Source organism: Somniosus microcephalus, chromosome 19, assembly GCF_052327205.1.
Source record: "Somniosus microcephalus isolate GS21.2 chromosome 19, FLI_Smic_1.0, whole genome shotgun sequence".
NCBI classification, from domain to species: Eukaryota; Metazoa; Chordata; class Chondrichthyes; order Squaliformes; family Somniosidae; genus Somniosus; species Somniosus microcephalus.
This window is the reverse complement of record NC_141005.1, coordinates 53,415,793-53,487,881: the sequence shown is the minus strand read 5'-3', so window position 1 is coordinate 53,487,881 and position 72,089 is coordinate 53,415,793. Positions and strand designations below refer to the sequence as shown.

General features: G+C 43.9%; 1 protein-coding gene across 4 annotated transcripts; it reads right to left on the bottom strand.

Annotated features, from left to right (window-relative positions):
• Positions 1 to 21,821: 21,821 nt before the first annotated feature.
• suds3 (SDS3 homolog, SIN3A corepressor complex component) lies at positions 21,822 to 71,097 on the bottom strand. Of its 4 annotated transcripts, none has more exons than XM_085961796.1 (12): positions 70,609 to 71,094; positions 48,659 to 48,725; positions 44,329 to 44,384; positions 39,649 to 39,720; positions 38,405 to 38,424; positions 35,349 to 35,505; positions 34,883 to 34,978; positions 31,990 to 32,051; positions 31,081 to 31,102; positions 30,827 to 30,932; positions 25,976 to 26,060; positions 21,822 to 23,540 (listed from the first exon to the last, which is right to left on the bottom strand). In XM_085961796.1, the coding sequence occupies exons 1-12, from the start codon at positions 71,000 to 71,002 to the stop codon at positions 23,442 to 23,444; spliced, it is 1,236 nt and encodes a 411-aa protein (XP_085817922.1). In that variant the 5' UTR covers positions 71,003 to 71,094; the 3' UTR covers positions 21,822 to 23,441. The 4 variants fall into 4 exon arrangements, 3 of the variants coding, with proteins under 3 accessions (XP_085817922.1, XP_085817921.1, XP_085817923.1); XM_085961795.1 differs by having other exon boundaries at positions 48,659 to 48,731; positions 70,609 to 71,093; XR_015072334.1 differs by lacking the exon at positions 21,822 to 23,540 and adding an exon at positions 29,077 to 29,222 and having other exon boundaries at positions 48,659 to 48,731; positions 70,609 to 71,097.
• Between the last annotated feature and the right edge of the window lie 992 nt (positions 71,098 to 72,089).

The window sequence follows — 72,089 nt, the reverse complement described above, 5'->3', positions numbered from 1 at the left end:
TCTACATCATAGCAGTCAGGAATAAAGAAAATACTTGCATTCATGTAGCACCTTATCATATCCTCAGGGTGTCCCAAATTACTTCACATCTAATTAATTAATTTTTGAATTGTAGTCATAGCAGACAAACACAGCAGCCAATTTTGCACACAGCAAGATATGGCAAACAAGAAACGAGAAGAATAAACAATGAAACGATTTTTGGTGATGTTGGCTGAGAGCCTGGGCGAACTCCATGTTCTTCACAAAGTGCCGTGGGATCAGTTGCATCCACTTGTACAGGCAGGTGAGGCCTCAATTTCACATTGCATCCGAAAGAAGAAAAGGAAAAAGAGCTTTTATTATAAAGCACCAGATAACTCTTCGTTAAACAATCGTCTAGAGGTTTACGGTCCGTTCGTAGGGAATATCAGATACCTTACTCGCCTGAACCATCTTCTGTCATACCAGCCCAGATTATGCCAACAGCTATATAAACCAGCCCCATTTTTGTATACTAAGTACACTACTGAGTGAATGGACTAAACATTTTATGCTAAAGCAAAGAAGAAGCTAGACAATGGAATCATGAACTAACATTTTTATTAACACTTACACTAATACGATTAACATGGCCTTCATACTGGAACTTGAGAGTGTGTAAGGTACTTAAACAGACAGAATTGTATAGCTGACAAATTGACAGCTTTAAATACAACCTCAAATATCAGGGCTGTCATTTTCTGTCAACAGGGGTGTCATTTATACTGTCTCACCTTGGTCTTCAGAACCAGACCATGATGAGCAGCAGCACCAGGCACACCAGCAGCACCAACAACACCACCAACCTTCTCCGCAATCACCTGATGCTGCACAGGACACAGGGCATCAGCACCCAAGCACGTTGCTGCCTGGGAGTCCAGCGATGGCCTCATCATGGCCAGATTTACTTCACTTGGTGCTGTACACTCTGGCTGCCACATGATGCGCCAGGTTGGCACCACCCCACACCAACACCATAAAGCATCCCTACAATGCCCAAGCCATTCCTTTCACACTCATTACCATTGCAGGGGATACCGTTATGTCTCACCATTCACTACAACTCATGAAGCCACTTCCAAAGGTGCACACAAATCTGTCCAAGGAAGTGTTGAATATAAAGTTTTGATGTTTGTCAGTACATTAACAGAAACTTTACATGAACCTGCATAAAACACCCAAGAGCCTACCCTTGTGTTGTTAGTTGGTATGATTGCACTTGGATGAGGGGTGGCTAGTGAAATGGGGATGTGATAATGTAGATAGAGAGGAATGGGTGGAGGTGCAAGGTAAGTTGGTGTGAGTAAGGATGTACAGGAGTAGGGTAGGGAAGGCAGAGTTATGGGGATGTGATGAGATCATTGAAACGTTTGTGCCACTGCAGCCTAGTCCTCCTGACCACATTCCTGCTTGTGACGACCTCTGCAATCTGCAACCAGGCTGTTTTGGTCTCCTGGGGAGGTCTCTTCCGCCCATCGGAAGGGAAGAGGACCTCCCTGTGTGCTCTGACTTTCTCCATAAGCATATGGAGGGAGTCATCAGAGAACTTGGGTGCAGCCATTGACAGTGTTTGCAGCACACCAATGCTGTAGCACACTGACAGCACTATGTTAGATTAAACTTCAAATCTAATGTGGCCATGGTCTCTTTAAATACCCCAGCTGAATACATGTCATGACTGACGTCACCAGACCCACTCCATCTCATTGGGCCGGGTAATGTGCTGGGCAGGCTTAATAGGCCCCATTAAGGTAAGTTCTTTTTCAACAGCGGGATGGAGCCAGCAGTCGGGTCGCGACCCTCCACGGATAGCTCCTGCACCGGACCCGCCGAGGTAGGCAAAATTCTGGCCAAAGTTTATCTCTGTGCACTAATGTAGGTCTGGATTTTCCTTGGAGCTGCTCCCACTCCGCACCGCAACTTCGGCGAAAATGTAGCAGAAAATCCAAGGAAATTCCAAGCCATAGTGTAGTCTATTTCAAGTGCAAAACATTTAGAGCCAGAAATTCATTATAGCCAAGGAATGGGCGGTATTTAGACTAAAAATGGTTAAGTAGCGGCATTTGAAAATCGGCTAGACTGCACGCAAAATTTGTGCTCACTCCTCATTAAAATGATTGCAGTCATAAATCTAATCTAAAAACCCAAGCTCATTGGCATTACACTGAAAAGCTGGACCAATATCAGGGGCAGTTTAATTGCAAGTCATGATTGCCACAGGTTATTTCACTACTTAAAGGGGAGATTCATTGATGCTGCAGCACCTCATTCTCAGCATTGTTAGGATTGTTGAGGCAGCTGCACACCCATGAAGAAGAAGCAGAAGGAGAAGGATCTGGAGCAGTGAATAAGTTGTTGTGATGGCAGATCGCTGCCCCATGGAGAGAGCCCGGAGGTTCTCTGACGAAGCTTTGGAGGCGTTGGTTTTTGCTGTGGAGAGACAGAGGGCGGTGCTCTACGTGGCAAGTGGCAGGAGGCCCTCGCCGCAAGTCTTCCGAACTATGTGGCGGGAGGTAGCGCAGCACGTCTTGGGCAGCACTGTGGTCCCCAGGACACACACAGTGCAGGAAGAAATTTAACAACCTCACTCGGGTGGTCAGTGTAGTGCATGTACCTTTAAGGGGAGAATTACTTTTTACAGCTCCTGTATACTGTAGTACCGGCAGGGACCACACCTGTATATAAACCCTGAGTAGGGATCTGTATGTTTAGTTTTAGAGTAACCCTCATCCAGTAAACACCTGTTGATTGTTCCCTGCAGTCTCTTGTCAAGTTATTGAAGGACACACAACATCAAGATACACGGATCTAATAGTCAGGGTGAGTGAATGCTTCAACAAATGTTACATATCACCATCTGTACCACAAGCTATACACACTGCCCAAAGCACCACACCCCCAGCACTCACCCACCAACAATCTCTACCTAGCAACACTCACACCCACATCTCACACCTTGCACACAATGACGGCTATTCAACTATGGCAGGCACATCACCCAAACACATTGCACCACACACACACACACACACACACACACTTTCCTTTCTCTTGCAGGCCAAGGTGGCTCACAACCAGAGGGAGCAGGGACGGACAGATCGGGGCCAAGCCCACATTGAACATCTGAGTGACCTGGAGAATCGGGTGCTGCTGATCATTGGAAGCCAGGTCGTGGGTACCATGGCCACTGGCGACATTGACCCCCTTGGGGACAACAATGGTATGTTCGTACCTACTTCTTCTTCTCACATCCCACTTCCCCCTCACCCCACAATCGTTTCACACTTTCAAGCTACTTATGCTGTATGCATGCATTTCTGCCTCCTGCCCCCCTCCCCTCACCTCACCATAACCTGACTCTTGTGCCTTTCTGCTTTCAGATAATCAGCAAGCACCTGAGCAGCCTGTCTCTGAGGGCACCGACGAGAGCGAGGCGGGAGAAGAAGAGCAGGAAGAAAACACTGCATGTCTCACCCGCAGACACCAGCTCAGATACTGGCATTACGTGTTCTTTAGAGGCACAGGGTGAGGCACTGGGCACGAGCAGGCTGCAGCAAGGCCAGGGGGAAAGGGTAGCTCAGGGGGCCAGCTCCCCAGAGGGCGAGTTCGCGCGCCAGTTCTGTTGCACAGTACTCAGATGAGGACCTCGATGGGGAAGCCTTCAGGAGAAGGGTGATGGGCATGCACACGGAAATGATAGGTGCAATAGCAAGGCTGCCAGAGAGCCTCTCGGCAATGGAAAGGAGCATGGAGGAGTCCGCCTCCAACATTGCACAAGGCTCTGCGCAGAGCATGGAGCCCATAATTTCCAGCTTGCAAAGGATGGTAGACTCCCAGAGAGACCGTGGCGACCCAGACCTGATGGCGCGCATGATGGGCGATGTCGCAGCTTCCATTGGAGCACAGGCCCAACATCTTACTGCTGCAGCGGAAGCTCAGACTGCTCTCATGCAGTCTCTGCTTGGTGGCATCCAATCTCTGGCTGCTCTCATGCAGTCTCAGTATGATACCACCCAAGCTCTGACTGCTGCCATCATGGCTGGGTCTACCACCATCGACCGGGGCTTTCACAGTGTCGTAGCAGGCCAGCAATCTGTGCTCCAACAGATTGCCAGAGATGCTGAGGTGCTGCCCCAGGGGAGTGGCAGGGGATTAATGGAGCAGGAACCTGCTGTCCTCTCTCAGGATGACAGCACAAGTATGATTTGGACAGGTTGGGTGATTGGGCAGAAGCATAGCAGATGCAATATAACGTGGATAAATGCGAGGTTATCCACTTTGGTGTCAAAAACAGGAAGGCAGATTATTATCTGAATGGTAATAGATTGGGAGAAGGGGAAGTGCAATGAGACCTGGGTGTCCTAGTGCACCAGTCGCTGAAGGTAAGTATGCAGGTGCAGCAGGCGGTTAAGTAGGCAAATGGTATGTTGGCCTTCGTAGCGAGAGGGTTTGAGTACAGGAACAAGGGTGTCTTGCTGCAGTTGTACAGGGCCTTGGTGAGACCACATCTTGAGTATTGTGTGCAGTTTTGGTCGCCTTATCTGAGGAAGGATGTTCTTGCCATGGAGGGAGTGCAGTGAAGATTCACCAGGCTGATACCTGGGATGGCAGGAATGACTTATGAGGAGAGATTGGGTCGATTGGGCTTACACTTGCTGGAGTTTAGAAGAATGAGAGGGGATCGCATTGAAACTTCTAACAGGACTAGACAGACTAGATGCAGGAAGGATGTTCCCAATGGCCGGGGAGTCCAGAACCAGGGGTCACAGTCTAAGGATAAGGGGTAAGCCATTTAGGACAGAGATGAGGAGGAACTTCTTCACCCAGAGAGTGGTGAACCTGTGGAGTTCTCTACCACAGAAGGCAGTAGAGGCCAATTCATTAAATATATTCAAGAAGGAGTTAGATATATTTCTTAAGGCTAAAGGGATCAATGGATATGGAGAGAAGGCAGGGACAGGGAACTGAATTTGGATGATCAGCCATGATCTCACTGAATGGCAGAGCAGTCTCGCGGGTCCGAATGGCCTACTCCTGCTCCTATCTTCTATGTTTCTATTCCTGCTCCCACCACTGCCACTCCACCATTGCCCTTGTCACTGCCTGTCATCCAGCCAGCCCAGACTACTGCCGCCCATCCTGAGGTGGTGCAGTGTAAAGCCGGGCCTTCTAGGTCCCGAGCTGGTCGAGGACGTCCTGCAAGGCCATCTGAAGTCTCCCACACGGAAACTCAGCAGCCTTCCACCAGCCGTGCTGCAGCCACTGAAGGAGCACTTCATAGAAGTACTAGACTTGGAAAAGGCACACGATTGACTGGCACTAAGGGATTGCACAAGGGTGATTAGTTAATAGTATTGATGTTATATGTGTATAGATAAATTTATTAATTCAGTTTGGATTCTTTTGTGGTGTCTCTCATTTCAGCTTTGCGCTATGAAATGGCCTGCAACAGGGATGGTATGATGGGGATTTGGTGAGCAATGGGGATCTGGGGTTTCATTCATTCGAAGCGGAGTCTGATGTGCCAGTCATGGACCGCCCTTCCTGAAGGCCAATTGAGTGGCTGCCTCCTCCCTTGCTCCTGTTCCTCCTCCTCCTCTCCCTTGTCCTCCTCCTGAGATGGTCCCGCAATCCCTGCTGGCAAGGGCTGCGCCCTCATGATGGCCAAGTTGTGGAGCATGCAGCAGACCACCACAAAATGGCACACCCGCTCTAGCGAGTACTGGAGTGCTGCTCCCAAGCGGCCAAGGCAGCAGAGCCATTGCTTCAGTAGGCCGATGGTCTGCTCGATGATGTTCCTGGTGGCAGCATAGCTCTCTGAGTGCTGGGCAAGAGTGTTGGGGTTGCGGAGGGGAGTCATGAGCCAGGTGGAGAGCAGATAGCCCTTGTCTCTACGCTTGACGTGGTGGCTGGAAGAGTGCTGGCACAGGATGAAGGCATCGTGGCTGCTGCCAGGATAGCGGGCATTGACGGTGAGGATTCACTGTGGTCGCAGACCAACTGCACATTAATGAGTGATCGTCTTTGCGGTTATGGAAGATCTCAGGAGTGTTATGCGGTGCCTGCAAAGCCACGTTGGTTCAGTCAATGGCACCCTGCACCATCGGGAATCCCGCTATCCTGGCAAAGCCATATGCATGCGCGTCCTGCTGCTCTCTGGTGATGGAGAAGTCAATGTAGTCCCTTCTCCTACTGTAGAAAGCCTCAGTGACCTCCCTGCTGCAGCAATGGACGGCGAACTGTGTGATGTTAGCTATGTCTCCTGCTGTAGACTGGAAGGATCCGCTGGTGAAGAAATTGAGGGCCACGGAGACCTTGACTGCCACTAGAAGAGCCATGGTCACCCTGGTCTGAGGCTGGAGGTCTAGTTGCAGGAGGTGGCAGAGTTCTGTGACCACCTCCTTGGTGAAACAGAGCCTTCTACACTGCTCCTCGCTTAATTGAAGAATACCCTCAGAGGGTAAGGCCTCCTGTTGAGAGCCCCGATGGCGGCCCTCCTCCTTTGTGCATGTTCCCATCTTTCTCACTGCCTCTACTCCTTCCATCGTAGATCCTGGAGGGTGAGGTCGACTGCCAGTACATCCCCCATTAATCTTAGCAAGTGTTGTAGTTTGAATCTTTCCAGAAATAATTATGCAGTTTTGTACTTGCCACAACACTTCTGATACCAAAGAACCTTGAAATTACTAAAGAAAACTGTTGAAATAGCAGGAACTAACACACAGCCACTCAAACTTCACAAACCTGTCAGGTACGAGTGATTGGTGATGACCCCTTTAAATAGCGTCACTGGAGCCAGCTTCCTGCTGCTGCTGCACGCCACCTGAAGCTGTCATTGTTAACTCCAGCCCGTAAGTCCATTGGCTACCTGGAAGTTTGAAGATCGGGCGTCCAGTGAGTGTTGCACACTCTGACATCACGCTGTGCATGATGGAGAGGTCCCTGGTGAGCGAGTTTATGGGCAGCACTACTGGTAAGAGCAATATGGCGTGCAGCACTGGAACTGGTTTCAGCTATCGTTACAGTGGACAACTCCGTTTTAGCGCCATTGTGTGGTGCAAACCACACAAATTTTCCCCCCTTCATCTTGTAAAGGAGAAGGCTTTTGTTATAAATATTCTGGTAGAAAGTCGAGGGATAAGTTACTATTAAATACGGCACTGTTCTCTGATGAACAGTCTCTAACTGCTTTAGTTAGGTCTCTTAGACTTAATGTGCACAACTGCTTCTAAAATGTCTTTACTTTCATCACAAATCTGTGAATGTTTTTCTTTCCAAACACTATTGCTTGTCATTATATTTTTTGACACAAAAATGATTAACACAACAGAAATGACTCCAAATCCTGTGCAACACTAGTTAACTCCCCAGTGGATACGTTGTTTTGCAGATAGAGAGCAATATTCTATTTAAAACATTTTACAATTTTATATATTGTACTTAAATTGCAGACGATTACAGACACTTTTATGTATAACATGATTGGGACTTTTTTTTTTTAAGGGATTACCTGAACATTTACTCATGTATCTCAATCTTCCTTGTTCAACGTTTCATCGTTTTAAGCAATGCTCCCTCCCACATGCAATTATGATCAAATGAGAGCTCGTAAATGTCCAAGATTTAGGATGCAAAACTCCAGTGGCATGTGGTAGCTGACTTGGTATACAGCAAAAGCTATTTTTTTATGAATGCATATTATTTACAAAAAAAGGCTTGTCTGACTTGATAAAGAAAAGGTAAATGCACGATACCAAAACCCAACACTTTCCCCATCACACTCTCAAGTAATTGTATTAAGTTTAAGACTGCAGAGTAATTTTGTAATAAAACTGGTCCTTGTGGTGTATGTGCCTTTAAGAGCAATTATGGTGTATGTGCCTTTAAGAGCCCCAGGTGTGCGTAATGCCGGTAATTGCCACTTGGGCTATATAAGCCTGTGTATTCTGTGTATCCTTTAGAAACCCCCCCCCCCCCCCCCCAGACTTGCTTAGTAAATACCTATGAATCAACTCCTGTCTTCAGTGTCTTTATCTACACACGGACACTACAGTGGCGACGAAGTGGAAACGGACTTACCTGCAATTCGGCAGCACCTCAAGGACATCGATTCCTCCAGCGTCCAGAAGACTCAAGGAAGTAAGAGAAACTGTGGTTTCACCAGCTGGCCAAGCTGGTGACAGGTACTGCGCTAATCTTTCCTGGGCGTCAGGCTGGAGCTCCAGCGGCGGGCTCTACAGCTGAGACAGGCAGCGAAATCGGAGGCAAGCAATAACGGACTGGGAGGGTGCACTCGAGAGACGGCCGGCGCGGCAAGCAGGTCAGCGTTTAGACCTCTGTCGGGAACGAGTCTCCAACAGTGAATAAACGGAAACCACAGTAAAACAGCGTTGTTATCGGTAGCAGCGGCGGGAAAGCGCGGGAAGTGCCATATCGTTGCTACAGAGAGGAGAAAAAAAAGAGTGCGGGAAACGCCATATCTTTTCTGAAATGCCTAAATCTGGTAATATTGAGGCTTTTGATGGCGAAATAGAAGATTGGACCACATACGTGGAAAGAGTAGAGGTTTATTACACTGCAAATGGAATAACAGATGAAAAAGAAGCTTCAGTACTTCTGAACTTAATGGGCGCGAAGACATACGGGCTGTTACGAAATTTAATCACTCCAGCCAAACCAAAGGACAAGACTTTTAAAGAAATTGTTGATACCCTGCAGGAGCATTTAAACCCAACACCACTGCTGATAGCGGAACGATTCAAGTTCTTCCAAGAGAAATCAACATAAGAATGAAAGTAACGCTGATTACCTAACCGAATTAAGAAAGCTATCAAAGTACTGCCAATTCGGAGCAGGACTATCGGATTATCTTCGAGACAAATTTGTTTGCGGTCTCTTAAGTGAAGGAACACAAAAAAGACTGCTTTCTGAAAAAGATTTAACATTGGACAAAGCTTTCAGTATGGCTGTATCATACGAAGCAGCAGCAAAAGGAGCTGCAGAGATACAACAAGAGACACAGGACTTCGGCACCCATGAAATGACACAGGAGTTCGGAAGATGTTATCGCTGCGGCAGATCCACCCATAACCAGAGGGACTGCTGGTTCAAGGGCAAAGCATGCAGGCAATGTGGTAAGATTGGACACATTGCACGGGTATGCCAATCTGGACAAAATAAATCCACTGACAGAAAACAAAAAATCAATAAAGAAAAGTACAGGAAGGTACAAATGATGACGGACAATAGCTCCGAAGACCAGAATAGCGATAGCGACTCCGGAAACAAGAGACTAAGCTGTCTCAAATTACATAATGTACTTGCCAAAGAGGATTACCAAACCATTTGGGTTACCCTCACAATAGCAGGGTCCCCAGTTAAAATGGGGCTAGATACAGGATCAGCTCTAACCATAATAAATCGACGAGATTACGAGAGGCTATTTTCGCATATACCTCTAAAAGACACATCCATTATCTTAAAAACCTATACGGGGCAGAAAGTCTACCCCAAAGGAAAAATAAGGGTGCCTGTGGTATACAACGGCAAAGAAATACAAAAGTTGTATTTATACATTCTACAAGATGGTGGTCCACCGTTGTTGGGACGTGAATGGATAAGGAAGATACGTTTAGACTGGCACTCCATTCAGGCACTGACGGTGACCAGTAAGGAAAAAAACAATGATGACATCATACCTGAACGATTAAAAGACATCTTGGCCAACGCCAAAGAAGTTTCAAGAGAAACTAGGAACCTTGCAAGGCATCACCGCCTCAATAAAAGTGGAAGATACAGCAATTCCAAAATTTTTTAAGGCAAGACCGGTGCCATACGCAATACGTCCGGCAGTCGAGGCAGAGCTGAAGAATTTGGAAAAGGCAGGCGTATTATCCAAAATAGATTGGAGCAAATGGGCAACACCCATCGTTCCAGTCATGAAAAAAACATTGAAAAAGAACTCGAACAGAAAAAAATTCGCATCTGTGGGGACTTTAAGGTGACGGTAAACCTGGTCCTTCACACGGTACAGTATCCTCTTCCGAGGATAGAAGATATTTTCGCCTCACTATCCGGAGGGAAATGTTTCACAAAAATTGACTTGGCACAGGCATATCTACAGATGGAGGTTGAGGAGACCTCTAAAAAGTGTATCTCAATAAACACACACAAAGGCCTGTACCAGTACAATCGACTGTTTTTTGGAATAGCATCAGCTCCAGCTATCTGGCAAAGAGCTATGGAGCAAGTCCTGCAAGGGATTCCGGGGACTCAATGCTACCTAGACGACATCCTTGTAACAGGAGAAAACGACAACGAGCACCTTGCCAATTTGGAGCAGGTGCTCACTAGGCTGAAAGAACGGGGCCTACGAGCAAATCGCCCCAAGTGCGAATTTTTCCAAAATCAGATATCATATTGTGGCCACATAATTAATAAGGAAGGGCTGCATAAGTCACCTGAAAAAATTGAAGCAGTTATAAAAGCCCCAGCACCTGAAAATGTTTCACAATTAAGGTCATTCCTGGGATTAATAAATTACTATCATAAATTTTTACCGAACTTATCAACTATTCTACACCCTCTTAATGATCTTCTACAGACAGGAGTGATTTGGAAATGGAACGAAGACTGTAAACGTGCCTTCCATAAATGTAAAGACTTAATCACATCCGAGAAAATTTTGGCTCATTACAACCCATCACTACCGATCAGACTGGCGTGCGATGCATCCCCTTACGGCATAGGAGCGGTATTGTCCCATAGATTCCCTGATGGCTCGGAACGGCCGATAGCTTTTGCGTCACGCTCATTGAACTCAGCTGAGCGTAACTATGCCCAGATAGACAGGAAAGCACTCAGCCTGGTATGGGGAGTGAAGAAATTCAACCATTACCTACACGGACAAAAATTTACCTTGCTGACTGACCATCAACCCCTCATCTCCATATTCAACCCTAAAAAAGGTGTCCCCATTATGACAGCACAAAGACTACAGAGGTGGTCCCTTTTTTCTAGGGGCACACCAATACAACATTGAATACAAAGGGTCAAAACAGCATGGGAATGCTGACGGCTTATCACGCCTACCGTTGCCAACGGTAGAAGAGGCACCTACAGTGGACCCAGTGGAGATGTTCCACTCAACCATAGTGGAATGGCTACCAGTAACAAATTCTACCATTGAAAAGGAAACGAGAAATGACCCAACTCTCTCATGAGTCTACGATTTAATGGTGAAGGGATGGCCAGCACATGGCGAACCACTGTTGCCAGCATTCTCGCAAAGAAGAGAACAGCTGTCAGTGTGCCGAGGAACCTTGATGTGTGGATCCAGAGTGGTGATTCCACCCAAACTCCAGGATAAAGTGCTAAAGGAGCTTCACGAGGGGCATCTGGGTGGAGTGAAAATGAAGAACCTAGCTAGGGCATTTGTATGGTGGCCAGGTATCGATGGAGACATCGAAGACATGACCAAGAGCTGCCTAGGATGCCAGAAGGTCCAAAATGCTCCGCCACAGGCCCCTCTACATCCATGGGAGTGGCCCTCATCTCCCTGGCAAAGGGTGCACATCGACTTTGCTGGTCCATTTATGGACTCAATGTTCTTAATCGCGGTTGATGCACACTCCAAGTGGCCGGAGGTAATAAAGATGTCCTCCACCACCACGGAAAAAACCATCACAGTATTAAGGACCATATTTGCCAGGAATGGGCTGCCGGAGCAGATCTGTTCTGATAATGGACCGCAATTTGTGTCCGAAGAATTCAGAAAGTTCTTAAAGAACAATGGGGTAAAGCACTACACGTCCACCCCATACCATCCCGCCACCAATGGATTGGCTGAAAGGTTTGTCCAGCCCTTCAAGAAGGCCATCAAGGCCATGGGTAATGAAGACATAAAACTTCAGCACAAGGTGGATAACTTCTTATTTGCATATAGGAATGCAACGCATATGGTTACTAACCAAACTCCCGCCATGATGTTCTACAATAGAAACCTAAGATGCCGGCTGGATTTGGTCAAGCCCAACATCCGAAGGGACGTGGAGAACCGGCAGTTTCAGGGCATGAATGAAAGGCCAACTAGGGCCTTCCAGATAGGCCAACCGGTTTTGGCCCGGGACTACCGTACCGAGAAATGGCAGCCTGGAACTATCTGCACACGATTAGGACCCCTGATGTATACCGTGGACATCGGAGACAGTATAATAAGGCGCCATGCTGACCAAGTCATCCGAAAAGGGACAACCTACACCACCACTCTATACATCTAACGATGAAGTAGAGATACCCATATCTACCTCCGATCCGGTGATACTGGAGCCCGATGAACCCGACACTGGCCTTCAAGCCGAATCAGCCTTGCCAGAAGAACCTACTACACCACCAGAAACTACTACACCCCCGAGGCGTTATCCGGACCGAGTCAGGAAGCCTCCTGAGAGACTAACTTATAATTAATTAATACAGCAATGTATATTATTTTGCATATAACATGTAATTAATAATTACTTAAAATATGATGTACTAGTTAGCTAGAAGGGGAGGAATTGTGGTGTATGTGCCTTTAAGAGCCCCAGGTGTGCGTAATGCTGGTAATTGCCACTTGGGCTATATAAGCCTGTGTATTGTGTATATCCTTTAGAAACCCCCCCCCCGCCAGACTTGCTTAGTAAATACCTATGAACCAACTCCTGTCTTCAGTGTCTTTATCTACACACGGACACTACAGTCCTCATCGTTAAAAAAACATTTTGCAGGGCTTTAAATTCTTGGATCATAAGAACTGAAGCCAAGCAGAACAATTTAATGATCAGAAGTAATTTGAATATGAAAACAACTTTCATAGCCACATATTTAAATTTTTCCATGATCTGTAATGCAAAAAAATTCACCTCGTGGCTATTTTCATATTATAATTAGCTCAATCAGTAAAGTGGCATTTTTCATACACTAAATATGAATACCATTAATAATCAGGGCCAATTAGATTACGAAAATGGGTGGTATTATAGAACAGTGATAGTTGCAGATTCTCTGCAAGGTTACTTGAAGATTTGTAGTGGAGGCCATCTCCTGACTCAATTCACCTTCGTTCTACTGCATCATTGCCATTCCTCCTCCACAAACTAGCCGAGAGCAGCACAGGTCCAGAAACAGATCATCTATCTCTTCGCCCTTCTCGCAGAGGAGTGATGGATGTGCATATTTTGGGCAAGAGGAGAAAATAATAAACCGGAGGTGAAATAAATAGTTGATAATACAGGGGGAGAAGTCGAACTTAAGATGTTAGCCAAAAATATTTTTAAAATAGCTTTGCAATTTCATACCACACATTAGGATGCTGAAGAATTTACATCATTTGGACGTCACATTGCCTTAAGCTAGCCAGATATATATGCATTTTAACAAAAGATATATGTCTATAATAAAAAAAAATTGCATCTGCCCATACAAACTTGTCAAGCTGTAATTACACCCTGCCACCAGTGGTTTTGCACCTCCCAACTCCTCTGCCTCAACTGCAGGGACTCCTAAAAGCTCCAACCAACTCTCCTCAGCTTCCCAAATTGCCTTAAGTTTTGATATTTAACCATTATTTAATAATACAAAATCAAAGCATTATATAAAATAAGTCCAGAATGTATGATTTTAAAATGCAAATTGAATTACATCTATTCTAATTATCCACACCTCCTACCCTGCCTCACCTGAATTCTTTACTTTTTGATTGACTAGTAATGCATTCAAAATCTTGTGTATAGTCTGCACTTCCCATCACACTTTGTTAATAACACCCCTATTATCTTGACTTGCCATGAGAAATGCCATGGGAGTCCTTACAAAAACATATAAACACGTTGAAAAGTAGTTCATGAGTTCAAAGAATTCTTGCTATATAACTGATTCAATTGAAATGTTTCCTCTGAAGAAAATGCAAAGTCTTTTTTATGACAAACCTTTAAATCATGGCTGTGGAAAAAGACTGCACAATTTAGTGTTGCAACAGGTTCCATTCTTTCTAAAACGTCATAATGAAGTCGTCCAAAAATGCATTAGAGCCAATTGAAGGGTTGATCAGTAAAACAGCCTTGAGGTCATTTAAAAGTTTCTTTGCACAACCTGAGATAAAAGGAATGTTTTCCAGAAGTAATAGCCTGCATTTCCTGATGGGCCAATAATATACTGCCTTTGCAGGATTTATAAGCACATACTTACAGTTGCATTTAATTTTCACAGCCAGATAAAACTAAATACACCATAACCATGTGGGATATTTATACTCATAGAACACTTTTTGGAAAAACAGTCAGAGACAGGTAATCAGCATGCAAATTGATAATCTATAAACATAAAGGAAAGACAATTATGATCTGTCTGTATTTGGGCTGTTTGACACATATCAGTGATGTCTGGTGCAAAGCACAATTAATTCTAATTACTTATTTAAAATGAGGACAAAAAGCAATCTCCTTGATTGGATTAGTGAGCTTTGTTGTCATTTAATATATTTGCATATTAAGGATATTTTTGTTCCTTCAAAGGGTTACTATTGACCTTTTTTCTCTAGCCACTATGTTGGTTTTTGAATTAATTCAGAATTTTTATTTGGGGGATTAAGTTTTAGAATTAAAAGACAGTTAAGAAAAAAAAAACATCATGGGCAAAATATTTTTTGGTCACATTCCAACTGATTAAAAGTAATGTCCACTCATTTTCAGCAATCTTTCAAAATTATGAATAAGATGTCAGCAAATTAGAACAGCAGAAATGTTATTGTCAACTTCACTAGTGGGTAATATTCATCAACATCATTGCTGATTATGACATAGTCAATGGGACCCTATTGAATGTTGAATTTTATTAAATCTTACAGTAGGGAGGCCCTTTGGTCCATCACACCTATGCTAACACTCAAAGCACTATCGACTTAGTCCCATTACCCTTTTAAATGTTTATTTTTCAAATAATTATCCACTTCCCTTTTAAAAGCTATTATGGATTCTGCTTCCATCACTGTTTCTGGTAGGACATTCCATGTCCTAACAACCCTTTGTCTAAAAATACTCCTAACTTTGGTGATCTTAAATTTATGCCCTCTAGTTAGGGTTTCACCAACCAAAGGAAATAGTTTTTCCCTATTTACTTCATCAATACCCTTCATAATTTTGAACACATCTCGGGTCTCCTCTTACCCTTCTCCGCTCTGATGAAAAGAGCCCCAGTTTCTCTAGTCTCCAGAATTACCCTCCCATTCATTTTGTCCAATGTAGGAGGAGGGGTTACTGAATAACTTCAGAGCACTGTAGATGTGAAGGAATCGTGTCGATGCAGATCATGTTGGGGATTAGTTCTACAATTCAAACAGTCTAACATCCTGCATACCATTATATATTTGTGCAATAGCAGGCAGTATGTACCTTTCCGGAACTATTACACTCATGTAAATGAAACATTAACTTGCATTATATAGCACCTATAACATAGGAAAATGTCCCAATGTGCTTCACAGGAGCACAATCAAACAAAAATTGACACCAAGCCAAAGGGGAATATTAGGACAAGTGACTAAAAGCTTGGTCAAAAAGGCCAAGTTTTAAGAAGGATCCTATATGAGGAGGGAGAGGCTTACAGGAGGGAAATCCAGAGCTTAGGGCCTAGACAGCTGAAGGCATAGTTGTTGTATCTGTCTGTTAATGGAGACACGGAATGCAGGAGTTGGTTTAACAGGTGTTTACTGAACAAAGTCTGGAGGTGAACTAAAAGATACAAGACGCTATACAGGCTTATATACCCGAGTGGTCACTACCGGTATTACAGTACACAGGGGCTCTTAAAGGCACATACACTACAATTCCTCCCCTTTTAGATAATTAGTACATAACATTTTAAGTAATCATTAATTAATATGTTTACAAGAACAATAATCTACACATTTGCTGCAGTTAATCAATTATAAGTCAGTCTCTCTGGAGGCTTCCTGACTCGGTCCGGATAACGCCTCGGTGGTGTAGTAGGTTCTTTTGGCAAGGTCGATTCGGCTTGAATGCCAGTGTCGGGTTCATCTGGTTCCAGTATCACCGGATCGGAGGTAGATACTATGGGTATCTCTGCTTCATCATTAGGCGTATAGAGTTGTGGTGTAGGTTGTCCCTTTTCGCATGACTATGATCTGGTCAGCATGGCGCCTTATTATGCTTTCTCCAATGTCCACGGTATACATCAGTGGTCCTAGTCGTGTGCAAATAGTTCCAGGCTGCCATTTCTCGGTACGGTAGTCCCGGGCCAAAACTTGTTGACCTATCTGGAAGGTTCTAGTTGGCCTTTCATCCATGCTTTGAAATTGCCGGTTCTCTACGTCCCTTCTGATGTTTGGCTTGATCAAATCCAGCCAGCATCTTAGTCTTCTATTGAAAAACATCATGGCGGGAATTTGGTTTGTAACCACGTGTTGCATTCCTGTACGCAAACAAGAAGTTATCTACCTTATGTTGTAGATTTATGTTTTCATTACCCATGGCCTTTATGGCCTTCTTGAAGGTCTGGACAAACCTTTCAGCTAATCCATTGGTGGCGGGGTGGTATGGGGTTAAGCACTACACGTCCGCCCCATTGTTTTTTAAGAACTTCCTGAATTCTTCGGACACAAATTGCGGTCCATTATCAGAACAGATCTGTTCAGGCAGCCCATTCCTGGCAAATATGGTCCTTAATACTGTGATGGTTTTTTCCGTGGTGGTGGAGGACATCTTTATTACCTCCGGCCACTTGGAGTGTGCATCAACCGCGATTAAGAACATTGAGTCCATAAATGGACCAGCAAAGTCGATATGTACCCTTTGCCATGGAGATGAGGGCCACTCCCATGGATGTAGAGGGGCTTGTGGTGGGGCGTTTTGGACCTTCTGGCATCCTAGACAGCTCTTGGTCATTTCTTCGATGTCTCCATCGATACCTGGCCACCACACAAACGCTCTGGCTAGGTTCTTCATTTTCACTCCACCCAGATGCCCCTCGTGAAGCTCCTTTAGCACTTTATCCTGGAGTTTGGGTGGAATCATCACTCTGGATCCACACATCAAGGTTCCTCGGCACACTGACAGCTGTTCTCTTCTTTGCGAGAATGCTGGCAACAGTGGTTCGCCATGTGCTGGCCATCCCTTCACCATTAAATCGTAGACTCATGAGAGAGTTGGGTCATTTCTCGTTTCCTTTTCAATGGTAGAATTTGTTACTGGTAGCCATTCCACTATGGTTGAGTGGAACATCTCCACTGGGTCCACTGTAGGTGCCTCTTCTACCGTTGGCAACGGTAGGCGCGATAAACCGTCAGCATTCCCATGCTGTTTTGATCCTTTGTATTCTATGTCATATTGGTGTGCCCCTAGGAAAAGGGACCACCTCTGTAGCCTTTGCGCTGTCATAATGGGAACGCCCTTTTTAGGGTTGAATATGGAGACGAGGGGTTGATGGTCAGTCAACAAGGTAAATTTTTGTCCGTGTAGGTAATGGTTGAATTTCTTCACTCCCCACACCAGGCTGAGTGCTTCCCTGTCGATCTGGGCATAGTTACGCTCAGCTGAGTTCAATGAGCGTGACGCAAAAGCTATCGGCCGCTCCGAGCCATCAGGGAATCTATGCGATAATACCGCTCCTACGCCGTAAGGGGATGCATCGCACGCCAGTCTGATTGGCAGTGATGGGTTGTAATGAGCCAACACTTCCTTGGACGTGATCAAGCCTTTGCATTTATGGAAGGCACGTTTACAGTCTTCGCTCCATTTCCAAATTACTCCCGTTTGTAGCAGTGCGTTAAGAGGGTGCAGAATAGTTGACAAGTTCGGTAAAAATTTATGATAGTAATTTATCAATCCCAGGAACGACCTTAATTGTGAGACATTTTCAGGTGCTGGGGCTTTTATGACCGCTTCAATTTTTTCAGGTGACTTATGCAACCCTTCTTTATTAATTATATGGCCACAATATGATATTTGTTTCTGGAAAAATTCGCACTTGGGACGATTTGCTCGTAGGCCCCGTTCTCTCAGCCTAGTGAGCACTTGCTCCAAATTGGCAAGGTGCTCGTTGTCGTTTTCTCCTGTTACAAGGATGCCGTCTAGGTAGCATTGAGTCCCCGGAATCCCTTGCAGGACTTGCTCCATAGCTCTTTGCCAGATAGCTGGAGCTGGTGCTACTCCGAAAACCAGTCGATTGTACTGGTACAGGCCTTTGTGTGTGTTTATCGTGAGATACTTTTTAGAGGCCTCCTCAACCTCCATCTGTAGATATGCCTGTGCCAAGTCAATTTTGGTGAAACGTTTCCCTCCGGATAGTGAGGCAAAAATATCTTCTATCCTTGGAAGAGGATACTGTACTGTGTGAAGGACCGGGTTTACAGTCACCTTGAAGTCCCCACAGATGCGAATTTTTCTGTTCTTCAGATTCATCATTATTCAACGTTTTCTTCATGACCGGGATGACGGGTGTTGCCCACTCGCTCCAATCTACCTTGGATAACACGCCTGCCTTTTCCAAATTCTCCAGCTCTGCCTCAACTGCTGGACGAATTGCGTATGGCACCGGCCTTGCCTTAAAAAACTTGGGAATTGCCGCATCTTCCACTTTTATTGAGGCGGTGACGCCTTTCAAGGTTCCTAGTTCCTGTTGAAACACTTCTTTGGCGTTGGCCAAGATGTCTTTTAATCGTTCAGGTATGACGTCATCATTTTTTTTCTTACTGCTCACCGTCAGTGCCTGAATGGAGTGCCAGTCTAAACGTATCTTCCTGATCCATTCACGTCCCAACAGCGGTGGACCACCATCTTGCAGATCATATAAATACAACTTCTGTATTTCCTTGCCGTTGTATACAACAGGCACCCTTATTTTCCCTCTGGGGTATACTTTCTGCCCCGTATATGTCTTCAGGATAATGGATGTGTCTTTCAAAGGTATATGCAGAAATAGCCGCTCGTAATCCCGTCGACTTATGACGGTCAGAGCTGATCCTGTATCTAGCTCCATTTTAACTGGGGACCCTGCTATCGTGAGGGTAACCCAAATGGTCTGGTAATCTTCTTTAGCAATTACATTATGTAATTTGAGACAGCTTAGTCTCTTGTTTCCGGAGTCACTATCGCTCTTCTGGTCTTCGGAGCTACTGTCCATCATCATTTGTACCTTTCTGTACTTTTCCTTATTGATTTTTTGTTTCCAGATCAGCATACACATGCAATGTGTCCCATCTTTCCACATTGCCTACATGCTTTGTCCTTGAACCAGCAGTCCCTCTGGTCATGGGTGGATCTGCCGCAGCGATAACATCTCTCGAAACCCCGTGTCATTTCATGGGTGCCGAAGTCCTGTGGCTTTTGCTGTATCTCTGCAGCTCCTCTTGCTGCTGCTTCGTATGATACAGCCACACTGAAAGCCTTGTCCAGTGTCAAATCTTTCTCAGAAAGTAGCCTTTTCTGTGTTCCTTCACTTAGGAGACCGCAGACGAATTTGTCTCGTAGAGAATCTGCCAGTCCTGCCCCAAATTGGTAGTGCTTTGACAGCTTTCTTAATTCGGTGAGGTAATCAGCGTTACTTTCATTCTTGTGCTGATTCCTCCTGAAGAATTTGAATCATTCCGCTATCAGCAGCGGTGTTGGGTTGAAGTGCTCCTGTAGGGTATCAACAATCTCCTTAAAATTCTTGTCCATCGGTTTGGCTGGAGTGATTACGTTTCGTAACAGCCCGTATGTCCTTGCGCCCATTAGATTTGGAAGTACCGATGCCTTATCATCCTCTACTTCATTCGCTGTGCAATATACCTCCACTCTTTCCACATATGTGGTCCAATCCTCTATATTACTATCGAAAGCAGTAATATTGCCAGTCTTAGGCATCCTGAAAATCAAAAATGGCACCTCCCGTGCTTTCCTTTCTTCCCTGCCGAGAAAAAATGGCGCCTCCCGCGCTTTTCTCCGCAGTTTTTATTTACACAGATATTTTTAATAGTTGGAGACTCATTCCCGCCGGACTCTCTGGGACTTTTCCCTCCCTCTGCTTGGTCCCAACGCCGACCTGCTTTGCAGCGCCGGCCGTCTCCCGAGTGCTCCACCCTCCATCTCCGTTTGCCTCCGCCTCGCTGCTCGGCCCCGCTGCAGAGCCACCCGATCGAGCCCTAGCCCGCCGCCCAGGAAGGATTAGTGCAGTACCTGCCACCAGCCCGGCTAGCTGGTGAAACCAGTTTTTTTTTTTTTTTTTTTTTCTTCGACCTTCGTCTGAGGAATCAATCTCCTTGAGGTGCTGCCGAATCGCAGGTAAGTCCGTGTCCAATTCGTCGCCACTGTTGTAGCCGTGTGTTAATGGAGACACGGAATGCAGGAGTTGGTTTAACAGGTATTTACTGAACAAAGTCTGGAGGTGAACTAAAAGATACAAGACACTATACAGGCTTATATACCCGAGTGGCCACTACGGGTATTACAGTAGACAGGGGCTCTTAAAGGTACATACACTACAATAGTCACCAATGGGGGCGGGGGGGGGGGTGCACAAGATGCCAGCATTGGAGGAATGCAGATTTCTTGGAAGGTTGAAGGAGGTTACAGAGATAGGAAGGGGTGAGGCCATTAAGGGATTTGAACAAGTGGATAAGAACTTTAAAATTGAGCAAAATGCAATTGGAAGGGGTTAAAATTAGAAACTCTGAATAAGTACATCCCACCCAACTTGTATTTATTGACTTGCCACAGAACTACTTTAAATTTCAGTTTCCTTGCGTTTCATTACCCGTTATTACAACATAAGAACATTTTCATTGGTACTGACTGTTGGGACCAGGAACACACACACCTCCCAAAGTACTTTACTAGCTCTAGTAAATCACAAGCACAAATAGAGACTTATCAGCACAGTAAATATATATATGGGCCATTTACTGATGTTGTTCTGGGGACTGATGGGGAGTATAGAAAAATAAGCCCTAGGATCCACATCTGAATGTGTTTTTATTTCAGATTTCCAGCATCTGCAGCATTTTGCTTTTGTTTTGGGGAGTTCGAGTGTCCCTGAACCAACACCATCATCAAGTTAACTGGTCATTTATCTCACTTGCTGCACACAAATTGGCTGCCACAGTTGCCTACATAACAGTGACCATACTTCAAAAACCATTACAAACAGAAAACGCTGGATATTATTGAGCAGGTCAGGCAGCATCTGTGGAGAGAGAAACAGAGTTAACGTTTCAGGTCTATATCTTTGGCTGTGAAGCACTTTGGAATGCTCCTAGGACATGAAAGATGCTATATAATGCAAGCTTTTTCTTTCTTAGTTTGTAATGGTCATTTCAAAGTTTATATTCACAGCGCAAGATTACAGCACTACATTATGCCAATAACCCAGCCAATACTCCCACACGGTTGAACACTGTATTTAAATTAGGTGCAAGGACAGAAATTTAAATGGCAACTTTTCTTACATAATTGGGTAACATTTTTGAACAAGTGCAAAACAGATATTTTTAACTTTCTCCATCCAGATAACCTGCATTATTCCTGAATCACCTAGAGGAGGATCCTGTAGATAAGTATTAACTATTGTATTACATTATGGTAGAATTGTTTGGGATTTAGAAATAATGTACCAATTTCTTAAGATATCTTTATCTGACAAAACATTCAATAAGGACTTCAAACTGCAATATGAACATCTCCAAAGCTAGCTGGCATCATGTTTAATATACCATTTCAAAAATAGACATTTCCTTTATTTGCAATCAAAAATAGACTGTAAAGAATAACACAATCAGTGCAAAAACTTTTTATTTCAATTGAGAAAGGTGAATAAAAGGCAGTTGCAGTCTTGATTGTATTATTCATTATAATGATGTATCATATTACTCAATTGTTAACAGCAAGCAATTGCATTTGTAACTCAAAGACCACCAAGACGCGTGTATATACAGCAATTCTCATCTCCACTGTATAAAAGCAACACAAGTCTAAATGTACATTTATAAAAATGTCATCACAGTAACAAAAATAACCCCAATTTGAACATAACCTCCATTAAACTGTGGGGTTTTAGGGGACCAACATAGCAAACTGGAACAACTTTTCTTGGGCATTTAATCAATTTGAATTTCCATATGTTGCTTCATGAGGAATTCAAATAATTTCAGACCAACATGATTTCATTTTTAATAAGAGATTTAGCAGCAATACCACCAAGTAAGACAGTTACGCTTTCAAGTTCACTGACTTTCTAGAGAAGGTTGAACCAAAACAAAAACTAAGTTCACCTTCCGAATACAAACTCAAAATCTTTTCTAAAGCCCCCAATTCAATTTTCCCAACTCAAAAATGCTTCCACTCAATTGTGGAATTTAAATGGTGGCGAGGAAGGTGGAGGTCACAGCAAAAGTTCCATCAGACCCTTTGTGGCATATCAATTGTATAAGCAGTCATTATACAGTGTTGGAGTAGGTACTAGTTTTGCAGTGTTACCAGGGACTAAATTACAAAAGGAATACATTTTTGATTTAATCACATCTCTCAAATGTGGTTTCTGTAGGAGCCGAATGCTTCAACCATTTCAAAGGTTTCCTGAGAGCTAAGCCAAATGGAGGAAAGCTTATTGAATCAAAGAGTCACTGACCACGAACATTTTTAGGTGGCAACTTCAAAATATAGTTGTACACTGGCAATCAAGTTGGTAGCACAAAATTAGAGAATGATTCGGTTTGATTTTGTTAAAATGCTACATGTTGCAAAACACTATATTTTAAGGAAAAACAGTAGAACTTCGCAATGTAGATCATTACATAGCGTTAACCATAATCACAGGCTGCCACCATTTTCAGTTTTATTAAATGATACAGAATACTATAAAACATAAACTCGAGTTGATTTGTTCAAAGAAATAAGGTTATTTAATACACTTTTAAAAACAAAAAGTACATGTTTTTGGCCTGTGCCCAATAGTGACTATTCTATTATAAAATAAACAGCATGTACAAAACAAATTTCTCTCAAAAAAAAAAAAACAGGTGACTGAATTGTTCAGGTAAAAATGTTCCAGATTGTCCAGCAATGAAACAAAACTGGTTTCCGTCTCGTTGACTGGAATAAATGTAACGACCCACAAATTGGCAGTTTCCAGCCGTAAAGAATGGTCACCTTCATCCTGGAGGAAGATGAAAGTAAAGAAAAACTCTTGAAAAGGTGAATTTTATTCTTAAAAATATACACAATCATCAGAACTGAGTTGGCATTGGAAAGAGTCTTCACATTGTGTGTTCTCCACTCTGTCGCTAAGCTCACTTGCATTAATACAGATTTCCGTCCAAAAACCAGGGAAGAGTCACCCTCTGAGCAGAGATGTAACAGGAAGGTCGCGGTCTCCAACATATTTTGGCAAGAGTGCTAGGCAGCAGATCGCCTTCGTATAATGAACACCCCTCTATGTAGCTGTCCCAAATATATACGCATCTTTGTGCTGTCACTCGTCTTCCTCACCCATATCTGTGAGAAACAAAAATACAATCGAATCAATACTATTAAAAAATTGAAAATGCAAAGCTTTAACATTAATACATTTTCTTCATCCAAAACACAATGTCTGACATTCTAAAGGTTAGAGTTAAAAATACTTAGCAATTGCTACCATATAACAGCACTAAGCATATGTGCTTAGTTCAAGGGTATTTCTTTGGCAGTACAAAACTGGAGTTCTTGCCTGGCAGTTTTAGATCATCTAGGTAAAAGGATCCAGAAGAGATACTACAGGCAGGGGTGCAAGAACCCCAGAACACACAAATAAAACTGAACTTTAGCTTTCAGCCCAATGCATCATTCAATTACCAAGAGATAAATATTACTGTCACTCACGACTCAACACTGCAAGCATCAGCCCTGCATATTTAATTGCTATTTATTTTCTGTGGTGGTTCTGCACATTTTAAATTTGCTCTATTTAAATGATCAGGCTTCAGATTTTCATAGCAAACTCCCAAATATCATTTGTAGAATATCTGTAGTCTACTCATGAAAACTGTCATTTTCCCCCTAAAAATTCTGAATTAGGTAGACTATTCATGCACAAGCATTTTTTTCCCCCACCAGTGGCTGGACGTTATGCGATTTATTAATTATAGACACCATAATTTCAATTTGCTAACTAGTGTTTCACTCAAGCACAGTGGAAGTTTCCCCTCATTCACAATTAACCACTTTTCAGTGCTTTCACTGCAAAGTTGGATTTCTTGCAATGACTGCACCTGAATACTCGGATATAGGTCATACTGTCAGGAATCTGTGTCGTGAAAGTTCTAGCGTTTCAACTCACCAAGTGACTGCATGGAAGAACAAACAACTGCTGTTTAGAATGAAAATCAGCTGCTCCGAAAAAGTTCAAATTTCGGCACTGCTCTTACTGTCTAGTACTGTAGAGAACAATGGAAAACTATACTGCCAATGAAGCATTTAATTCTAGTATGTAGGCTGCCATAATCTTGTAATTATGCATTGTTAAAGCATTCATTCCAGTTCAGCTACATGAAGAGAGTCTCAGGATTTCAACTTTTTTTTGGCCTGCAAAGTATGCACTTAGTTTGAGATTGGATTGCCAATGCAAAGCAGACAATGCAGCAAATTATTTGGATTAGTCTTGGAGATAGAAAGACAAGAAAGAATTTGCATTTATATAGCGTCTTTTACGACCTCAGGACAAGAACATCCCAAAGCGCTTTACAGCCAATTAAGTACTTTTGAAGTGTAGTCACTGTTGTGATGTAGGAAATGCAGCAGCCAATTTGTGCACAGCAAGGTTCCATAAGCAGCGATGAGGTAATGGCCAGTTAATCTGTTTGTAATGATATTGGTTGAGAGATAGATATTGGCCAAGGCAGCAGGCAAAACTCCCCAGCTCATCTTTGAATAGTGCCATGGGATGGGGCCTCGGTTTAATGTTTCATCTGAAAGATGGCACCTCTGACAGTGCGGCACTCCCTCGGTACTGCACTGAAGCACCAGCCTAGATTATGTGTTCAAGTCTCTGGAGTGGGGCTGGAACCCAGAACCTCTGACTCGGAGGCAAGAGTGCTTCTTTTACAAGCTCTCAACAGGGATTGCTGCATCAAATAGGAAAACAATATTAGGCTGGAGGTTTCATATCTATGATCACTGGCCCACGATTTTCATCCCATTCACTTTAATGGGCTGGCAAGTGCAGAAGCAGTAAACTCTGGTCATTATATCTAAAAACACCACACAAGCATGCAAGAAGAATCAAGCTCAGAAATGTATTGTACCAGTGTCTGAATATGTTGCTTTCTTAGATGTAATCAACAATAATCATGTCAGCTGATTACAAAGTTTTATTCTAGCTAACAAGATTTCACTATAATGGCTACTCTGCATACTAACAATAATTTCGAGGTACTTTTCTGAATAACTAAACAGCAGTGAAACAGAACAGTAAATGGCATGCAAATCTGAATTAGAATATATTACAGAAGAACTGAACAGTAAACCAAGTTTACATCTATTCAAATTGCCATTCTAAACTATTTCCAAATCCCTAATGTGAAATGATGGAAAAGGGCATGAAATATTTTTTTTTTCTTTTTTAAGTAACACTAGATGGAAACGGACAATAAAAAGACCAGGTCAATAAATAAATAAGATCTATTGATAAAAATGTGACACCAGATTACTAAATGGATTTTGTTACGTAAAGAAAATGTCTAATGTTATTGAACCTCGACATTAAAATTGACACAAATATTTATCTTCCAACTGGATTAAAGGTGCGTAACTAGATTAAAGATCTATTGTTTTGCCTCTGCAAACCGCTCTGACCTTTACCAGGTCAGGCTTTAAATAGAAGATATGTAAATCAAAATATCTGTCGGAATGCTAAAGCATCGAGGCCCATTGGTCAGAAGAAGAAATAGTACCTCATTTGTTCCAACTGAGCTAATGACACAGCTGATCTTCGTATTCTCCTTGGATTCCAGATAGATAGCTTGACTTTTGTGATACCTATAGAAAAAATGGCAACATTTGTAAGCACATCTCAAATTATTGCTTTTAACTGAAACATTCTTTTTCAAGCCCCACTCCCAGGCCTGAGCTCATTATCTAGGCTGGCACTCCAGTGTAGTACTGCAGAAGTGCTGCATTGTCACAGGTACGGTCCCTTTGGATGAGATGTTAAATCAAAGCTTTGTTTGCCTTTTCTGTTGGTTCAGGTGGATATTAAAGGTCGAAGACCTTTATTCAAAGAAGAGCAGGGAGTTTTACCCTATCCTGCCAACATTCCTCCCTCAGTTACCAACAAAAACAGATTAACTAGTTATTCATCTCATTGCTGTTTGCATGCCAACAGTTACTGTACCTCAAAACAATTCATTGTTTGTGGAGCACTTTAGGGCATTCCCAAGATGTGATGGGAGGATATACAAATACAAGTCTCCTTCTGTCTCTTTCTTTTACGAGTTTGGTTACAGAAGCAACAGATAACACTCTGGTGTCCTACATTATCTAGTTTAACAAAAGTAATAAACAAAATTAATTGTCCTTTACACAAATGATGCCATTGCTTGGAAGAATATATTTAAATGTAAGCACAAGTATGGGAAGTACCTGCCCCACCCCCTGTCACAAGTTTTAAATAAGTAATGTTACATCTCTGGGAATATTAAAACTCACGAATGTAAGGGCAAGTACTTGGTCTCTTTACCACTAATAGAAACAGTGCTTTCTTTTGGTAGCCAAACTGAGCTAATCTGAATTTTCTACCCTTAAGGCCCTTCTCCACTCCCAACCTCCATCATACATTCCTCAAAAGGAGACAGGTGAGGATTCAACTCTTTGATTTAAGCCAATACCAGCCTTGGGCTAGGTGCTACAAGACATGCAAGTGCAAGCCAGAGTGACTTATCAACTTAATTTCATTTACATTGGAGGAAAGGAATAAAGAACTTATGGACATAAATCTGCATTCTACCACTATGTGGTAGAGTTTATTGGAACACTAGCAACAGTGAAACATAGATGCACTTGTGGATCTTTCTCTCCATCCCCACCCATATAGTACAGTTTATTGTTGTGAAACTACAATACTTTTGCACAAGGCTTAAAAATCATTCAATCCCAGTACATGTTTCACACAATGATACAGGGATGCCAAGGTCATGAGGCTGTCTTACATTCCACTCTACAGATTTAATCCATGGAAATTCAAAGGGCAACGCAAATGATTAACAGTAGCCTTGTACTTCACCAAATGCTTCAAAACCTTGGGCTTTGTTTTCGTGCTGTGCAATGACATGCTGGTAACAATACCACTATAACAAAAGGAGCTTTGACACAAGTCTGACTCATAGCAGGCATTAGAAAACATTCCTATTAGTCGGATGCTCTTGAAATTTGGAAGAGTCATTTCTTAATTCTCAACCAATGTCTTAAAGCAGAGTGCATCTGTGCAACTTCAGCGATTTGAAAACCAGAACACATTTCAAAGAATTTTGAAGTCAAACCCAAATCAAATCTATACAACCGTGTCATTTTTGAAGAACTATCATTTTAAAATGCTTAACTTGCAGACACTCATTTAAAAATCTGGAAGAATTTAACATTGTTTGTGGAAGCTGTTGCCATGTAGTCTGGTAAGTGTTTGAGGGTTTTCATACAAAGGAGATGAAGTTATGCTTCAGTTGTACAGAGCCTTGGTCAGACTCCATCTGGAGCACTGCGTTCAGTTCTGGGTGCTGCTCCTCAGGAAGGATACATTGGCCTCGGAGCGGGTACCAGGGTTTAAACGATTAAATTAGAATAGGTTGCATAAACTCGGTTGCATTCCCTTGAGTTTAAACGGTTGAGCGGTGATCTAATTGAGGCGTTTAAAATGATACGATAGAGTAGATAGAGAGAAATGATTTCCTCTGGTGGGGGAATCCAGAACAAGGGGACACAATGTTAAAATTAGAGCAAGGCCGTTCAGGAGTGAAATCAGGAAGTACTTTTTCCACACAGAGTAATGGAAATGTGGAATTCTCTCTTCCAAAAGGCTGTGGATGCTAGGTCAATTGAAATTTTCAAGACATTTTTATTTGGTATTATCAAGGGATACAGATCAAAGGCGGGTAAATGGAGCTCAGGTACAGATCAGCCACGATCTAATTGAATGGCGGAACAGGCTAGAGGGGTTGAATGGCGTACTCCTGTTCCTCTGTTTTACCACTAACCATCAGCAGATGAGACTTTACCTCAACTTACAGAACATTCATTATTAACCTCTGCACTGCCTGTATATCCAGAAAAATTACTGTCTCCCTGGGTCAGCCATCTTTGTAAATTTTCAGATCACTCACTGATACTGAAAAAAAATTACTGCAGTAAAGCTACTCAAACACAGTTTTATACCTGTAATATTCATCTTATTGCACCTTCTGCTGATTTGTATTCTATTTTGGCTACATAGTTCAACATTCGATTGGCTTTGTTGACTGCAGCTCAACAATATGTTGAGAGTCCAGTCTAAGACTATAAAGTCCCTTTCAACTTTATCTGTAGCTATTTCAATACCATTAAGTGTGTGCATTGCATGTTTTGAAAGGTTAGTTTTCACATTCAATACTGAAAAGTAATGAAGAAAAGATGACAAGGCCAGATAAGGAATGTCAAAATGCTGCACAGGGTGGGGAGTAAATCAGTCAGCAACATCAGAGAAAAGCAGCTTGGATAGCCAGCCACAATACAAGGAAACTACTCAAGGGTTCCAATCAGGTGTGGGCTGGAAGCCAGAGGCCCGCAGACAAAAGCAAAGTTGATGAAGGAGGACAGTGAAATATGCTGAGCTGATGGTTACAATGTGGAAAAAGTTTACATGCCTGGACAAGAAAAGGGCTATCTGGCATGAATGGGTTACCTCGTGTTGTTTTTGACATGGAGATCCAAGTTAAAATAAATCAGTATCTTTGCATATTATTAGAGGTCTGTTTATGAAAACTACCATTTTGCTGCAAACAAAACTTGAATATTCAGGCTTACTCACATCATTTTTAACAGCCATCTGATTCAATACCAGGAAATTGAGGAATACCGATTAAGAAAGTAAAAGCCATCTGCTGCCCCCAACTGGAAAATGAGTGGAGTTACTACTTGAAGATTACCAAAGCAACGAGCGAGGTAAAATTAGATCTAGGACAAAAGATTTCCAATCAGCTATATATGTGGAAGGATGGCTCAGTGTACAAGGCATATTGGTTTATTGCATCTATTTATTAACTACGTTAGTGCTAGTAGTATTATTTTGGAGCATTTAAAAGTTGTTTAGCTTTAATTGTGAAGACAACATTAGGGTATCATGTCAAGAGGATGCTTATGCAGGTCCCGACTATCAGGTTGGTGGGCACCTGGATTAATTGAAGAACTTGCCTGAAAAGCATGATGGTTCTCTTCATCTGCAAGGCTGCTCTCTCCTGTAACAGGAATTCAAGGAAAGTTTTGCACTCTGAAATAGCCCATTACCTACAATGCTAATATACTAACTTCTGATAACCCCAACTCTCAGCACTGCCGTTTGAACATTATGCACTCTGAGAAAACAGCCTTATTTATGGAAGTGCATCAGCCAGCTGGAACATGATGAGAGTAAAATTTAAGAGTAGCAATTTAGAGAGGAAGAGGATCAGTATTGTATATCTTCTGTCAATGAGTTAAGTCCTCAAACTAAGCCTCCTATCACTATTTCACTGAAGTTATGTAGTCACAGCCCATAATGGCAATGTAGCAGGATGCTGAATTTGAGCCAAGTAATTAAAATGTTTGATATCCAATATTCAATTTGGGTAGATAAACCTCGAGTACTTATTTAAAAAGCAGGTAACATTGAACCATGGATAAAGGCATATTTTTATTTTTGGGAAGGGGGAAAGAGAGGAGCGACATGCAGTAGGATAGCACACAGTATATATACTAATATATTCTATTTGGAAAAAGAATTATGGCAGAGGGAACAGAAAAAAAATACTTTTTTGTTTCTTCATGGAGGGGATGTAGTAAGACTGCTGATGTTTTCCCTCCACACCATCTGCATATCTCAAGGACATCTCACTGTTCAGTGACTCAATTCAGAGAAGCAATTAAATGAGCCCCGTGTCAAGAATCTCTCCCTTAAAACAGTTATTTTGATACTACTTTGCTGCATTAATACATTTCTTATTAACCTTTTTCTTTCATATCAATCTGGAACAGACAATTTAAACATTTGATCGCTGTAGCATGCGTTTGCATCAATATACCTAGAGAAAACAACTAGGGAAATCAGGTGATTGTTGCGTTGAATTTGAACCATGGACAGCAGCTAAAGATGCTGAGGTGAAGATTTGGCAACAGTGGGTTTACACCACCATCTAGTGGCCTTTTTAGTTTACATGCAGAAAGCAGCAGGTATTTTCTTTTAAAAAGGGGACCCAAAAATGATATGCAATTTAAATAAACAAAGACGAGTTTTTATAGGAATTTACACAGCCACGCAGGGATATTGGCATTATCTTTTCATGGTTTTAAAAATAGTCACATTACTAGACTGTAATAATCTATCAATGCAAATTCAATAATATTTGTTTGGCCATTTATTTTATAAATTCAAAAAGCAATGACCAAAGTAACTAGTTTCTGTCATGATAGGGTTAAAGCTGTAACGTGTCAATGGTGCATGTTAATCATGTGACCGATTCTTCGGCTGAATTACAGCCACAGCAGTAAATGGTAACAAAGAAAAATGCTAATTTCTAACTAACCATCTCTTATCATAATACAACTTTCCATCTTCTATTCGTGCTTCATATCTCTGTGCTGGCGATTCAGCCGGAGTGCTGGGAAGATGCTCAGGAGAAGACGGAGATGCTACCCAGAAAACAAGAATGTGGTTAAGGTTCATACTGAATCAACAAAAACTATTGTGTTTCACTACCTCGTGTTCCCCATGAAAAATTATTTTAAAAAGAACAGTTTTGTAACCACAAGGGAAATGGATAATAAAAAGCATAACTACCTGGTCTTTTTGGAGATTTGAGCTGTAGGGAATAAAGTGAAAATAAAAAATTACTCTCCTTCAGAATCAAACTTTTTCGGACCCCTGTCACCTTCAGCAATTAACTAGTGGACACACGCTTATAAAACTGATGTTAGTGTTTCGGGGTGGTTGTCTTGTATGTCAGTAATTGCTTACCAGTGCGCAAACAAAGCTGTTAACAAGTTAAAACATGGCCCAACCCCAGTGTCAGGCTAAATTGCTACCAAAGTAAACTGTTCCTCTGACAGCCCAGTTGGCCAACAGCAGCTTACCCCACTGCAACATGGAGAATCACAACTTTCAATGGGACAACTTCCCGACAGCAATTTCAGCTGGTTCTGAAACTGATCTTCCACTGGGGTTGGGTGCTGCCTGAAAGTGTGGTCGAGTGGAGACTTACCCAAAAACAGGGTCGGAGTAATTATGATCAACCACCAATAAAGAGTGAATTGTGTGTAAATTTGGCCAGTAACGGATACCTAGAACATTGGCCCTTGTCTTATATGCAGGAAATTCTTTTTATTTGCTAGAAAGTAAAAGGATCATCTTATACACACGGGTCACCTTGTATACACGGGTCACCTTGTATACACGGGTCACCTTGTATACAAGTATCTACGGCAATAAGCATAGAATAAAGATCTTGTTGTAAAATTATTATAGTTTATAGAGAGTCATTTACTGTATATTTTCTACTTTGCACAGTTACAAGGAAATGTAATAGGCACAACTCTCCTCTTTCAGTGTTTACTCAGATTCTATTACCCATACAGTGCCAACAAAGCCCGTCAAGCAGCACCTCAGTGCATAAGATGTCTTGTACACATATCAGCCTTTTGTTAGCAAAAAGTAAAACATAATCACTTAGTTACTTTATCTCCAAAGTACCTTATTAAGAGTTCGCAGATCCTCCATAATCTGTTCCTCTGTTAACAAGTAATTTAGCTGCGGTATTGATGGTTAAGGAGAATACAAAAAAAATGCTTAATGTATGACAATACAAGAAATTTAAAAGACACTCTGATCCCTTGAAGTAATTTAACTTGTTCTGTTTTCTCTCCCACTTGTCTAGTCGCCAAACATCATTCCCAGGCCTCTATTATTATAGTCAGTCAGAAGGTGCATCAGGACAACATTCAGACTTGGTATGAAAAGTGGCAAGTAACATTCATGCCACACAAGTGCCAGGCAATGACCATCTCAAACAAAAGAGAGACTACCCACCTCCCCTTGACATTCAACGAGATTACCATTATCAAATCCCCCACCAACAACATCCTGGGGGTCACCATTGACCAGACACTTAACTGGACCAGCCACATAAATACTGTGGCTATAAGAGCAGGTCAGAGGTTGGGTATTCTGCAGCGAGTGACTCACCTCCTGACTCCCCAAAGCCTTTCCACCATCTACAAGGCACAAGTCAGGAGTGTGATGCAATACTCTCCATTTGCCTGGATGAGTGCAGCTCCAACAACACTCAAGAAGCTTGACACCATCCAGGACAAAGCAGCCTGCTTGATTAGCGCCTCATCCACTACCTTAAACATTCACTCTCTCCACCACCAGCGCACTGTGGCTGCAGTGTATACCATCTACAAGATGCACTGCAGCAACTCGCCAAGGCTTCTTCGACAGCACCTCCCAAACCCGCAATCTCTACAACCTAGAAGGTCAAGGGCAGCAGGCACATGGGAACACCACCACCTGCAAGTTCCCCTTAAAGTCACACACCATCCTGACTTGGAAATACATCACCGTGCCTTCATCGTCGCTGGGTCAAAATCCTGGAACTCCCTCCCTAAAGTACCTTCACCACACGGACTGCAGCGGTTCAAGAAGACGGTTCACCACCACCTTCTCAAGGGCAATTAGGGATGGGCAATAAATGCTGGCCTTGCCAGCGACGCCCACATCCCATGAATGAATTTTTAAAAAGGCCAACTTTTACTCTAATGGAATCCCAATCCCAAGCAGCACTTAACTCAGATTCTGCATCTCTCCCGATCTCCTGCCCAAGATAAGAAATCCATCTTGTGGGAAATTATTCAGATCTTTGTTTCAGCAAATTCACATTCAGACTCTTTTGCCCCAAAACAGGTTTTTAATACAATAAATAGATCCATTCTATTTGTAAGTGTGCAACTGGTATTGTTTAAATCACTTTATTAAAAGCCAATAGGTTGCGCACGTAAGGGAGGGGTAAAATGCAGGCAGCATGGCCCAGCTAACAATTTAACATTATTCTGACAGAAGCCTTTGCATTCTTTTAGGAAATAATCTTTAAATCTTCATTCTAAAGAAATCTATGCTTACACTGAGAGACCACACAAGGGATATTTTCTGAGGTTGGGGTTAAGGCATCTTTAACTTTTCCCTAAAATTAACAGGTTAAATCTAGAACAACAACAACAGAAAATGCTGGCAACGCTCAGCAGGTCAGGCAGTATCGAGGAGAGAGAAACAGAATCAATGTTTCGAGTCGAACCCTTCGTCAGAACTCAAGGTTAAATCTAGGATGTTTTCATTTTCTAACAATAGATTTTCTTTAATGAAAGTACAGGTTACTGTGAATGCTATAGCAAATGCATGATTGGTTATTTAAAAAAAATCTTCTCATTGAAGTTTTCAACCTAGCTGTTGCAGTGAGTTGACCCTTCCACATTCAGCAAAGCAGCGAAAGTTTAAATTATTTTTTTCTTGCAATTTAACAAAGGGAATCCAACACTGGCAAATATTTGTCAACAGTGAAGGTATTATAACACATTATTGTATAAGAAATGGTTTTCCAAGAGCATTTGATGTAGAAAAATGATCAGCTATGCCATTCTTCACCATTTTGATTCATTCACTTTGATGAGCACAATGAGTGGTAGGACCCTAGGAAGTACAGAGGGTCAGAGGGACCTTGGTGTACATGTACATAGATCCCTGAAGGCAGCGGAACAGGTAGATAAGGTGGTTAAAAAGGCATATGGGATACTTGCCTTCATTAGCCGAGGCATAGAATATAAGAGCAGGGAGGTTATGATGGAGCTGTACAAAACGCTGGTGAGGCCACAGCTGGAGTACTGTGTGCAGTTCTGGTCGCCTCACTATAGGAAGGATGTGATTACTTTGGAGAGGGTGCAGAGAAGATTCACCAGGATGTTACCTGGGATGGAGCGCCTCAGCTATGAAGACTAAACAGGCTGGGGTTGTTTTCCTTGGAGCAAAGAAGGCTGAGGGGGGACCTGATTGAGGTGTACAAAATGATGAGGGGCATAGATAGGGTAGACAAAGAGGAACTTTTCCCCTTAGTAGGGGGGTCAATAACAAGGGGGCATAGATTCAGGGTGAGGGGCAGGAGATTTAGAGGGGATTTGAGGAGGAACTTTTTCACCCAGAGGGTGGTTGGAATGTGGAACTCAATGCCTAAAAGGGTGGTAGAGGCAGGAACCCTCACAACATTCAAGAAGCATTTGGATGAGCACTTGAAATGCCATTGCATACAGGGCTATGGACCAAATGCTGGAAAATGGGATTAGACTGGACAGGGATGGATGGGTGGCGCAGACACGATGGGCCGAAGGGCCTCTTTCTGTGCTGTAAAACTCTATGACTCTATGAATATATATTATTTTAAATAAAATGCTTAAAAAAATATTAAAGACTTGAATTTTAGTATTGCAATAAATACATTTGTAATAATTAAAACATACCAAATAATCATTAATTTCATATTAGACCAATAGTGATTGGGCCATTCTAAAAGTAGATATTTGATTTAATAAAAGGATATCAGGTGCAGGTTTTCGCCTTTTGTCTGGAATTGGAACGGGATCATTAGGTCTCCTCCTCAACTTCCTGGTCATAATTGGCTTCACCTCCATAGAATCTGCAATAATAAACAGATGCATTGTGGTTGAGGGCTAGCCACCAACAGCGGATAAATCTATAGTGCAATAGGTGCAAAACAATCCAATTTGCACAGTATACGGTTTGTGAACTCTGCAACAAAATGCTAAATGATTCATGGAGCATTTAATAAAATGCATTTTTATTTGTCTATATGAAACATTCCCAATGCTGCACACTACGGGTAAATTCCATGATAAATAAAGCTAATTTTCCAGACTGAATTATGTTTAAGAGTTCATTGTTACTGGACGAGCACAATTCAATCTGGATAAAATTTAAGTCAACTTGTTAACAGTTCACTTTTCCTTGGAACATTGCAAGGGATGTTAAATCTTTCTGCTACACACCTCCAGTGAGTTCCATTGTTAGTCTCTCATTCTCGATCATCTTTTTCTTTTCTTCTAATTCGGCAATCAGGTTTTCTTTCAACTCAATCTTTTTATCTTCAAATTCCTTCACTGCTGCCTTTTTCTCTTTAATATAATTCCTTTCCACTTGCTCTGTCTGGAACAAGAAAAATAATTTTAATGGCTCAAAAGAAAATCAGTAAGGACAGAATCCCAGTCAATCAAAACCTTTAGCGTGTCTTTCTACAGGCTGTGTGTGCAAATCAAGATAAAGTAGCAAAATATTTGGGCTATAAGTTCTTAGAATCTGATGGAAGATAAAAAACACAAACTTGCTGATAAATGCAATGCATCATAAAATTGTAAAAGTACAAAAACAGGGACAGCCAAGCTAAAGCTAAGCCCCTTTCACTGAATCAACTCCAGATCATAGTTCTTTGAACAGATTTATACATTTATCTTGTGCCAAAAAGTGCAATAGTGCTAAAATAAAGAGCTTTCACAGAACTTAGAGCATTACAATAGTTCACACCTACTCAAATATGTTAGAATTTGTAAATGAGCACTTGAATTGCAGTGCATTGTAAAAAAAAATCAGCCACAGGTTATCACTCAAATGCACCACAATTCTTCAAATTTGAGGAACTGAAAAACAAAATTCCTTGTACTACCTTTACCACCTTCACTGTTGATACATATTTGCCACTGTTGCATTTGAACTATGGTGTAAGAGTCAAGACATTGCAACATTAACGTCAGACACTTTATCATCGTCTTGGAGAACTGGTTTCTGGGATAGATTAAAAACTTTGAGAGATAATATCGTCCAGACCATGCCTTCTTTTTTTTGCAAATCTACCAAATCAAGCCTTTGGTGCAGCATCACTGCAACCTGTGTTTCCTTTCTTTGAAAAACATGATTTATAAAAGTGACAAAAAATAAAAGGATCCTAATCCTGTAAAATAATACCCCACCCGCCCATTACTTTTAGGTCATAGAGTCATAGAGTTTTACAGCACAGAAAGAGGCCCTTCGGCCCATCGTGTCTGCGCCGCCCATCCATCCCTGTCCAGTCTAATCCCATTTTCCAGCATTTGGTCCATAGCCTTTTATGCAATGGCATTTCAAGTGCTCATCCAAATGCTTCTTGAATGTTGTGAGGGTTCCTGCCTCTACCACCCTTTCAGGCATTGAGTTCCACATTCCAACCACCCTCTGGGTGAAGAAGTTCCTCCTCAAATCCCCTCTAAATCTCCTGCCCCTTACCCTGAATCTATGCCCCCTTGTTATTGACCCCCCTACTAAGGGGAAAAGTTCCTCTTTATCTACCCTATCTATGCCCCTCATCATTTTGTACACCTCAATCAGGTCCCCCCTCAGCCTTCTTTGCTCCAAGGAAAACAACCCCAGCCTGTCCAGCCTCTCTTCATAGCTGAGGCGCTCCATCCCAGGTAACATCCTGGTGAATCTTCTCTGCACCCTCTCCAAAGCAATCACATCCTTCCTATAGTGAGGCGACCAGAACTGCACACAGTACTCCAGCTGTGGCCTCACCAGCGTTTTGTACAGCTCCATCATAACCTCCCTGCTCTTATATTCTATGCCTCGGCTAATGAAGGCAAGTATCACATATGCCTTTTTAACCACCTTATCTACCTGTTCCGCTGCCTTCAGGGATCTATGTACATGTACACCAAGGTCCCTCTGACCCTCTGTACTTCCTAGGGTCCTACCACTCATTGTGTATTCCCTTGCCTTATTTGTCCGTCCAAAATGCATCACCTCGCACTTTTCAGGGTTAAATTCCATTTGCCACTTTTCCGCCCATCTGACCAACCCGTTTATATCGTCCTGTAGCCTGAGGCTTTCCTCCTCGCAATTTACCACCCCACCAATTTTCGTGTCATCTGCGAACTTACTGATCATACCTTTTACATTCTCATCCAAATCATTTATGTAGATCACAAACAACAAGGGACCCAGCACCGATCCCTGAGGTACCCCACTGGACACAGGCTTCCAGTCACAAAAGCAACCTTCGACCATCACCCTCTGCCTCCTGCCACTCAGCCAGTTTAGGATCCAACGCGCCAAGGCACCCTGGATCCCATGGGCTCTTACCTTCTTGACCAGTCTCCTATGCGGGACTTTGTCAAAAGCTTTACTGAAGTCCATGTAAACCACATCCACAGCATTTCCCTCATCCACCCCCCTAGTCACCCCCTCGAAAAATTCAATCAGATTTGTCAGACATGATTTACCCTTGACAAAGCCATGCTGACTATCCCCGATTAATCCTTGCCTCTCCAAGTGGAGACTAATTTTGTCCCTCAGAATTTTTTCCAATAATTTCCCTACCACAGATGTTAGGCTCACTGGCCTGTAATTCCCTGGTTTATCCCTGCTACCCTTCTTGAACAATGGTGCTACGTTAGCTGTTCTCCAGTCCTCTGGTACATCCCCTGTGGCCAGAGAGGTTCTGAAAATTTGTGTCAGAGCCCCTGCAATCTCCTCCTTTGCCTCCCACAGCAGCCTGGGATACATCTCGTCCGGGCCTGGGGATTTATCCACTTTTTGGCCTGCTAAAACCGCTAGCACCTCCTCCCTCTCGATGCTAATATGTTCAAGTATGTCACAGTCCCCTTGCCCGATTTCTATGTCTGCATCGTCTTTCTCCATAGTGAACACAGATGCAAAAAATTCAGGTCCCGCCAGGCCAACTCTCATTGCCACTAAGGGCGTAAGTAGTCGGCTGCCAGACCTCTACCAATGCTCTTTGGCTGGTCACCAGAAAATAGACAACAAAGACTCAATAAATGGTCTTTTCCTCCCCGCAGAAACCCAAAACCTTCAACCAGAAGAGCGGAGATCGGGAACTGAGCAGCCGAGCGAAAATCAAACTTGCATCCCACCATCGTGTGGCACTGTACTTTGGTGCTTCCAATACAGCATATAGTGTCACTGGAAAAGGTAATCTTAATGCACTCCTATTTTTATTCACCTACAGTTATGTTTTAAGTGAATTCAGTGGGGGAAAGAAAGGAAGAACACTCACCTCCAGTTGCAGAAAAAGCTCTGGATAAAAAGAGGGAAAAAATGGTTGTATTAATGATATACACTGCACTTAAGTTGTCAGTTGCTATCTCTAAATCAAGCAATGTGAAATTCTAATATTTTCTAACTTCACTTAAAAATTCATCAAAGAAGAGAACATCCAAAAGAAATTGGCCCATAACTTGCTGTCAAAATAATGGGGAGGCTAATGGCACTCGCCGATATTTATGCGCAAATGCTACAACAACTTCAGGTGAGGTAGTTGTGCAGGTAAAGACAGAAATCCAAAAGTTGCTGTCCAAGTTGCCCCTTTCTGCTGTTAGCTTCGCGAAAACGGCATCACGCTGTCTGCCTCACCACTGAAATACATTGAACGGCATGAAGTTGTTGTATTTGCACGGTAGATGCGAACTAAACTCGCCACAGAAAGTTAAGCCTTGTCTATTTAGGTCCAAGTACTCTTAACAACATGATAAGTGTTAATTACTGCCAATCAACCTCTCTGGCACTGAAAATGAACTATTACAAGTATGGAGTCTCATGCTTTCAGGGTTTAATTGTAGTTGGAGATTTTTAAAATGTAAGATTTTACTTTTCCTTTCTGTCTCTATCATAATCCAGTCTTTCTTTTCCTCGTTCTGTACCTGATTTGACATGAATTCACCCACTCTCATTTACACTTGCTTCTCAGTCCTTGTGCTGTTAACCAATCAGATTGAAGGATTGTGAAGTTAAGTGCTCACGCCCCACATGCCCAGTTTCCATGACTGTCCTGTTATCAGCTCGCACTTTCAGCAGCTTGCCACACAAAAATTTAAAATACCTAAACGTTCAAGGGCAAGTCTAACTAATGGCAGATGCTGTTAGATGCCCTGCCACAGCAAATTATTGCCCATTATGTCTTACTCTTTTGTTGATAAGATTTTATTAAAATTATGTTAAGTATGCACAACATGTCTGGTCTTTGAGCTAATGCCTTTTCTTTGAGAAATACTGTGTGATCTTGGGTGTTAACGCTGTTTCTGGCAATATAAAATATAAATTTAAACCTTAAGACAGACAAAAATACATCTCAGTTATGACAAGATCAGGCTCAGCTGTGACATCCTGATGACCAGTTGGGTAAGAGCTGTTGGTGTTGTGGAACCATACCCACAGCAATAATCAGTGACTGCAGGAGAGAAATTGTAGAAACAAACAATAAATTGTCGCCTTAAGGTAAAGGCCAAAGAAAAAAAAACTAACCTGCATTTCTTATTCTTTCTTTGTATTGCTGATCTAGTTTCTTCATCCTTCTCTGGTATTCCTGCAATGTACCTATATTACCAAAACATATTACCATATGATGGAAAAAGCTACAATCAAGGGCTAATTTATATTTAATACATTATATGGAAGATGTTGAATTCCTTTGTAATTCATCATCTGAATGAAAACATTGTTCCATGATGTCACCTGTCATTTAGCATCCAATGGTTGCATCAGAAAGCAGTTACTCGGGGTGAAAAAAACTCAATATAAAAATACAGGATAGGTAACAAAGGATTAGAATCATGTGGTTCATATAACTAACAAATCGCTCTGGCATAACCCTCAAATGGAGCATTTCCTTGCAACCCAACTCAACCCATCCTATATTCTGTGGATGCCAAACCATTGCTATCTAGTACGATAGCAAAATACTGCAGATGCTGGAAATCCAAAATAACAACAGAAAATGCTGGAAAAACTCAGCAGGCCAGGCAACGTCCGTGGAGAGAAAATAGAGTCAACGTTTCGAGTCAAACCCTTCAAGACTGGAAAGGCACAGGAAATGAAATAGACTGAAAGGCCAGGCTGGGAGAGAACAAAAGAGAAGTGAAGAGACATTAAGAGGTATTCAAAACGAGACGAGATGGTGATAGGACTGGTGGAGACAAAAGACGGCTCTAGATTAGGTGTGAAATGTGCTGGCAGAGTGAGAGACAGTTGCCATGTGGGAGAGAGAGAAATAAAAAGGGGGGTGGGGGGAAGGGCCAAAACAAAGGTGGGGATAAAAAATAAGTAAAAATGTAATGGGGGCCAAGGTTATGATCTGAAATTGTTGAACTCGATATTGAGTCCGGAAGGCTGTAAAGTGCCTAATCGGAAGATGAGGTGCTGTTCCTCGAGTTTACGCTGAGCTTCTGTGGAACAATGCAAGAGGCCGAGAATGGTGAGGTCTGAGTGGGAATGGGGCAGTGAATTAAAATGACAGGCGACCGGAAGCTCGGGGTCATCCTTACGGACTGAACGGAGGAGATCCGCAAAGCGGTCACCCAATCTGCATTTGGTCTCCCCAATGTAGAGGAGACCACATCGTGAATACAGTATACTAATCGCAAGAAGTGCAAGTAAATCACTATTTCACCTGGAAGGGGTGTTTGGGGCCCTGGACAGTGGGAAGGGGGGAGGTATAAGGGCAGGTGTTGCATCTCCTGCGCTTGCACGGGAAGGTGCCGGGCAAAGGGGAAGGGGTGCTGGGGGTGATAGAGGAGTGGACTAGGGTGTCTCGGAGGGAGCGGTCCCTATGGAATGCTGAAAGGGGAGGGGAGGGGGAAGATGCTTTTGGTGGTGGGATCACTTTGGAGGTGGCGGAAATGGCGGAGGATGATCCGTTGAATGTGGAGGCTGGTGGGGTGAAAAGTGAGGACAAGGGGAACCCTATCGTGGTTCCGGGAGGGAGGGGCAGGGGTGAGGGCAGAAGTGCGGGAGATAGAACGGACACGGTCGAGGGCCGTGTCCACCACGGTAGAGGGGGTTCCTCGGTTGAGGAAAAAGGAAGACATGTCGAAAGCACTGGTGTGGAAGGTGGCATCGTCAGAGCAGATGCGGCGGAGACGGAGAAACTGAGAGAATGGAATAGAGTCCTTACAGGAGGCGGGGTGGGAGGAAGTATAGTCCAGGTAGCTGTGGGAGTCAGTGGGCTTGTAGTGAATGTTTGTCAATAACCTATCCCCAGAGATGGAGACAGAGAAGTCGAGGAAGGGAAGGGAAGAGTCGGAGATGGACCATGTGAAGGTGAGGGAAGGGTGGAAATTGGAGGCATTCCTGCAACATTCCTTCCTTTTTACACCCTCACCTGGGATCATGCCTAATTTGGGAGCCCTGCCAGCAAGATGTGATATCAGTTCATTTTCTGTTTGTTGGATTTCCTAGTTCATTGCCATCCCGGGGTCCTTTTCCATTGAGGGTGGGATGCCCTGATCCTGGGATCTGCTACGTTGGCAGTCTGCACAGGGCAAGGTGGCTGCTGTAGGGCCGGAGTGCCCGGCAGATCCCAGCCAAATTGGCGGGGATTAATGTTCTGCAGACCCCTGTCCGGGACCCCCTCTCTCCGTGTACTGCAGTTGCTAATGTTTGAAGTGTTGGGGAGTGGATAGGGGACTGTTAGCAGCTCATCAGTAGCCAACGTACTGGTGGAATAGGGCTGTCAACTCTGGTTGGAAGCATTCCTGGAGGTTTGATCGCATGATGTTGACCACGTGATGTCGGATCACGTGACTTCTACAAATGTGACTGGATTTACCTTATAAAGGTTGGGTCCCCTGTAGTTCAGAACCTTTGTGGTTTCGCACCAGCGGCTGTTGTGCGAGAAATTCCAAGAACCAGGAGGTCACTCGAGAGCAGGCGAAGAGAGGAAACCATTCTCTCCATCTCTACCTCCCAGCCCCCATTCTAGTCCCCCTCTCCCCTCTACTTGACCTGCTGGCGATTTCAGGCCCCCCCCCCCCCGGCCCACCACCCTCCCCCATCTGCAGCAAGTTCAGAGCTCCTTTCCTCCCCACCCCCGCCCTCCAAACACCCAACTGGCAGTTCCCGGCTTTTGTGTAATGGAGATCTTTTTACCCAGCATCCACCGCGGCAGAGAAACCCCCTTTATTCATGTGATAAAGTCGTGCAAATGTTCAAACCCAGTGATAGAAAGGTTTCTCTGCCGCTATGCTTGCTGGATAAAGAGATTTTTTTTAACCTGCTGCAGCCTCGCACTCACTGGTGTGGAGGAATTTGAATAAAATATCCCACTATGGAAATGCAACCAGTTTTACAACTCGTGTTTGATTACATTAAAGACTCAATTGTTTTAAAATCTTATGAATGGGTATTCACAGTGCTACACTCTGAATGTTGGAAGGCTACGCTCTGATTGTAACTCTTCTTTCCTGGCGTTCATCAGATAAGATGCATTTCACACTCTGGGTGATGCCAATCACATTTCTTGCATGCAAGAAAGAATGAATTTGCATTTATATAGTCTTCCACCACATTTCTCAGACCACCTCAAAGCACTTCACATACAACGAATTACTACTGAAGTTCAGTCACTGCTGTTGTGTAGGCAAGCATGCCAGCCACTCTGTATACAGCAAGTTCCCAAAAACAGCAATGAGACCTCTCTACAGAGGGTCAGAGAGAAATTTCCAGTTTTTTTTTCCTGATTTAGCCTAGGGGTTTTCCTCTGGCAGTTTGCTTCTCCCAGGAGATTACGTGGCTGCTGGTGGGAGGCGGGGTGGGTGGGGGATATTGGAGATTATGATGCTCAGTTGCACCATGACAGTCCCTCACTTTCAGGTGTTTGTACATAAGGGGCATGAGATGCACTCACAGGACTGATTGACACCACTGAACCCAAGGAGGTATTTACAAAACACTCAAATTTGTAACAATTAGGTGTGGGCCTAGGCAATTGAAGGCATGGTGAGGGGGAATGTACAAGAGGCTGAAGTCAGAGGATTCAAAACTTCATGGGGGATGCAGCACTGCAGAAAGTTGCCGAAATAGGGAAGGCCGAGGTCATGGAGGGATTTAAACACAAGGGTGAGAATTTTAGATTTGAGATATTGTGGAACTGGGAGCCAATGTAGTTCAGCAAGAACAATGATGAGGCATAGCATATGCACAGCCAAAGACAATGACTTTGGTCATCCCAATCTTTAGCTGGGGGAAACTGAAGCTCATCCAGGACTGGATATTGAATAAGCAGTTTGACAGCACAGAAACAATGGAGGGATCGAAAGAAGTGATAGACAGATAGAGCTGGGATTCAATAACATACAGGTGGAAGCTAACCCCACGTCTGCAGATGATGTCGCCAAGGGGCAGCATGTAAATGAAGAAAAGGAAGGAGAGCCGTGGATGGATCTTTGGAGAATTCCCAAAGTTGACAGTGCAGGGGTGAGGAGAAGTTATTGGTAGCAAGACCAGTTCCATCGAACATGACAAGTAGGACAAGGAGGAATTATGCATTATAGTCGTTCGTGACTTTGGTTAGGGAAGCGGGGCAGCCAATTTGCACACCAAAACTCTCACAAACAGCAATGAGATGATTGCTAGATAATCTGTTTCAGTGATGTTGGTTAAGGGATAAATATTGGCCGGGGAGAGCTCCCCTGCTTTTTCAAATAGTGCCATGGGATCTCTTAGGATACCAAAGAATGCAGACGGGTTCTCAGTTTAACGTCTCATCCAAAAGATGGCTTCAAAGTCTTGCGTGTAATTGCTGTAACTATTTCTCAGCTTGGTTTAATTTCTCACTCCAACAATGCAGCACTCCCCCAGTACCAATGTTTCCCCCCAGTTTCTTTTTTGGGTCATAGTTTTGCGCATGCACGAAAGCACAGAGAGCTGCGCGGCCGCGCAGTTTCGAGGAAACGTTGCTCAGTACTGCATTAAACTGCCTCAAGTCACTGGAGTGGGATTTGAACCAATAACCTTCTGACATAGGCGAGCTACCACTGAGCCAAGTCGGACACCGATAGAACATTATGGAAAGTAAACCACTAATAAAGCGATCAGCAGAACACACTTTCACAGCTTCTCGTTACCAAGTGGATTATTTTCCATAATCCTCTACCATCCAGTGTACTCCATTTGCCCAATACAAGTACATGAAAACAAGGTACCCACCTTCCTGTAACTGCTGTAGCTGCCTCTTAAGAGATGTTAGTTTCTCCTGGTACATCCTATGAACAAGAAAAAAAAGCTGGAATTTAGATACAACTAAAGCCACCAATATAACCTTGTGTCGAGGCAAACCTGCACATAGTACTAAAATACCGTACAGCACTTCGATTTTTCTTATTTAGCACTTAATACCAGATTACAATGTCATTATACCGTATTTGGCAAGCACATTCCTTTATAAATCCACGTAGCCAACGCTCCAACCTCAAGAGCAATTTTATTTTCTATTCATTCTCGAGGTGTGGGTGTTGCTGGCAAGGCTGGCATTTAATGCCCATCCTGGTGGAGGGATGCAATGGAGTGGCTTGCAAGGCCACTTCAGAAGGCAGTTAAGGGTCAACCACATTGGTATGGGACTGGAGTCACCAGTTAGTTGGGTTTTTACAACAATCCAACAGCTTCATGGTCACTTTTATTTCCAGATTTTTTTTTATTTTTTTATAAACGGAATTTAAATTCTCAAACTGCCATGGTGGGATTTGAACTCATTCTCTGGATTATTCGTCCAGGCCACTGGATTACTAGTCCACTGCACTTTGTATGCTCATAGAAACTTCAGTCTTAGTATTACAACACTTATACTAGTGACACTACAGTTGCAACATCTGGTGCTCCAGCCGAGAAAGTTTGGCTTAAATCAACACTTCTGAGCAATCCACAGCCCGAGCATTAACACCTGTACGTATAGTACAGATTTGTGATGTCTGTCATATTACAAGATTAATATTCCAAACTCAATTTATTAATCTTTTTAATCCAATGGTTTAAAAAAATATAGCACACAAACATTCAAATTTGCTTTTGTGCACATTACAAACTATTTTGGAGGCATAAGTCAGAAACTTCTAAGCCAACGCACTCTGGCTTGTAATTTTCCCTTTGGGGTTGAAAACTCACGGTGAAATTTCCCACTCCGATTAAAATTAGGCTGGAAAGTTCAGTGGCTCAAACAAAACCCACTCACTTAACCTGTCTATAACCCTTTGCAGCCTCTTTGCATCCTCCTCACAACTTACTTTCCCACCTAGCTTTGTATCATCAGCAAACTTGGAAACATTACACTCAGTCCCCTCACCCAAGTCATTGATATAGATTGCAAATAGCTGAGGCCCAAGCACTGATCCTTGTGGAACGCCACTAGTTACAGTCTGCTAACCCGAAAATAACCCGTTTATTCCTACTCTGTTTTCTGTCCATTAACCAATCCTCAATCCATGCTAGTATTACCCCGAATACCATGAGCCCTAATTTTGTGTAATAACCTCTTGCGTGGCACCTTATCGAATGCTTTTTAAAAATCAAAATATGCTACATCCACGGTTTCCCCCCTTATCTACCCTGCTAGTTACAACCTCAAAAACTCTATTAGATTTGTCAATTGGCCCTCCTGACTCCCCACCATCTACAAGCACAAGTCAGGAGTGCGATGGAATACTCTCCACTTGCCTGGACGAATGCAATTCCAACAACACTCAAGAAGCTCGACAAAGCACCATCCAGGACAAAGCAGCCCACTTGACTGGCACCCCATCCACCACCTTAAATAAACAAACATTCACTCCCTCCAACACCGGCACACCGTGGCTGCAGTCTGTACCATCTACAAGATGCACTGCAGCAAATCGCCAAGGCTTCTTTGACGCAACCTCTACCACCTAGGACAAGGGCAGCAGGCGCATTGGAACACCATCACCTCCAAGTTCCCCTCCCAAATTACACACCATCCTAACTTGGAAATATATCGCCGTTCCTTCATTGTCGCTGGGTCAAAATCCTGGAACTCCCTCCTTAACAGCACTGTGGAAGTACCTTCACCACATGGACTGCAACGGTTCAAGAACATAAAGAGATAGGAGCAGGAATAGGCCACTTGCCCTCAAGGAGGTGACAGCTCACCACCATCTTCTCAAGGGTAATTAGGGATGGGCAATAAATGCTGGCCTTGCCAGCAATGCCCACATGCCAGGTAAAAACTTGATTACCCTTTCATAAATCAATGTTGACTCCGCCCAATCATATTATGATTTTCTAAGTGCCCTAATAATAGATTCTAGCATTTTCCTTACTACTGATGTCAGACTAACTGGTCTATAGTTCCCTGTTTTCTCTCTCCCTCCTTTCTTGAATAGTGGGGTGACATTTGCTACCGTCTAATCCACAGGGACTGTTCTAGAATCTAGGGAATTCTGGAAAATCAAAACCAATGCATCCACTACCTCTGTAGCCACCTCTTTTAAAACCCTAGGATGTAGGCCATCAGGTCCAGCGGATTTGTTGGCTTTTAGTCCCATTAATTTCTCCAGAAGGATTTTTTACTAATATTAATTTCTTTAAGTTCCTCATTCTCACTAGATCTGAGGTTCCCCACTATTTCTGGAATGTTTTTTACGTCTTCTTCCGTGAAGACAGATACAAAGTATTTGTTTAACGTCGTTGTCATTTCCTTATTCCCCATTATAATTTCTCCTGTCTCTGCCCGTAAGGGATCCACGATTACTTTTGCTAATCTCTTCCTTTTTACATACCTATAGATAGAAGCTTTTACAATCTGTTTTTATGTCTCTTGCTAGTTTACGCTCATATTCTATTTTCTCTCTCTTTAAAAACGATGACGAGATTTACTCTTTAAATCTCAGTTATAGTTAGACATTACCTCATTATGACCAGCAAAAAAAGGACTGCAATTGCCATTTTTAACTAAATCTGCATAAATAAGGCTTCTTTAGAAATACTTAACAAAGTTAGCAAACATAATACAGTAACAGTGCCACACCAGCAGATTAGCTGGAATTGAACGACAAGATCAGAAAAAACACAGGAGCAATTCGAAACAAAAGCAGAAGTCATCGACACAAAACATTTGGCACCAAATAATGCAATTTAGAAAAAAAAAGTTTAAAAGGAGGGGTTCATTTTAATGATTTGGAAGAGGCTCCGACACGGCAGACAAATCAGGTAATTGGCCTAGAGTTTGTAGCACATCATTGTTGCAATTCAGAAGCCAGTGAAAATTTGCCACAATAGAACTTCTTCATTTTTACCTTACATCTCTCTTTTGTAGACATACAAGTTTTATATATACCTTTGCTAGTCAATCTTTCCTGGCCAAAGCAAGTCCTAAAAATCTTGGACAAATACCATTGTCTCGTAAACTAAATACCACCTAAAAGCCTTACAGGAAGCTACAGAATTCAGTGTTAACACAAACGCTAATTTCCCACAGGGTGTTTTCACTTCAGAACTAGTTCGAACAGTCTTTCAAATGTTCACCAACAGCCTTTCAACGCTGACCTTCTCAATACAGAAATAGATCTTTCAAAATGCATACGTTTCTTCAAACCATCAACAAAAATGTTCCTTATTAATATCTACTGATCAGTATACAGCAGGTTACATTCCATAGTGTAGGTGTGGTTTTCCTCATTCTCTGCTGTTCCACCCCCACATACCAATGAATAGACAGTCACCTAAACAAGACACTCCATTTCAGAGTTTTGTACAATAAATGCCTAATTGGTCATGTAATCTCTAACCTCGTGCTCCCCCCGAATCCCCAACTGTATACACAGCCTTATTCTGTAAGTGCACTTCAGTTGTTTCACACTACACAAGTGTCGAGGCCTCACCGATTCAATGGGAAATGAACAGAAATTCCAAATTAATTAAGCTAAGGCACAGTAAATGGCGATGAAAAGACAAAAGACTAAAGCCAGCAATTGGTCACAAGAAAATTTCCAAAAATCACAGGATAGTTGGAGGCATAGATGGAAACAGCTTTACGGGGAACATTTTTTTAAAAAAGCTGACTGCTAATTATTTATTCAGTAGCTTGGCTGCCAGATAAACAGCTGTGCAGATTGATGACAACTTATACTAATCAACAGCACTGCACTACAGATTGATTTTCACAAGCTAAACACATAAAAACAGTGGAATTGTGTCAAATATTGACACTTGTAAAAGTCATACTAATTATCATGCTGGTGACAGCAAGTTATAAAGGAAAAATTCTCAAAATCTGTCAAGCAATGAAATATCATTAACTTTAACTATAACTTGGCATCAAAGCCAATTTGAATCTCCACTGTTTCAAAGCCCTTGGCAGCTTGAATTGTTCAATCAAGACAGCAATATATACAGTAAAGCATGCAAATTACTCAAAATAGCTCCTAAAATACAACTATTTGCTCCAACATGGATTTTACTCCAGCAATTTTTTACGCTGTGGTCTGTACTGCACAAGGCAACTGCATCACAGTGCAACAATACTCACTGCTCTTTCACCTCCAGGTAGTCTTCATCATCTTGCTTATTAGCAATGTCTGTCTCACTTGCATCCTCTGTATCTGTCAAATATAAATGAAACAGAATTCCATTAAATCATGAGAAAAATAGAAGTATCTCATACAGTACCAACACTTGGCTGACACAACAATATCAAAACATAGTACATATATATATTTTTTTCAAATGACCTCCCCTCTTTTCCTGTTTCCAGTAGGGGGCAGCAGATAGTAATGAGCAGGAATTCAAGGGCCTGGAGTTGCCTCCACGTCTGCACCCAGATACACACTTAATCTGGACGCAAAGCAATTATGTGACTTAAACGATCACGGAATTTTGGGCCTAAGTGAGTTACTGGCGTAACTACAATACACCCAAATCTCTCTGAGCCTTTACATCCATCAAACCCTCAGTCCGAATGAATCTCCGCCCACAAAACCAGCCACGCCCGCGACTCCCAAATGCAAGTCTTCTCCAATTGCATGAGAGTTTCAAGTTGTATCCAGATTTTCAGGCACAACAGGAAACAGTCTCATTTTTCTGTTAAATTGCTATTTCTTTTAAAGAGCGTTTAAAAAAAACTTCTCACTGAGACCTGCGCTGTATTATCCGTTTCTTTGAATACATTTCTTTTACAAACTATGTCACGTTAAAAATGGAAAAGCTGAACAGCTTCCCAAACTGCACTCGCCTAAAAATCCTATGCCTGAATTATGAAATGAATTGAAACTTTTAATTTTAAGACTCAAAAAAACAAATATACTGGTGTAGGTTCAGCGTTTCCTTGTGCCCGATTGTTTACGCTGATATATGCCCATTTAAGTTTGGGCATATTCTAATGAGTGGGGAGTGGGGGGGAATACTTGGGCATAACTTGAGATTGGCAAAATAGGCACAACTTCAGGTACAACTTCTGAAGCACCTGTAAGGAAAGGGCTAATCACACTGCCCTGAAGTCTGCTAATGTTATACTGCGATTGATTTCTCTTCATATTGCAGTAATATCAACCTTTAGACTTTGCCTGTTAAGCGGGGAAGTATAAGTCACTTTAGATACAGTGACTACTGAGCTGTTGAACCAAGACTGACCTTAAAGCAATGATCAGTTTGGTAAACCTAATTAAAAGACATGCCAGTGCACACCAATTCATATATTTGAGAACTTTAATCAGTTAACAACAAGTGCAAGAAAATCAGTTCTGCAAAGGAAAATATCTGGGTATGCATCATCCTTTTTAATTGGGGTTTCTGTAGAAGCAGGAGACTATACCGAGCTCAGACGTGTTTAAGTCCATCAACCAAACCAGGTAGGTTCAGTTGCAAGTGCAGTGAAACCTGTATAAACGGACACTCGCAAATTATGAACTAGGGACAGTCTTCAATGCATCAAGCCCTTTTACAACTTAAAACACGGGGCATGCAGGTCAGCGCGAGGAGGCAAGGGGGTTTTCTGAAAGAAATGGCTTTTGTGAAATGGGGAGCTCTTTACCCAGCATCCATAGCAGCAAAGAAACCGCTCTATCTCTGGGATTGAATGGCTCTATCCCAAGGATGGAGCAGTTTCTCTGCTGCTATGGATGCTGGGTAAAGAATGCACCAAAGCCGTTTCTTTCCTATAATCAACTGTCGCCTCGCGCTGACCTGCATGCACTGACCTCACCAGCCTCCCGAATCAAGGAAAGCGCATGCGAACAGCGAGAAGGGCCGCCATTTCCTGCCCCAGCGCTGCGTCCGTGCACTATTTCAGCAGCTGGTGGCAGCTCCTCTCCCCCTGATCCAGCCATTATCTTTTTTCCCATGGCTTCTGATGGTGGGATCTGCTTTTTTGAGGAGCTTTGGCTTTGGGGAGTGAAGGTGGATGGCTGTTCCAGGTCTCTCTGCTGCTCTATAGAGTGATGGACAGGCTTGAGTCCCAGCTGTCAGTCAGTCTTCCTGCAGACTCACTGCTCAACTAGAAATCTGCAGTTTCACTCCTACACATAACTTGACCTGTTGTGTTATCGTTGTCCCTCCCAAATGTTCTCAATCAGCTCCAAGACTTGCCTTTGGAAGCTTCAATATACCGGCACAGCCGGTCATTACATTGGCCCCTTTCTTTGTCCTGTGATTTCCCTAATGCTGGTAAGTAGAACTGAGGAATGCAGTTCATTACTGAAGTTACACTCTGCTCCAAGTGACAGCGGTTTGAAATGAACTTAGACTGGAAAACTGTTAAGTGAACAGAGCTGAACACTGGTGTGGGAGACTTAGCATTGTTGCAGCTAATTAGGTGCCAATCATAATCTCAGCTAGTGCGTCAAGATTGTTGGGAAAATTTTTATAGTATTTACAATGACTATTTTGAAAATAAGGTCACCTGCAAACAAAAAAACACAGCTGATGCCAGTCCCCAAGGTGTCCGTAAGATCAGCCATGATCTCACTGAATGGCAGAACAGGCCCGAGGGCTAAGTGGCCTACTCCTGTTCCTGTTATTTACAGGTTTCACTGTACTGTCTTTCAAGTGTCTGTTTAAGTACTATTACATGTATTGTATGCTTAAACATTGAATATCAGATATTCCAGACTTAATAAGAACCTTATTGATTTGAAGAGTAAATTACAAATACAAATTACAAATAAGAACACCTATCCACCAACAGTGCCCAAGGAAGAAACTCCACGCAAAGTGGGGGCACTTTTAGCCAAGAAAAGCAAAGCTGAATGTAAGTGCCTCAGATGAGGTCAAATAACCCAGTACAGTACTTTTAAAAACTTATTAAACTATTTGCTGTATACACATTGAAATCTGAGAAGTTTTTAAAAATCTATCCACTTGCATTCCCTGCATTGGAAATGCAGTTAATTTGCACAATTTGTATTTCAGAAACAATTTCTTCCTCTTTTTAAGTTGGTTTTCTTAAAGAAGAAACCAAATGTTGTGCCCCAGCTGAGGAAGCAGAAGAGCGTGAATCTGCTCCCAAGTCTCTGTGAATGCTGGCCAGGTACTTCCTTTGCGGGCAAAAACACCTCTCCCTGATGGAAGAGCTGTGGTCAAAAATTGAAAGCATCAAAGACTGAACCTTCAGCAGCACCTCCCAAACAGGCCACCGAGAAGGACATGGGCAGGTGCCTGAGAACATTTTTTTTGGCTGGAAATCACAGCAGGTCCGGCCGCATCTGTGTAGAGAGAACAAGCCAATGTCGACTCGAGTCTAGATGACCCTGCATCAGGTGGGGTTACATGTAGCCTGACATGAACCCAAGATCTCGGTTAAGGCCGTCCTCATGGGTGCGGAACTTGGCTATCAGTTTCTGCTCGACGATTTTGCGTCAGATGCGGCCGGACCTGCTGTGATTTCCAGCCAAAAAAAATGTTTTTTGTCTGTTTTTTTGTTTTTCATACAGACCCCAGCATCTGCAATATTTGACCCCTTGTGACCCCACCTCATTGTTCTTTGATGTAATGTTTCCCTGGCTGACCTGTTTGGACACCATTCACACCTTTGACTGCTGTGATTATCTCTCTGCCGAGGTGTGATAAATGGCAGTTGGAAAGGTTACCTGTAAACATCTGGCATTATTCTCTGACTATATAAGCTGTGTCTTTATGCATTTCTCCACTTCACCTGAAGAAGGAGCAGCGCTCCGAAAGCTTGTGATTTCAAATAAAGCTGTTGGACTATAACCTGGTGTTGTGTGATTTCTTACATTTGTCCACCCCAGTCCAACTCCGGCATCTCCACACCATGGCTACTATCGACACCACAAACTGCCGGCTCAAAGTGGAGAGGATCTCCAAGAAGATCGCGCATATCGACACAGACATCAAGTTTCTAGAGATGCAAGAAAGCAGACAAGATCCCGAAAGGACTACAGATCACTAACCCACTCAAGTCGACCTACAACACAGACTACGCCGAGAGACTCTGCCGTCGTACCTCTCGCACACTCCTCAACCATCTCGTACACCAGCTCTACAGCAGACGCCGCAACCTCGAAACCGAGATGGAGTCCATGTTCTCAGCCTGTGCTCAGGACGCAGCAGACCAGCTACAAGACACCACCAAACAAACAAGGCAACAGAACTACGCTACCTACATGCACACCAAGAACAGGAAGCTTGAGAAACTTGGCATCACCAGCAGCAGCAACCAAGCCTCCCCCGGTACCACGGTTGAAACCACAGGGAAATCCATCGTCAACCTGTCCGACCACACCCTTCAACCAGACTAAATTGAAGTTCTCAGCCGAGGGCTCAATTTCTGCCCCACCACCAAAATGGACCCCATCGGTCTCGCGGCAGACACAGAGGAATTCATCAGGAGAATGAGGCTCCGGGAATTCTTCCACAAATCCCAAGATGTCAGCTGCGAACCCAATGAGACAATCAATGATCCAGAACAGCAGACAGAGGGATCCGCAGTGCAGCGACCGAAGAAGAAAGAGTCAAATTGGACCCCTCCGGAGGGTCGCTGCCCTAAGCTTGACATGTATGCTCAAGCTGTCAGGAGATGCATCAACGCCAGATTCATCAGCCGCACTCACAAGACAGTCCAGAATGTCACCCGAGCACAACGCAACGCCATCCACGCTCTCAAGACCAACCGCAACATCGTCATCAAACCAGCAGACAAAGGAGGTGCCATCGTCATACAGAACAGAACGGACTATTGCAAAGAAGTATACCGACAACTGGACAACCAGGAACACTACAGACAGTTACCCGCAGATCCGACCAAAGAACACACCCGCCAACTCAACAGGCTGATCAAAACCTTCGATCCAGACCGTCAAAGCATCCGACATGCTCTCATCCCACGTACTCCCCGCGTGGGTGACTTCTACTGCCTCCCAAAGATACACAAAGCCAACACACCTGGACGTCCGATCGCATCAGGCAACGGAACCCTGTGTGAGAACCTCTCTGGATATGTCGAGCGCATCCTGAAACCCATCGTACAGGGAACCCCCAGCTTCCGTCGCAACACTACAGACTTCTTACAGAAGCTCAGCACCCACGGACCAGTTGAACCAGGAACACTCCTCGCCACGATGGACGTCTCGGCACTCTACACCAGTATCCCCCACGATGACGGCATCGCTGCGACAGCCTCAGTACTCAACACCAACAACAGCCAATCTCCAGACGCCATCCTACAACTCATCCGCTTCATCCTTGACCACAATGTCTTCACCTTCGACAACCAGTTCTTTACCCAAACACATGGAACAGCCATGGGGACCAAATTCGCACCCCAATACGCAAACATCTTCATGCACAAGTTCGAGCAAGACTTCTTCGCTGCACAGGATCTCCAACCAACGCTATACACCAGATACATCGACGACATTTTCTTCCTATGGACCCACAGCGAAGAATCACTGAAAAGACTACACGATGACATCAACAAGTTCCATCCCACCATCAAACTCACCATGGACTACTCCTCAGAATCGGTCTCATTCCTGGACACACGAATCTCCATCAAAGACGGACACCTCAGCACTTCACTCTACCGCAAGCCCACGGACAACCTCACGATGCTTCACTTCTCCAGCTTCCACCCTAACCACGTTAAAGAAGCCATCCCCTATGGACAAGCCCTGCGAATACACAGGATCTGCTCAGACAAGGAGGAACGCGATGGACACCTACAGACACTGAAAGACGCCCTTGTAAGAACGGGATATGACGCTCGACTCGTCGATCGACAGTTCCGACGGGCCACAGCGAAAAATCGCATAGACCTCCTCAGAAGACAAACACGGGACACAACCAACAGAGTACCCTTCGTCGTCCAGTACTTCCCCGGAGCGGAGAAACTACGCCATGTTCTTCGCAGCCTTCAACATGTCATCGATGACGACGAACACCTCGCTAAGGCCATCCCCACGCCTCCACTACTCGCTTTCAAACAGCCGCCTAACCTCAAACAGACCATCGTTCGCAGCAAATTACCCAGCTTCCAGGAGAACAGCGACCACGACACCACACAACCCTGCCACAGCAACCTCTGCAAGACATGCCAGATCATCAACACAGATACCATCATCACATGTGAGGACACCACCCACCAGGTACATGGTACATACTCATGTGACTCGGCCAACGTTGTCTACCTCATACGTTGCAGGAAAGGATGCCCCGGAGCATGGTACATCGGCGAGACCATGCAGACACTGCGACAACGGATGAACGGACACCGCGCAACAATCACCAGGCAGGAGTGTTCCCTCCCAGTCGGGGAACACTTCAGCAGTCAAGGACATTCAGCCTCCGATCTTCGGGTAAGCATTCTCCAAGGTGGCCTTCGAGACACACGACAACGCAAAATCGTCGAGCAGAAACTGATAGCCAAGTTCCGCACCCATGAGGACGGCCTTAACCGAGATCTTGGGTTCATGTCACGCTACATGTAACCCCACCTGATGCAGGGTCATCCAGACTCGAGTCGACATTGGCTTGTTCTCTCTACACAGATGCGGCCGGACCTGCTGTGATTTCCAGCCAAAAAAAATGTTTTTTGTCTGTTTTTTTGTTTTTCATACAGACCCCAGCATCTGCAATATTTGACCCCTTGTGACCCCACCTCATTGTTCTTTGATGTAATGTTTCCCTGACTGACCTGTTTGGACACCATTCACACCTTTGACTGCTGTGATTATCTCTCTGCCGAGGTGTGATAAATGGCAGTTGGAAAGGTTACCTGTAAACATCTGACATGATTCTCTGACTATATAAGCTGTATCTTTATGCATTTTTCCACTTCACCTGAAGAAGGAGCAGCGCTCCGAAAGCTTGTGATTTCAAATAAAGCTGTTGGACTATAACCTGGTGTTGTGTGATTTCTTACATTTGTCCACCCCAGTCCAACTCCGGCATCTCCACAACACAGTTTCATCAACGACAGAGGACCAGGATGCTCATATGTAGCTGATATACAATGGTGTTCACATCGAAGGAGCAATGATTAATGTTGCAAGTTTATCAAGTGGCAAAGTATATAACTTCAGGAGTTTTTTTTAAATATACACTATATCTCCCACTGTGTTGCTCACAGTTAGTCAGATGATGAATGCAGCATTTTCAAAGGACAGGATTACTATACAATATTTATTTCGCTGGTGTAATAACTGCTGCTAATGTGGACCTGCACCCCATTAAGGTCACAAAGCCTAATTGCTGTTTAGTAAACACAGCATTTAATTATTGTTTGGTCATGGAATTATACAGATTGGAAAAAGTTTGCAAATTTCAGGCCCCAGTCTGTTTTGCATCTGTCACGATGGCTGATGTGTGACAAGCATTCACTGGGCAATACAGATTTAACGCTATGTGCTTCTCAGCTTGGGTCCAACAAGCACAAAGTTCCCTGGTCACACAACAATTAAATTCTGAATGACCTGAACATGAGACTGTGTTTCTATAACATTTCGAACACCCCTTACGGACCCCGAGCTTCCGGTCGCCTGTCACTTTAATTCTCAGTTCCACTCCCACTCTGATCTCTCTGTCCTCGGCCTCTTACACTGTTCCAATGAAGCTCAACATAAGCTCGAGGAACAGCACCTCATCTTTCGATTAGGCACTTTACAGCCTTCTGGACTCAACATTAAGTTCAACAATTTCAGACTATAACCCCTGCCCCCATTTTTCAGGCTGTTGATGATTCTGCCATCCCCATTGGCAACATTTAATCTCTCCTGCCTCCCACCCTAGCACAGAATTTCCAGTTCTGATGAAGGGTCCCAGACCTGAAACATTAACTCTGTTTCTCTCTCCACGGATACTGCCTGGCCTGCTGAGTGCTTCCAGCATTTTCTGTTGTTATTTCAGATTTCCAGCATCCGCAATATTTTGCTATTAAATTAACACATTTATTGTTAATGGCCTGAAAATAAATATTCTTCCACTTGGACTCTCAAAATCCTCCTGATGTATCCTGTGCATACTCTTCATGCTCAGATTGTACAAACTTCCTTTAACTAACAGAGGCACAGCTCAAGACACAAACAATGACCCGTAATTTGTGGTCAGCAGCAAAGCAAAGAAACTCGCCGCTGGCCCCGAAGAAAGCTGGCCACAGAGATGTCGCTCTCTGTGGCGAGAAGTTTGCCTTTTTCGACATTCAATTGATTGCAGCGCTCTGTCATGGGGATTCCCGGTGAAGAGCTGCAGTGACATCAACAAGCTGACTAAGCAGCCAATCACACTGGGCCAGGAATTCCAGGCCAGAAGCGTGAGTGCGGTCGGCTTACTCACGCTTCTGGCCGTTGGAAATGCCGGCGTTCAGCATGAACAGCGCATGTGGGGAACGCCGGCATTTCCAGACCTCAAGCGCGTGCGACTGCACAGGCAGCGCTTGCGCAGTGAACTTCGTGGATTTCATTCATGAAATCCGTGAGGTTAAGTCCTTAGAAGTTACACTTGAAAAAAGCAAGTGTAAAGTTGTTCATTGGCTGCGGAGGAAGATATATTTTATCGTGGAGCTTTTGAAATGCAATATTTTTGTTTGGGAAAGGGAGGGAAGTTATTTTAAGAAATTTTAAGTAAGTTTAATAGTTTAAATTTTTTTTTTTTTTTTTTTAAAAAGGGTTTTCAGAACGGTAGGTAGAAGGAGCAATTGTGGCTGTGTGAATGGAATGTGAGAATGAGTTATGTATGTATGTCCACATATATTCCTTTACGTATATGTATGTATGTTTTATATTCCTTTACTAATGTGTATGAATGTATGTTTTTAATTATGATTTTCCAATAAGTTACTTTCTCTGATAGTCATAATTAAATAATACATTCATACACATAAGGAATATATACATAACACGCAAAGGAATATATACAGACATACATACTTTCAGAAGCTCCACGATAAGAAATATCTTCCTCCGCAGCCTCTGTAGCAACTGTACCCATGCTTTTTTCATGTGTAAGTTGTAATGACTGGACCTCACTGAAAGCATTAATGAAAGCGGCGAATTATACTGCGCACGCGCTGCCTGTGCAGTCGCACGCGTTCTGCCTCTGAACCCCTTCGTTCAGAGGACAGGAAATGCCGGTTTTCCCCACATGCACTGTGCATGCTGAAAACCGGCATTTCATCCGGCCAGATGCGTAAGTACCCCGACCATACTAGCGCATTTGGAAGGGAATTATTGGGCCAACATTTTACATGTCAATAAAATAAAAAATTTAACAATTGCACGACTTGCCCCCTCGCATCTGCGACTGAGGGTCCAAGGAGGTGCATTGCGCAAGAGGTCATCATCGGACGTATCCTCACACTGTTCCCTTTGGGGAACTGTGTGAAGTGGTGGAAGGATTTATGGCCGTGATTAACGCTCATTCCGTGACCGTAACCATCTTTGAACCAGCCATTAGGGTGGTTAGTCCTATGGCGGGAGGGTTTTACGGGCTCCCACAACCCATCTGAGGGGGGGGGGCGGGCCACCAACACCCACGGACGCAAGTATCCCGCTGGATGTCCACCCAGAATTTAAAGTTGGAGCTCCGACTCCACTTGCCGGGACTGTCTGGAGTGGGGTTCAAAACCCTACTCCTTCTGGCCCAGCGGCGGGGATGCTTACTGCTACGCAAAAGGCCCACTCCGCACAAAAGGTGACACCCATACGTTTCCTGCGCCTTTTCCCTCCCCGTGACTGGAGCCCTATGCTGCCATTTCACGTTGCTAATCGGATTGGGCCTTTGTCATAGCGGTAGGATCCCCGCCGCTGGGCCAGATCAGGGTAGGGTTTCGAACCCCGCTCCAGACAGTCCCGGCAAGTGGAGTCGGAGCTCCGGCTCTAAATTCTGGGTTGACATCCAGTGGGATATTTGCGTCCGTGGGTGTGGGTGGCCCCCCCTCCTTGTATAGCTTGTGGGAGCCCGTAAAACCCTCCCGCCATAGGACTAACCGCCCTAATGGCTGGTTCAAAGATGGTTACGGTCACGGAATGAGCGTTAATCACGGCCATAAATCCTTCCACCACTTCATACAGTTCCCCAAAGGGAACAGTGTGAAGACACGTATGACGACGACATTGCTAAATAAATAAATGGAATTAAAAAAATTCTTTTAGGGCTTTTAAAAGTCTTTAAATTGCTTTAATTCTCTTTAAAACTACTTCAGATTACTCAAAATAATGTAAACATTTAAAAAAGTTTATAAAAGTTACCAAAATCTTCAAAAAACTTCCAAAAACCTATTTAAACTGTTGCTTTGCATGTAAAAAAGCAAAGCAGCTTGACAGAAACATTGGGGGCGTGTCCAGTGAAACTGAGACCTCAAGGGGCGTGTCTCACTTACACTGCACGCTCCTGGCTCTGCGCTGGCTGCACTCCTGGGCGGCGTGACGTCATACGCTGCCCGGGATTCTTCTTTCAGTTTCTGCAAGTGCAGGCGTCCCTGGAGCTGATCGGCAGGAGCGCGGGGTAAGTGCAAATACGGGGCTTGCACGCGCTGCAAGCCCCGTTCTGGAATTTCTGGCCCATTAAAGAATTCTCACAGACAGCAAACCAGGAAATGAGAAGCTGGATATTTTAAAGAGAGCAAAATAAAGATTGGGACATACACTGGGGAGAAGGTAGAGGCTGAAATATCATGAACAAACATAATTTCTTTGCAAAGTTAAAAAAAATTATAATTTTATCATAACGGAGAAATTTGACACTCCACAAATATAAAAAAGAGTTTTTCAGGACCTGAATGGTTGTTTAACAGTCAATACACGGTTAAAACCCCAGTAACACCTATTCCAACAAGGCTCAACATTTAATAGTGTATTTAACAGCGATTACCACAGAATAGCCCAAATTTTTTGTCAGTTTCACGGATAACGCTGATTACCGGCTACTGGGGTTGGTGGGGGGGGGGGGGGGGGGGGGGAGGACAGCCAGTGTTGGAGCACTGAATGACTGACTGCAACTTCAGGACTACCGCATTTAGATGCACATGCACTGCATCCTGAAGTTGCGGTCAGTTTCAGAGGGGTAATGACGGCGAGCGCTGACAGTTCGCCATCATTACCCACCACAAATTCCGGGCCATAAAGTTTAAGTCCAAGCTTTTGAGAGAGGCTAAAGGCTTAAAATAAAAACATCAATCAAGGGCAACTGAAGTTCATAATGGCCCAGAAATTCGGGTCCCAACACACGAGTACGCACGGGGTACTCACGCGTAGGCCCAACGAAAGTACCGGTTTCGCGCATGCGTGGGAAACCGGCACATCCGTTCCCCTGAAAGAAGGGGTTAAGAGGTGAAACGCGTGTGCAGGAGAGGCAGTGTGTGCGCATCGAACTTATGTTTTTTTTCCAGGTTTCTCCGGGAAGGTAAGTCTCCAGAAGTTAGACATGTAAAAAGCAGGCGCTTTTAATTAAAATTAAAACATTTTTTCCACAGGTTTATTATTTTTATGAATGCTTTAAAGAAAGGTGAGTTTATTTTTAGCCCCGTTAGAAAATGTAATTAATTTTTTCAAAAATTTAAATTGTTTAAAATAGTTATTTCATGTAATTTAGTTATTTTAAAAATTTGATTAAAAAAAAAATTATTTGAAGATTTAGTGATGTTTTGGGGCTTATAGTATTTATAGGTTTGACAGCCCTTCCTATCAAACTTATGAATGAAGCATTCCCTGCTACCATTGGCTCTCCATGGCCCACGTGATCCCAGGGGACGCATCGAACTAACTGCGCCCCTGGGATACGCAAGCACTGCGCGCCGGCAGTTGGAGGAGGCCCAGGATCGCAATTCCACGGGGGCTCACAGCTCAACAGCCGGCGCGCAAGGTAAGTGCAGGTCGGAGGCTTGCACCTGCAGGAAGCCTCCGACCCGAATTTCTGGGCCATTGTATTTGGGTTTTTAAATCAAGAAAGTAGAGAAGCCAATTTCAAAAACACTGGGTCCTAATCACCACTTTTGATCAATAGATAAACAATGATGTCCATTTTGTATGCATATTAATGGCAAAATTGAATTTACATAGTTAACTTAAAATAAAAAGTTAATCAAAAATTCAAAATCAATGATCTCAGTTTACAATACCACAAGGAACATTGTTATTTTAATTCCATTCAACCTCAAATCTGCTTTTCATGAACAGCCAACAGCAGGCCGGTCATACTCCGTCCCCCTTGCAATAAAGGCCAACATTCCATTTGCCTTCCTAATTACTTGCTGCACCTGCATGCTAACTTTTTGTGTTTCATGTACGAGGACCCCCAGAGCCCTCTGTACCGCAGCATTCTGTAGTCTCTCTCCATTTAAATAATTTTTTGCTTTTTTATTCTTCCTACCAAAGTGGATAACCTCACAATTTCCCACATTATACTCCATCTGCCAAATTTTTGCCCACTCACTTAACCTATCTCTATCCCTTTGCAGACACTTTGTGTCCTCCTCACAACTTGCTTTCCCGCCCATCTTTGTATTGTCAGCAAATTTGGCTACAGTACACTCGGTCCCTTCATCCAAGTCATTAATATAGATTGTAAATAGTTGAGGCCCCAGCACTGATCCCTGTGGCACCCCACTAGTTACAGTTTGCCAACCTGAAAACGACCCATTTATTCCAACTCTCTGTTTTCTGTTCCCCAATGCTGTGAGCTCTTATCTTGTGCAGTAACCTTTTGTGGCACCTTATCAAATGCCTTTTGGAAATCCAAATACACTACATCTACTGGTTCCCCTTGATCCACCCTGCTCATTACATCCTCAAAGAACTCTAATAAATCTGTCAAACATGATTTCCCTTTCATAAAACCATATTGGCTCTGTTTGATTGTATTATGATTTTCTAAATGTCCTACTGCTGCTCCCTTAATAATGCATTCCAGCATTTTCCCAATGACAGATGTTAGACTAACTGGCTTGTAGTTTCCTGCTTTCCGTCTCCCTCCTTTCTTGAATAGGGGGGTTACATTTGCGGTTTGCCAATCCGCTGGGACCTATCCAGAATCTGCAGCCACTTTGTTTAAGGCTCTAGGATGCAGGCCATCAGGTCCAGGGGACTGGTCAGCCTTTAGTCCCATCAGGTCCAGGGGACTGGTCAGCCTTTAGTCCCATAAGTTTGCCTAGTACTTTTTCCCTCTAGTGATTGTTTTAAAATCCTCCCTCCCTTTTGTCCCTTGATTTTCCACTATTATTGGGATGCTTTTAGTGTCTTCAACCGTGAAGTCAGATTCAAAATATTTGTTCAAAGTCTCTGCCATTTCCTTGTTTCCAATTATTAATTCCCCAGTCTCATCCTCTAAGGGACCAACGTTTACTTTAGCTACTCTCTTCCTTTTTATATACTTGTAGAAGTTCTTACTGTCCTGTTTTTATATTTCTTGCTAGTTTACTCTCAATCTATTTTCTCCCTCTATTATTTTTTTAGTCATCCTTTGCTGGTTTCTAAAAATTTCCCAATCTTCTAGCCTACCACTAATCTTTGCAACATTGTATGCCTTTTCTTTCAATTTGATACCATCCTTAACTTCCTTAGTTAGCCATGGATGGTTCATCCTTCTCGTAGAGTCTTTCTTTCCCACTGGAATATATCTTTGTTGAGTTATGAAATGTCTGCCACTGCTTATCTACCGTCTTATTTTTTAATCTATTTTCCCAGTCCACTTTAGCCAACTCTGTCTTTGTACCTTTGTAATTGCCTTTATTTAAGTTTAAGACACTAGTTTCAGACCCAAGTTTCTCACCCTCAAACTGAATGTGAAATTCTATCATGTTATGATCACTCTTCCCTAGAGGATCCTTTTCTATGAGATCATTAATTAATCCTGTCTCATTACACATTACCAGATCTAAAATAGCCTATTCCTTGGTTGGTTCCACAACGTATTGTTCTAAGAAACCGTCCCAAATACACTCTATGAACTCGTCCTCAAGGCTACCTTTGCCAATTTGATTTGTCCAATCTATGAAGATTAAAATCACCCATGATTATTGCAGTACCTTTCTTACAAGCCCCCATTATTTCTTGATTTATACTCTGTCCTACAGTGTAGCTACTGTTAGGGGGCCTATAGACTACTCCCACCAATGACTTCTTTCCCTTACTATTTCTTATCTCCACCCAAACTGATTCTACATCTTGATCTTCTGAGCCAAGATCATTTCTCACTACTGTACTGATCTCATCCTTTATTAACAGAGCTACCCCACCTCCTTTTCCTTTCTGCCTATCCTTCTGAAATGTCAAATACCCCTGAGTATTCAGTTCCCAGCCTTGGTCACCTTGCAACCACGTCTCTGTAATGGCTATCAGATCATACTCATTTATTTATATTTGTGCTGTCAATTCATCTATCTTGTTCATTCATCTTGGCTTATTGTCTTTCTCCCCAAGCACATCATTCCTACCTCTTTTTACTGCCCCCAAGGGCCTCAACTTTTATTTTTTACTGAAATCTCCTGCCTTATGTCCTCTCAATCTCAGTGCTATGCAACTCCTCACCCTTAGTGACTTTAACCTGCATCTAAACTCACCCTGCCCTGCCTTCTCCGATTCCTCCATCCTCCTTAGAACATAGAGTAATAGGAGGAGTAGGCCATTCAGCCCTTCGAGCTTACTCCGCCATTCAATACGACAATGGCTGATCCTCCATCTCAATACCATATTCCCGCTCTCTCCCCATACCCCTTGATGCCCTGCCTCCTGATTCCTCCATACTCCTTGCTTCCATGAAAGTCCCCAACCCATATATAAGCTACATCCTCAATTTAATTCCTCACACAAGGCCTCGCCACTTCGGTAATTTCAATCAGCAACAGCCATACCAGGATCAACTGCAACTCAACTCCATTTTGCCGCCTTTGCTTCATATCTCTTGATACCTAGGAAAAATCTATCGACCTCAGTCTTGAATGTTTTAATTGACCTAGCATCCACAGCCTTTTGGGGCCGAGAGTTCTACATTTCTACGACCCTCTGTGTGAAGAAGTGCTTCCTGATTTTGCACCTGAACGGCCTAGCTCGAATTTTAAGATCATGCCCCCTTGTTTTGGATTCCCCCACCAGACGAAATAGTTTCTCTATCTACCCCATCGAAACCTTTTATCAGTTTAAACACAATTAGATCACCCTTCAATCTTCTATACTCAAGAGAATACAAGCCAAGTTTATGCAACCTATCCTCATAATTTAACCCTTTAAGCCCTGGTATCATTCTGGTGAATCTCCACTGTACCCCCTTCCAAGGCCAAGATATCCTTCCTGAGGTGCAATGCCCAAAACAGAATGCAATACTCCCAGATGGTGTCTGACCAAGGCTCTGTACAACTCAAGCATAACCTCCTCCCCTTTGTATTCCAGCCCCCTTGCGATAAAACCCAACATTCCGATAGACTTTCTGTACCTGCCCACTATCTTTTAGTGGTGTGTGTGCGTGGTCATCCAAATCTCTTTGCTCCTTCACAGTTCCTAGCTTCACCATTTAGAAAATGTCTCTTTCTTGGATCCAAAGTGGATGACGTGACACTTCCCCACATTGAACTCAATTTACAATAGTTTTGCCCATTCACTTAATCAACCTATGCCCCATTGTAACTTCCATCTGCACTACTTACTGTGCCTCCCAATATAGTATCATCTCCAAACTTTGATATACAGCTATCTATTAGTTCATCCAAATTATTGATAAATATGGTGAAAAGCTGAGGCCCCAGAACCGATCCCCACGATCTTATTGAAACCCAGAGCAGGCTCAAAGGGTCGAATGGCTACTCCTGCTCCTATTTCTTATGTTCTTATGACACGACTTGTCACATCCTGCCAATTGGAATACATATCCATTATTCATGCTCTCTGTCTTCTACCTCCTAACCAATTCCCTATCCATGTCAATAGGCTACTTCCAATTCTATGCACTTTCATTATTGCTAACTCTCGTGTCGAACCTGATCAAATGCCTTCTGGAAGTCCGTTTAAATAACAAATAGACACTCCCTTATCTACCACATTAGTAACCTCCTCAAAAAATTCAACTATGTTAGTTAGCCATGACTTACCCTTTACAAATCCACGCTGACTCTCTGATCAGCTCAAACTTATCCAAGTGCTCAGACACTCTGTCCCTAATGACAGATTCTACTAATTTCCTCACAACTGACGTTAGACTGACAGGTTTATATTTATATGGTTTCTCTCTCCCTCCCTTCTTAAATAAGGAAGAGTGAGTTGCAATTTTCCAATTCAATGGCACAATTCCAGAATCAAGAGAGCTTTGGAAGATTATTACTAATGCATCTGCAATTTCCTCACCTACTTCTTTTAATACCCAAATATGGCAACGATCAGGTACTGGAGATTTGTCTATCGCAAGTCTCATTATTTTCTCCATTATCATTTCTTCCCCTTGATTTATTTTTAAGTGTCCCCTTGCAGGGCTGGTATTTTGTGTTCGTCCTCTACTGTGAAAACAGATGCCTGTGATTTTCTCTAATTTTTTGCTCCTTTTCCAACTCTATGTTCACCTTTCTACAATCATCTAGTCTGATATTCCAGTTAAGTACTGAGGCAGTGCTACATTGTCAGAGTGCTATCCGCTGTATTAAACAACGGTCCTATCTGAACTAGAAAATTTCATTCACTTTGCTTGCAATTTCCACCCTTCCCTCACCTTCACATGGTCCATCTCTGACTCTTCCCTTCCTCAGCATCTCAGTCTCCATTTCTGGGGCTAGGCTATTGACAAACATCCGCTATAAGTTCACTGACTCCCACAGCTACCTGGACTACACTTTCTCCCACCCCGCTTCCTGAATTCCATTCTCGCAGTTTCTCCATCTCCGTCGCATCTACTCTGACGATGCCACCTTCCATACTAGTGCTTCCGATAAGTCTTCCTTTTTCCTCAACCAAGGATTCCCCTCTACTGTGGTTGACACGGCCCTCAACCAGGTCCATTCTATTTCCCGCACTTCTGCTCTCACCGCTTCCCCTCCCTCCCAGAACCACGATAGGGATCCCCTTGTCCTCACCTTTCACCCCACCAGCCTCCACATTCAATGGATTATCCTCTGCCATTTCCACCACCTCCAGCATGATCCTACACCAAACACATTTTCCTCTCCCCTTTCAGCATTCCAAAGGGAGCTTCCTCCATGACACACTGGTCCACTTCTCAATCACCCCCAACACCCCCTCCCCTTCCCGTGCAAGTGCAGGAGATGCAACACCTGCTTTTTTACCTCCTCCCTTCCCACTGACCAGGTCCCCAAACACTCCTTCCAGGTGAAACAGCGATTTACTTGTACTTCTTGCAATTTAGTACACTGGGGAGACAGTGTGACCGCTTTGCAGAACACCTCCATTCATCCGTAAACGTGACCCCGAGCTTCCAGTCGCCCGTCACTTTAATTCTCCACTCCACTCCCACTCTGACCTCTCCGTCCTCAGCCTCTTAGCCTGTTCCAACAAAGCTCAACGTGAGCTCGAGGAACAGCACCTCATCTTTCGATTAGGCACTTTACAGCCTTCTGGACTCAACATCGAGTTCAACAATTTCAGACCATAACCTTGGCCCCTATTTTTTCACATGGCAGCTGTTGATGATTCTGCCATTCACACCTCTTCTAGACTCATCTTTTGTTTCTTTACTTGTCCCATTACCATCTCCTTTTTTTATGTACTATCATACCTTTTGTCATTTAATCTCTCCCGCCTTCACCCTATCACAGACCTTCCCTTTTGTTCTTTCCTCCCCTCCCCCTTTACCTGCCCCTGCACTTGTTTAAAATCTGCTACATCTCTAACTTTTGAGTGTTCTGGTGAAAGGTCATCGACCTGAAATGTTAACTGTTTCTCTCTCCACAGATGCTGCCTGACCTGCTGAGTATTTCCAGCATTTTCTGTTTTAGGTCATATTTAACTGTTTAAATAGTTCAGTTGGACATTCAAAGATGCTACGGCATTTTTCAAAAAGCAGAAAGTCCTAGCCAACATTCGTCCCTTGACAAACAGCACGAAAACAAATTAACTGGCCATTCACCAATTACAGTATGTGGGATATTGCTGTGACACTGGTTACATTTGCCTACACAGTAGTTACTGCAATTTCAAAGTAATTCATTGTATATAAAGTGATTGTGGATGTTTCTGAAAGACACAAGATGCTACATGAATGAAAAAGGTGGGTGGTGTTGGAGAGGGGGAAATTCAACCAGGATTCCAGTTGGCTCCTGATCACTATCCAGTAAACCTTGCTGGAGTGTGGACATCAAGTGACAGCAGAATTGGGCTGAGCTATTATTCTCTTCACTGTCTACCAACACTCACTGTCTAGACTCACATGTTAATAACTGCTACTAGAAAGAAAAGACAGACTTGCATTTATATAGTACAATAGCAAAATACTGCGGATGCTGGAAATCCGAAATAACAACAAAAAATGCTGGAAAAACTTAGCTGCCAAGCCGCATCTGTGGAGAGAGAAACAGAGTTAACGTTTCAGGTTGAAGATCCTTCGTCAGAACTAGAAAAAAGCAGGAAAGGGAATAGATTTTAAAGCAAGTTAGGGGCTGGGAAAAGGGGGAGGGGATGACAGAACAAAAGGGAAGGTCAGTGATAGGATAGAAAGCAGGAGCGATTGAGACACATTAAGAGATATTCAAGGCATGAGGTGGTGGTAATGGGACAGATTAAGGAACAAAGGATGGCTGTCGATGGAGTGTGAATTGCGCTGCCAAGTGGGAGGGAAAAATATATATATATATTATATAGGGGCCGAGGTTATGATCTGAAATTGTTGAATTCTATGTTGAGTCCAGAGGGCTGTACAGAAAGATGAGGTGCTGTTCCTCGAGCTTCCGTGGCAAGAGGCCGAGGACAGTGAGGTGCGAGTGGGAATGGAGCGCTGAATTAAAGTGACAGGCCACCGGGAGCTCGGGGTCCCCCTTATGGACTGAACGGAGGTGTTCTGCAAAGCGGTCACCCAATCTGCGTTTGGTCTCCCCAATGTAGAGGAGACCACATCATGAGCAGCAAATACAGTATACTAAATTGCAGGAAGTACAAGTAAATCGCTGTTTCACCTGGAAGGGGTGCTTGGAGCCCTGGACAGTGGGAAGGGGGGGGGGGGGGGGGGAGGTATAAGGGCATGTGTTGCATCTCTTGCACTTGCACGGGAAGGTGCCGGGCAAAGAGGAAGGGGTGCTGGGGGTGGTAGAGGAGTGGACTAGGGTGTCGCGGAGGGAGCGGTCCCTACGGAATGCTGAAAGGGGAGGTGAGGGGAAGATGCGTTTGGTGGTGAGATCACGCTGGAGGTGGCGGAAATGGCGGAGGATGATCCGTTGAATGTGGAGGCTGGTGGGGTGAAAGGTGAGGACAAGGGGAACCCTATCGTGGTTCCGGGAGGGAGGGGCGGGGTTGAGGGCAGAAATGCAGGAGATAGAACAGACACGGTCAAGGGCCGTGTCAACCACAGTGGAGGGGAATCCTCGGTTGAGGAAAAAGGAAGACATGTCGGCAGCACTGGTGTGGAAGGTGGCATCGTCAGAACAGATGCGGTGGAGACGGAGAAACTGGGAGAATGGAATAGAGTCCTTACAGGAGGCGGGGTGGGAGGAAGTGTAATCCAGGTAGCTGTGGGAGTCAGTGGGCTTGTAGTGAACGTTAGTCAGTAACCCAGAGATGGAGACGGAGAAGTCGAGGAAGGGAAGTGAAGAGTTGGAGATGGACCATGTGAAGGTGAGAGAAGGTTGGAAATTGGAAGCAAAGTGAATTAAATTTTCTAGTTCAGGGCGAGAGCAGGAGACGGCACCGATACAGTCATCAATGCACCGGAAAAAGAGGTGAGAGAGGGGACTCGAGTAGGGCTGGAACAAAGAGTGTTCAACATATCGCACAAAAAGGCAGGCATAGCTGGGACCCATGCGGGTTCCCATAGCAACACCTTTAATTTGGAGGAAGTGAGTGGAGTCAAAGGAGAAGTTGTTCAATGTGAGAACAAGTTCAGCCAGGCGGAGGAGGGTGGTGATGGATGGGGACTGGTTGGGCCTCTGTTCAAGGAAGAAGCGGAACGCCCTCAGGCCATCCTGGTGGGGGATGGAGGTGTAGAGGGATTGTACGTCCATAGTGAAAAGGAGGCGGTTGGGGCCGGGAAACTGTAAAGTGTTAAAGTGGCGGAGGGCGTCGGAAGAGTCACGGATGTAGGTGGGAAGAGACTGGACAAGGGGAGAAAAAAAGTCGAGATAGGAAGAGATGAGTTCCGTGGGGCAAGAACAGGCTGAAACGATGGGTCTACCAAGGCAGTCCTGTTTATGGATCTTGGGAAGGAGGTAGAAGCGGGAAGTGCGGGGTTGGGGAACTATGAGGTTGGCGGCCATGGGGAGATCTCCAGAGGAGATGAGGTCAGTGACAGTCTTGGAAACGGTGGCTTGATGTTCGGTAGTGGGGTCATGGTCCAGGTGGAGGTAGGAGGTGGTGTCGGAGAGTTGGCGTTCAGCTTCCGCTAGGTAGAGGTCGGTTCGCCAAACAACAACAGCACCACCCTTGTCAGCAGGTTTAATGATAATGTCGGGGTTGGATCTGAGAGAATGGAGTGCTGCAAGTTCAGAGGGAGGTAGGTTGGAGTGAGGGGAGCAGAGAAATGGAGACGGCCGATGTCACGGCGGCAGTTTGCAATGAAAAGATCTAGAGGGTAAGAGGCCAGAGGGAGGGGTCCAGGTAGAACAGGAAATCTGAAAGCGGGAGAAAGGGTCAGCTGTGCGGAGGGGGGGGGGGGGAGACTCCTGGCCAAAGAAGTGGGCACGGAGGCGAAGGCAGCGGAAAAGGAGCTCAGCATCGTGCCGAGCTCAAAATTCATTGAAGTGGGGACATAAGGGGATGAAGCTCAGGCCTTTGCCGAGGACTGATCGTTTGGGGTCAGAGGGGATAGTGAAAACGCAGCAGGGGGTAAGATTGGGAGAAAGGGGGTCAGAGGAAAGTGAAGGGGAAGGAGGTTCCGGGGGGACGTTGGTGTTCAAGAGTTGATGAAGCTTGCGATCCTTGACATTAGAAAGGAAGAAAAAAAGTTTTTTGTTGAAGCGTCAGATGAGTCGAAGGATGAAATGGAACTGTGGACCCGGGCAGCTTTTTTCCAGTTCTGACGAAGGGTCTTCGACCTGAAACGTTAACTCTGTTTCTCTCTCCACAGATGCTGCCTGGCCTGCTGAGTTTTTCCAGCGTTTTCTGTTGTTATACCAGGGATAACTCCCCTGCTCTTCTTCAAAATAGTGCCATGGGATCTTTTGCACACAGGGCCTCGGTTTAACGTCTCATCCAAAAGACAGCATCTCCGAGAGTGCAGCACTCGCTCAGCACTGCACTGGAGTGTCAGCCTAGATTTTTGTGCTCAAGTCTCTGGAGTGGGACTTGAACACAACCTTCTGACTGAGAGGCGAGCGTGCGGACTTGGACAAGGTCCTGGAGGGTAACGAGTGCCCATACAATTCTATCCTAAGATTTGGATGGAGTGGGGAGAAGGGAAAAGAAAATACCCAGGGCACTTCACTTTCATCAACATCAGTGCTGCGATGTGTCCACAGCTAATCAGCTCCCAAACTATCCAACATCCTGAACTGACTGAAATGCAAAAATATAAAATGCGCACCCAATTTATCAGGAAAAAAATATTCCCAATGGGATTGAATGTTCCATGATTATAGTTTGGAGTTTGAAAGTATGTGAAGCTTTTAATGAAAGAGCAAGGAGTATGGCCGGCGGTGTGTCCTTAATAGGAGTTTTGAAAGTTTGTCTAGGCGCTCTCCTCGTCACCTCCTGTCCTTCTTACCCCTCAAAACAAAATGTAAACAAGTCATCCATTTTATAACCAGCGCCCACAGGTTCCTCTGACGCCGGCCTCCGGTTACCAGTCTCCCTCCATCCGCCGGTGCCAGCCTCCTGCACATGAGGCCCACCGTCAGGCGGCGGCAACCGCCCGCCTCCCACTCCAGACCCGCGGCGCCGGTTTATCTAGTATCACCTTCATCCGAGTCGCGGCCCCGGATGCTGCGGTCGTCCTCGTCGTCGACGCTGTCCAGCTCCTCCTCGTCGTTGTAATAATCCACAATGGGCGAGAGGAGAGTGGCGGACATCTTCCCGGCGGAGCCGTCCGCCTCCCCTCCCACTCCCCACTCACTCACTCTCCCTCCCACTGCCCCCAGCAACAGCAGCAGCGGGCGCGCTACCGCCTGCCTGCGGGGGCCTCGCGCACCAAACGCGGCGCGGCCGGCGGCACCGTCCCCGGGTACAACAACAACAACACCGCCGCCGCGGCCAGGCGCCGCCGGCAACGAGGGGGATTCCCCGCCGCCCAGAGCAGGAATTATCGCCGTCAGGCAGTGGCAGAAGCACCTAACCAGCGGGGCCTTAAACATGTGGGGGAACTGGGACCGCAACAAACTCGCGGAGCCCCGGGAGAGGGAGGTGCGCGTGCGCAGCGGGCACTAGCCCCCGGGTGGGGAGCGTGCGCGGCGGGAACTTGCCGCTGAGAGGGGGGGGAATGCGCGTGCGCGGCGGGCACTCGTCCCGGGAGGGGAAGGTGCGCGTGCGCGGCGGGCACTAGCCCCGGGAGGGACAGGTGCGCGTGCGCAGCGGGCACTCGCCCCCCCCCCCCCGGGAGAGAGGTGCGCGTGCGCGGCGGGCACTGTCACCCTCACTTGCAAGGCATTTCATTTTCTGCGCTGCATTTTATATACATTGTTGGCAATTATTTGAATTACTAATATTTGGTGCATTTGTTTGCAACGATTTCAACTGCTGCAACCTAATTTCCTACCTATTAGAATTTTAATTACTGCAGCTCATTTTGCACAACTTATTTTGCGATATAACTTTTTTTTAAATAAGTGGATTTTATGGCAGGCAACACGAACAATAAGATTTCTGTTCTGATGCAAGGTCATCGATCTGAAACGTTAACTTTGTTTCTCTCTTCACAGATATTGCCTGACCTGCTGCTGAGTGTTTCCCAGTATATTCTTGTTCTTATTTTGTTATTTCCAGCATCCGCAGTAAAAGATTTCAGGTCGTTTTGGTGCGAATTCTGAGCAAGACGTCCGCAGTTTATTGGCGTTCATAATCTCCCTGGTGGCTCAAGGCTAACTGACTGCTGATTGGTGCAACCGCTCTTAACCCTATCGCGCGCTGCTTAAATTAAACTGTATTTGCTAACATAAAATTGTAACCTGGCAAAGAAATCTTAGTGCAGCACAAATTAACGAGTTTGCTTAATTCAAACTGCTTTCGAAATAATGTGGCATCTTAAAAGACCATCTCCGTTCTTTGGCCAGTGACTGAAGCACTTTAATAACAGTGAAGACGATAATAATGTTGACCCTCGTCTAGAATTATGGAATGGGTGATCGACCCATAACATTTGGTTACAAACAATGCATGGAATTACTCTGCCTGTATTTTCTGTAATGCATGTATATCTAAAAAAAAATCACAGGGTTTAAAATT

What these genes read in the sequence shown, in the direction of transcription:
- suds3 (XM_085961795.1), bottom strand. Translation starts at nt 71,002, where the DNA reads ATGTTTAAGGCCCCGCTGGTTAGGTGCTTCTGCCACTGCCTGACGGCG. An exon ending in GGGCCGCGACTCGGATGAAG is followed by an intron (nt 48,732 to 70,608) that starts GTGATACTAGAT and finishes TATATTTGACAG; the next exon opens with ATACAGAGGATGCAAGTGAG. An exon ending in AGCTTTTTCTGCAACTGGAG is followed by an intron (nt 35,506 to 38,404) that starts GTGAGTGTTCTT and finishes TTCTTGTTCCAG; the next exon opens with ACAGAGCAAGTGGAAAGGAA.